Here is a 72089-nt window from a genome sequence, read left to right as displayed (position 1 = left end):
AGTATATGAGTTCTAAATATCTATGAAATGTTGAGCATTGAAGAGGTTTTACTCTCCATGAGACATATGCATGAGTTGAAAGTATTGTTTAAAGTACCTTAGCCTTCAGGCATGTAGAATAAGAGAAGATTTCTGATTCTTAAGGTTAAAGAGCGATGACTCATGAGATTTGTGTTGTATGCCTCATCCTACATGATTTATGATCTTTTTATTATTTACTTGTTCAAGCGATGTGAGTCGTCTCATTTTGCATACATGATTTGATTGAAGAAGACCGGTACTATTTTTATACATATGCATTCACCCCTGCATACTCAGTATATTCCAAGTACTGATTCATATATAAGTCTATGTTCTACATTGTGTCATAATGTAGGTTTAGGTGCCCAGTCCCAGCCTCGCCCGTGATTCTCTGAGTACTTTGCCTACATTTTCAATAGTGGTGAGTCCTCATGATTTGAGGGCCGATCTTCAAATATTTACTATACTTGAGAGATTGTTTTATCTTAAGTTCATTTCGAGTCAGTTGGGGACCTGTGCCAATGGCGCTCTAGATTTTGATTTGTAGAGGCTTGTTAGACTAGTATCAAACATATGATGTGTAAAGGGTTCAGTATTGTGATTTTGTTGAGATTTCTCTACATTGTGGTCATATGGACCGAGTACCTTTTTCCATATTTCCTTTCATGTGAGATGACTATGCGAGTGTTTGAGTCTATCCTTATCTTGAATTGTGTGTTATTGGTAGAAATCGGCTCTAAGGGTTAGCTTGGAGCTACTCGTAGCCTTAAGCACCTGTGACGTCCCGGGAGGCGATTTCGGGTCGTTATATATTAATACTTTAACATGGGGAAATTCACCAAACACATGGGGATCATGAACTTGGACATGGAAATATCTTAAACATGGGAGCATAGCATGATTACATAATAAAAATCATGAATTTAGGAATTCACATGAAATTTGCTTGAAATAGGAAATGGGATTTTAATCATACATGTAAAGATCATAGCTTGAACCTAAGAATGTCTTAAACATGGGTGAAAAATAGAGTTACATGGTAAAATTCATAACTTGGGGTTTTATCTTGAATTTGATAGAACATGATATGGGAATTTCATCAAACATGTGAAAAGCATGAATTTAAAACATGTGAATGTTGTTAAAAATCATGAATATAGGATTTATCATGGAATTCACTTGAATAAAGCATGGGTAACTCAAATTCATAGCACGAGAAATTCAAAATCTTGCATGGAATCACAGATGTGCTGAAATTAATTAAAATCAGCATGAAAACATGTAAATCAATCTTTCTTGAACATTTAAAATAACACAATGATTGAAAAATTCATTCTTTAATTGAAATAAAAGGGTTTTGGGCTCCATGGGTGAAAGAGGACACATAGATGAAATCCCACATACCTTAAAGCTTTAATCATGAAGGAGAAACACAATATTGAAAGCTTTCTTGAATTGAAAAACTTGAGTTCTTTATTTTCTTCAAGAAAATTTTATGAAGTTCTTGGTGTTCTTGAGGGGGCTAGGATTTTCTTGGAAATAAAAAGATGAAAACTAATACATCTAATGCTTTTGGGGGATGAAATTAAGTGTTATGGGCGGATTTGGATGAGGGGAAGTCACCAAAGTTGCCTTACGCCCTTTAGGAATTGAAATAGTGAGTGAAACAGTTTTGTAACATGGTTTCCATTGTGTTTTGTCGCTTATCGCGTCGATGACCGATGCATCGCATCCCAATCGCGTCGGCTTACCGCCTCTCACGAAAAATGTCATAACTTTTTGCTCGGGTATCAGATTAAAGTAAAATTGGTATCATTGTTCATCTAATTCAATTATTTACAATTTAGTAGGTCTTGACCTACAAAATTCAACATATATAAAAAGATATACACGTTCAAAGTATACCCTTGTAGAATCAAATATCAAACTTAGGACGAATTAAAGGCTCTAAGCTCAACTTTGTTCTAAGTGATTCTTATGAATATTTTTCACCTCAGAAGCACATCAAACATAAGGATAAAGACTATGTAACTTATATTCACATGAAAATAATTTTTATTAAAGATTTTACACGTAGGAACGACTGTTCATAGACTAGCCCAAAAATACGGGGTGTTATAGAAACTCTAGTGAGCTCCTTCCTTTAAAGACTGTCCTGACTCTAAGTCAATGTTGTATTTTTAGTATGACATTCTATATTAGATTCACTCTTGTACTTATGAAATCTAAGTCTTGGGGATTTTGTATTTTTTATTTAGTTCCATTTGTGTTTATCTTTGGGTTCTTATCATTATTCTTATTATTATCATTATGTATGTATTCTCTTACTGTTGCCCTTTCTTTGAGTATATTTAGTAGTTGAGTTAGGATTTCCTATCATGGATGGGTTGGGGTACGTGCCACCACAACCTTATGATTTTTTGTTTGTAACAAGTTGGTATCGAAACATTAGGTTCACCAATCTCATGAACACATGAGCATGTGTCTTGTAGAGTCTCATGGGTTAGCATAATGACATCTGCATCGATATTTAGGATGTTATTAGATCTTATTAGAAAAATTCTATTCTATGATTCCTTATTATGCAAGTTGTTCACTTCTTAAATTCTAAACTTTGTATTATATTCTATTAATAGGTTATAAGAACCAGATTAGTTGTTACTATGGATGATGTGGCTGCACTTGTTACTAGGAATATAGATAAGGATAAATGTAAAGGTAGAGGTCATAATAGAGGTAGATAATAAGGTTTATCTCCAGCTAAGATGTGCCAGGACGATACTGTCACGCCCCTAAGACTAGATGGAAAGGACAAAAACTATATATGCATATGTTATACCGCTGATATATATTTTAAATAGAAGGGTATTATTCCTAATCAATTATGAGGTCCTATAAAGATGTACAATTTTAGCCCATTGGCCCCAACTAATATAGAAAAATGAAACTATAACCACATGAGATAATTTAATACTGTCTACGAATCCTTTAATATAATCTATATTCATACAATGGAGTATAGTTGGGACGAAACCCCTAACATATACAAACTATAATTCCAAACACAACTAAAGAGTATAAGACATCTATTATCTCCAAATGAGAGAGAAACTCACCAACAGCTTTGTAGAACATGGGACGAGTGCCTAGTATTTAAATATCCTTATCGACACACCTGATCTATTGTTGCAAATATGTAATTTCCCGAAGGAAGGGACATCAGTACATATAAAACACATACTAGCATGTAAAATAGACAGAATAACAAGTAACTAGTATAGATGCTCATATGGATTAGATATCAAGATGAAGGACTTATAAGCATGCGAATAACTAATATACAATATGAAACTTCTGAAACAGTGGCTAAAACATAAGTCTAACCGGCATTTCCTATTTTAAGTATTAAGGAAGAGCAATTACAGATCCATATTATCTGAAAATATAGACTTATGTAGGCACATTATTAGCTTATACATGTGTCCTCAAAGTTATTCTTTATTATAAGACACCTAAAAATTTTCCTAGATGATGTCCTATACCTATATCAAATACAAATGATCATATGATGGCCTAACAAAGGAATTTTGTGTCAAATTTGTGGCAATATTGCCTTATATCTATGTATGCTTTTGTTATTGGATCGCAATCTATTGTAAGGTATGCCACTCCTTCATGGCTCACTATAAGGGTCTGCCCACAGGCCATATATTCCATATATTAGCTCAAGTCAGGGGCATCCCAGCTGACTCCAAATGCAAATGATTCCACAAGGGGAGGGTACACCACATTGTTTGGGCTCACAATAATGGTTTGGTCTTGATCCTGTGCACAGAATCACGTTGAACGATATGCCAAGACAAACCTATGTACCATCCCATCATTAACTTTATCAAATAATGCCAATAGCCTATACGAGTGTATCATGATAAATACTAATCAGCCATTAAAGTAATTTTTTCCATGTATAACTAATTCAACTACTAGTATCGAGTTGCTCAAATGCTAGTTCTTTATATATTGCTCTGTGATTTGATATACAAGTGCGACTATACTATGGCTATTTATTCTAAATATAAAGCTTGTAATAGAGATCATATGAATTTTAAGAATTTTTAATGCATACCAACACAATCATATATCGCTCTGTAGATACTAGACTTGACAAGAGTAAAATGAACTGTGACTTCAAAAAGTAGACACGTGAAGGAAGGACACAAGTAATTTAAGATGAGAAAGGAATATAAATACTATGGAGACATTAGGCATAAAATATATAAGGTGGGTGATTCATTCCTATATATCAAGTAGACTATATCGACTCCGTTAGGAGAAGTAACTAACTATGGGTTAAGACTTAACAACGAAAGAGGGTTTAGCTTTACATACCTTTGATGCCTTCCTAGCCAATGGTTGGGTAACATGTTTCCAACAATTCAACAATCCTAGGTGTCTTTTTTCGTTACGAACCAACAAATAAGTTCGCATAACCCAAACGGTGAGCAATCACTTCAACATAAGCAACTACATATATAGTACATATATATATTCATCAGTAATCCAAAGGTCCATCTTACAACTTGTTTTAATACCCTTTTCTTATGCTCAAAATTAAGAAAATTCATTTTTACAATATCGATATTAAATATGCCTCTACCAATAGAAATACCTAAAAATTTTAGTTCTACCACAACTCTATCCTTTCCCTTTTTCCTTTCAAGAACCTTAATTACAAAACCCACTTCATGAACTAGTAAGAAATTCCTTTTAAATCGTAATTACTACCTCCTCCTATACTTCAAACATCCATTTCATAATAATATTCAAGTAAAGGATAGAGAAATTGCCCAATTAAAATAAATCCCCAATCTCTCATGATACTATTAAAGTAAAGAAAACCTATAGTGTTACTATTGATGCTCGACTCTTGACAAAAAAGGAACATTTTCAAGCTAAAAATTCTCTATAATAATTACAAGCTAGTAGAAAAGATGAAGAAATATGGAAGAAAGGCATTAGGAGCTAGAATATACGAGCACTACACGTTTCTCTATTTTCCAAAAGGATAAGAGCACTGACCCTTATCTATTCCCTTTTTTCAAAAAAAAAAAAAACCTTAACTCTCTCTTTTCTAAAATAAATTATTTGTAAGCCCCTTTTTGTCTACTTAATAAAGAAATAGATTTGGCCAACTTTACTCTACTTACTATGAAAGCTCCATATAATATACAAGCGCTATAATTTTACATAGAATATATATCACATAACACTTTATAGATTAAAAGTTATACTCACACAAAGTATTAAAATAAATTTTAAATATCATCGAGGTGTTACAATCTCCCCCACTTTGGATCATTCATCCTAGAATGACGCATATAACTTATATAACCCAAGACATTTGTATGATCATCTACTCAACTTTTACTTCCCTTAATCAACCTTAAGGTATTAAATTTGGCTAACTCTTCAATTTTGCAAAAATTTAGATAGAGTTTCTCACATAAATAGGCCTATTGAAAACCTGTCAGTTAACAAGATTACATACAAATACGCTTCACAGAGTTTTGCAACAAATATACCACTCAACTGATAATAAACGAGGCTACAACTGGCCTTATAATCAAATGATAGCTATAAAAAATGCCATGACTTACCATAAATTTTACCTCCGAATGCTACATCAAGCTTCGAATCATTAGCACAAATCAACTATCTAAAGATTCTATGTAAAAATCAGTTAACAACTGAACAAAGGAGTTATAAGCTCATATTTACTTAGGATTCATTTATCTCTCCCAACACTCCTTTTGAATTATGTGATACCTTGCATAGGCGATATCTAAAATAATAAAGTATCAACAAATAATATGAGCTTATAATTCTTCAAGAAACATATTTCTTAGCTTCAAGAGGTGTTGATGACTCAAGTTCTTTGATTATCCTTTAGACAACAAAATCAAATAACCAAAATATTTGCCCTCTTCCCCGAGGAATAAACTTAACTCATACCTCGAGATCTAAATAGTTATATATATTATTTAAGAAAATAAGTATATAAAAATTATACTATGAAGACAAATAGATATGAAGAACATATAATCATGTAAATATGCGAGCCTCTGAAACGAATATAAACATATAAATCAAATAGGTGTATAACCTATAAACTAGAGGAGAATACATAACATGCAATATATATGAGGATAAACTGCAAAAATATATGGAATATGAGCTTATAAACTATAAAACAACATGTAAATAGATGAGCAATAAGACAGACAACACGTCAATAAATGAGCTATCACATGATTGTCCTATACCATGTAAATAGGTGTGCTATAACATTACTTAATACATTAGATTTTAAATTAAAATGGCAAAAATCATATAAGTAAAGTGATTGCGATATACTAGAATATAGATACAAGTATCTAATACATCAATTCTAACGTACAAAGCATGTAGATGACACAATTTGATTACACACTTGAATATGTAATTTTGGGTTAGAGCTAAATGGATAAATACTATTACTTTTGAGGTGGTAAAAAAGACAAGTAGTAAAACCAACAGGAAAATAAATGATTAAATACAAGCTTTGATTAATATAAAATTCATTCTAAAGAAAGATCAGAAAAGAATAGGTATCAAATACATCTAAGTCCTAATTTAACATGTAACCTCCAAATCAGTGATGTCGTAACAAGTAAAAATGGAGCAAAGATATATTTTGGTTTGCTAATGAATTCAAGGAATCTAATAGTCTTTATTTGTAGACTTGATAAAATGAAAATATCGGTACCTACATTACGATGATTTCCAAAGTGGAGAAAAATCATAAATCATTCTTCAACTTTCGTACATTGAATGTCACCTACTAATACTCACCGTGGGCCTCTATGCAAAACATTGTCTATAAATTAACCAAATTAAAATTCACTCGAATTGGATTATAAGTAAATAAGTGTATCCTTTGTGAGCAAATGGACTTTTTAACATCTCTAAGTAGGTAAGTCGTGAGATGTATAACACTTATGCCACCATATCCTGAATATGGTAGTGTATAAACAGATAACTCATAACGACTATAATTTATAGATAAATGATTTTCGATGCATATATTAGATGGATGATATGGGATTTATCATATAATTAAATAGGTAAGTAAACTATGAAAGAACTTAAGCTTTAATTCTTAAAATTTTGAAAATACATGTCATGTAATAAATTAGTTATAATGTATGAACATATGAACTATAACTTTAAATAGATATCCCTACAATCTATAAATTATTAAGCAAACATTATATAATGAGTCTGTTTTTTTTATGGCATTCTAATCATATGAACTTTTGATTCATCTGATAGTTAAACAAATGAGTTATAGGGCATACAATTAGAAAAGATAGACATATGATGTCCATAAAATATAAATAAAAACCCATGAGGTATATAAAAAATATATCCTTTATTGCATATGTATATAACACACTATCAAACACCACAAGAAACAAATAACAAATAAATAAATAATTTATATGTCACCTAATTATGTAGATCGGCTCATAGAACTTACAAAGCTTCTTTACAAAACTTGTAAGATACAATCAGGATTCATATCCCATATAACATATAATTAAAAACTTAGGATACAAGTAACTCTTATGCAAATAGCCAAGGAAACATCTAACATAGGGATCAATGTTTTATGAAACATATAGCATGTGAATACATTCTCTATAAAATATGTAGCATACAAACAAATAATTTATGAAAAATATGACGTAAGAAAAAAATAATCTAGAACATACATAGCACATAAACAATAAGTCAGACAATATGTAACCTATACACCAAGAATCTATGATATGAATACTCAAATAACATATAAATAAAAATAATTCTTAAAGGACAGATACCACATAAACTAGTGCTATTATAAAAATAAGTAACATGTAAATAAGTAAGTTATAGTACACACAATATGTATAATCATAAAAGAAGTAAGATACAACATACACATACACACACATATATATATATTTTCACGATGACTTATTTTATGGGCGATCCGTGCCACTTAAAGTAGGGGGCATCCTATGGAATTATCCAATCATGATTTAAGTGCAAACATCCTGTTATTTTCAAGTCTTAACCTCACTAATGAACTACAATATGCAATTTCATTAGGTAAAGTATCTAATATATCATTAGAAATTAGCAGTATCTTAGAAACAATCCTAGAGGAATGTTACTAGTAGGTGAGCCTGAAGGCTACTGCAACTACCCAAAGTTAAATACACATTTACTTCAAGTCGGTCATACCAAGAAAAAAGCACAACAAGATTAGTCAAATTCCCTAACTCAGACGAAATCAAACCTGAAATCTGAGTTGGACAAGTTGAAATTGCACAAGACTTATGGCATATAAAAGAACAAAAGAAATTGAACTAGAAACATTGTTGTTACTAAGCACAAGTTTTTGTAACACAACAAGACCATGAAAAGACAATGGCATACTCCAAAATAAATAATTCAAATACAAATCAGTCATAGTCAACTTAGTGCAATCCTAATCTCTTCTGGTATATCACTAACAAGATTGTTCTACAAAAGCAACATCTTATCCAACTTCCTAAGGTTCCATAACTTAAATGGTATTGAACTATAAAAACTATTTTCATAAAAATACAAGTTCAAAAGATCAGTATAGTTACATAAAAAAATGGGTATTTAAACAAACAATATTGTAGTATAAAAAGGTTTCAAGATTCTTTAACTTACCTAAAGAAACAGCCAAAGAATCAGATATCCTAGTATTAGCCAATCCTACTACTGTCAGATCCCCACATTCCCCTAAATCATTTGGAATATTCCCAATAACATCCTTATTTCCACCTGTCTTTAATACTTTATGATTTGCCAAAAACCCCATTTCACTTGGTAAAACTCCACTAGTCCTGTTATCATATAGCACAATATTTCTCAAACTTCTACAACCCTCAATCTCAACATGGATTCTCCTAGTAAGTTTATTAGTGTTCAATGTTAAATCTTTAAGATTACCAAGATTTCCAATACTTAAAGGGGTGTTACCAACAAGTCCATTTGAACTAAAATCAATAGTGACAAGTGAAGAAAAATCACCAATTCTAAATGATATAGTACCAGTAATATTAGCATGATATATAACAATCTTTTTTTAAGGTACTTATATGATAAAAGATTTGTATGTAAAGGAAGTGATTGATAGAAAACCCCTTGTACCTAAGATTTAGTGCTACTTACTTATGAATCTAAATCAATAAATTCCACGTCGTGTCTCAATAAATGAATTACCCTTAGGAGTAACACAAAGGCAACTACAACTATAAAGCTACGTGAAATTATATATTCCATTATCTTATAACCAACAGTATATTTGGAAGATCATACTTACTAAACTATCTTAAGATCAAGTCTGAGTTTTTATATGGTTGGTCATTATTATTTGAAGACCTTCTTATTGGCAATATTAGTACTACAACTTTTGTTCATATAGATTGCATGTGGATATCTATTCGGATCATTAGAGATTGCAGTATATTCTATGATTGCAGTATATGCTTACTCAGAGTTGAATCTCAGGTAGAGGTAGTGGCTTAAAGTGATTTAGTATTATGATATGAGTATTTACTACTATCTAAGTAAAGCTAATATTATTACTAATGCTTTTAGCAGATTGTCTATAAATCTCCTATTATATGGTTTGACGTTGGTGAGACTAGGTTGTTTGGTCCTGACTTGGTTCATCAAGCCATGGAGAAGGTGAAAGTTATTAGAGAAAGACTTTAGACTGATCAGAGTTGCCAAAAGTCTTATGCGGATGTGTGGTGAAGAAAGTTGGATTTTGGATTAAATGATTGTGTATTCTTGAAAGTATCTACTATAAAAAGAGTTATGTGGTTTGGAAAGAAGGGGTAGCTCAGTCTCTATTACATTTGTCCACATTAGATTTTAAGGAGAATTTGGAACATTACATAGGAGTTGGATTTTCCTGCGAGTTTGGACTCTATTAATCATGTGTTTTATATGTCTATGCCGTGTTTCCTGTTCCCATGCTGAAAAATTTGTGGGTGATCCTTCCTTGATAATTCCCATTGAGGATGTTGGTGTCATAAATTCCTTGTCTTATGAGGAATTCTCCATTGAGATATTGGATAGGCAAGTTCATAGATTGAGAACAAAGGATGTATCTTTGCTAATGGTCTTTTGGAGAAACCAAAAGGTGAAAGAAGATACATGGTAACCATAGGAAAATATGAAGGCCAAAAGCCTATTCTTGTTCCTCAAATTGGATAAAAGTGCTTAAGGTATGAGTTTCATTTTCCTTTTGTCGCTTTTTGAATTTATTATTTGATTTTAGTGTATTCTTGCTATTCTTATTTTAAAAGTGTCCAAACTCATCATTCGATGATGAATGATCCTAAGGAATGGTTAATGTACGACCCCTTAAATTTTTTATCATTTTGTTTTTGACCCTTCCGCATGCGCAATATTGGTTTCTGACTTAAATTATGTTTAGGGATGTTAAACAGGGTGTATTGGGAGAGTTCTAGAATTCTTGGTAGTGGTTCAGAGTTAATTTGGGACCCCGACATAGTGAGGATCCACGATATCACCATGTCATAAATGTTAGCCTCCGCAATATCAGTGTGGTATGTAGGATAACTTTCACAATAAAGGAGTCCCATACCAGTGCGTAAGTTTCACCCTGTTTGGTTTTATTTCACTTGGGATGAGAGGTTGTTGGTATCTTTACCCCTTGTATAACTTTTAAACATAAAATAAGCCTCTTTTCGTTATTTTTTAAATATCAAATCATCCATTTTCTCTTAAAAATCAAAACCCAAGAATATTCAAGGGTTTCACAATAAATTCATCATCTGGGTTCTAAACTTCAATTTGACTTCAATCTCTTGTGTGTTTCAGGCATGTTTATCGTTCCTAAACTTTAATTTTACATTGAGGAATAAATTGAATGGATTTTCATGTGTTGTAATTACGGGTTTTGAAATTAAGTTGAGGGGTTTTGGTTGTTACTGATTGAATTACTTGTCCTATGTTTTAATTTATTATTTATTCTTTAAATTGATGTTTGGGAGATGAATCGGTATATTATTTATATAGGTGGAATAGGGGACATAGGTTTCCCTAAAGTGGATTAATTTTGGCTAGGAATTGCACGAACGTAAACTCACTTTGTTAATTTGATTTTTATTATGGAAAATTGCATGGTTTATCTTTCTTTTGAACCCAATGCATTGCATTAATGGATAAATAGATATGTAAATGGATTTGGATGGCATTTAGTGGCCTTGTTTTTGAGTTTAAATGAAACTTGTGGGTCAATGTGGTTATGTGAATTGGTTTTGCATGTTTAATTTATCTTGCAATCATATTGGTATGACGATACCAAGTGGTAAATGAATTGATGAATAACTCTTGGGTTAATGGACTGGTTTGAGTGTAAATTTTTTAAATTTGGGCTTAAAAGGGGGTTGTTTATCTCATTGTGAAGGTGTAAGTCCTAGGGTGACAAACACCGAAAACCACGTTTTCTAGCATTAGGGTCTATGTCTCCGTATGCTTAATGAACACTAAATATATTTATTTTTAGGATGGGTATTGCCCATCATAGCTTTAGTTTCCCTAGGATTTTCCTCAGTTTATGTGGCTAACACGCATTGGGGCCCTTTTAGTAGGGGTAGTTGAACCCCTATATCATAAGGGTACCCTTGGGATGGATCGAGCTACACAATCTAGTTTAATGGTTTTAAAAAATTCATGTTTATGACCCTTACCCTATCCTAGCATCTTATATATGTATATATGAATGTGTGCTTATGGTTTTGACTGATTTTTGATATGGAATTATTTTATCATATTCCCTGAGTTATATCCTAGTTCTTATCCTACTGGCTATCCTAGGATTCTATATTATTTCATGATATGGGGTCCCAATATATTTCTATTGCAACATTAAGTGGATTAGAGCATCTATCAAATTTCTATGAAGTTGTGGTCCTCCATCCTTCGAAAGGCCTTATTATTTCATTATTCTTTCATTATTGACTTAGTACTTATGGATTCTTTTTGGTCATAGTCTTGGCATGTACCAAATTAGTTGCTATTCTAGTTTTAGAGGCCTGTGGATAAATGTGGCTTGGTTTGTTATTGTTTTGATTCTTAGTTTTATTTAGTTATTTATTCATCTTCTTAGTACTATTTAAATGACTTCCGTTTTGTTGTTATTATTTTTTTTTGTTCTCATGAGGTTAGGAGATAGGATTTCTCTCCGGTCCATGGTGGGCTTGAGATATCCGTCATGGTTAGGCCTTGCTTGGGTCGTGACATTAAGTTCTCCTAAGTTTACTGGAGAATCAAAGAAGCATAAATGTGAGTTTTTGGTTAGTTGTTAGGAGAGGTTTCATAATCTCGGTTTGGTTGGCTATTATGGTATGGATTATACCTTTTTTAGATAGTAAGGGCACCAAATTAGTGGTGGATATCTTACCTAGATTATAATCTAGTAACTTAACCTCCCATGACATGGACACAGTTCTCTAAGGCTTTCATTGGGATGCTTGTGCCTTATGACATGTGGTAGTATCTAAGAGATGAGCTTGACAATTTAAAATAGGGTACCATGATAATTATCTATTTTGGGACTAGGTTGCATACCTTACCTAGGCATTGTTTGGTGAGAATACCTTGAGAAGAGAAGTATTTAAAATTTTGGTAAAGGATTAACTACTTTTTTTTATTTGGACACAATATATTTACCGAGTATTAGGTATCGTTCAACAGATAGCGGACCATACTAGGAGTATTGACAATATCCATTGGGATGCCTATAATGGTGGCAACAAAAGGCTTACAAACACAATAGTTTTAGTGGTTCATCATCTCAATTTAAGGCTTATCAAGTTTGGGTCATGACTATCAACATAGTAGGCTAGTTCAAGAGATCAAATTGTGGTTATTCTAGATACAATGGCAGGGGCAGCCTAAGTCTAGGACAGGTGTCTAGAGGTTCTCATATAGTTATCATGTTACGATGGCTACTCTAGATCATCTAGATCTTATAGGTAGTCACAATGCTCCTTCCATTAGTAGAGGATGTATTTATTGCAATGAGTTGGTTCATAATATAAAGGATGGCACCAGGCGGTGGTAAGGTCATCCACAATAGTGTTCTCAAATGCAGACTTATCAGGCACCGACAACTTTGTATAGAGGTGTACAAAGTGGTATATTTAATAGGGTGATATGGGTGGATCCCAGGAAAATCATAGTGGTGGTTATGGTTTTTCTCAGTCTAGGGGAAGGTGTAGATACTTGATAATATTATGCATTCTTGGGTAGATCTAAGGCAGAGGCCTCTGATGTAGCTATTACAAGTAATTTTCCAATTTCCCATCGGCCTACTTTAGTATTATTATATCTTTAATCTACCTTCTCATATGTGTCTGCGTATTTTTCATTAGAAATTGATATGGCGTATAAGAACCTTGTTGTGCTTATTTTTATTTCTACCCTGATAGATAATTCTTTAATGGTGGACCAGTGTACCTATACTATAGTATGTCTCTTTTAAGGTATCATACTTATCTAGACTTGATTATTCTAGATATGGTAGATTTTGATGTTATTTAAGGTATGAATTGACTCTCTTTGTATCATGTTATCTTTGTTTGTCATGAAAATTTGGTTACAATAGTATTACCAACTCTACCGAGGGTAACGGTACCCAATGTTTATTTCCTAAGAGGGAAATTTCTTTTTAAAGGCTCAATGAATGGCTAAGAAGGGGTGTCCTGTCACCTCCCGATTTTTCAAGTAATGATGGCACCTAGATTTTTCCACCAGTAGGCAAGCCAAGCCTTATCCCAGAATGATATGTAATGGGCTAACGGGAAAAAAACTAGAAAAATACCACATATAATGATAACAATAGTAATAACAAGAGTAATAACAAGCAAAAACTAGAAAGAAGACAAATAAAATATATCAAAATAAGAGAAGGAAAGGACTAAAATATACAAACGAATCCCTCCCAAGACCTGGTAAGGTCGGTAGTAGAACCTCTACTAAAAGATACCTAGAGTACTAGACAAAATCCAAAATATACACAATATATACAAGAAATTTCGAGTACAAACGACTAAACAAGAATAGATAGAAGAGGATCAACCTCGGATGATAGCAAGCTCACATTGCTCCTAATTAATACTGGAAAGTAGGAATCATGGCAATATTGGCTGCTAGTACTTAAATCTTTATTAGGGTAAAGATGCAGAAGTATAGTATGAGTGGCAAAGCAATGGGTACTTAGTAGGCATCATCGGCTGATTGAGCTAAATATAGGAAAAGTATAACTAAAATGCAAAGGTGTAGTCTAAGTTAATAGTAAATAGGGACTAAAAAGTAAACAATTATTTGGCTACACAAATGTGATATAGGAATAAGTAAAAGCGATATAGAAAGATAAGTAATGCAATAATAATAGGAAGATTAAACATAACCTAACTGCGCCCCCATAAGCCCGCTAAGCACAATAAAGAAGACAATTAACCCAACCATGCCCCCATAAGCTGGTGGGATACACTAGAAGTAATTAATGAAAATAAACATAAATAAATCATAACTAAACCCATCCCATAAAATCATAGTATTCATCCAAACGTGAACTAATCTTGAATTTACACCAATGGGTAGTAACAAAAGGCTACATGCCAGGCTTGAACTGATAGTAATGGATAATAACAAGGGGCTATATGCCAAAATCAAACCAGAAATTATGGGTGATAATGAGAGGCAAAATACACGATATACAAAACAAATCATAATCAGATGCCAGATTTGAGTCAAAACTCAGAGGGCCATAACTCTCAAAACAACCAAAAATAGTACCAAAACTCCCAAATCATCATAACTAGATGCCGGACTCGAACCAAAACTCATAGTAACCATACCCAACTATAAAATTAAAACCCAAACCATACTATAACAAATGCCAAAGTGGTACCATAATTCATATTTTTGAATAAAGGGGGGTTACGCCACACTAAAATAGACCAAGTTTCTTAAAGTCAGACACATGCAATAAAATAGTAAAGCAGTAAGGAAAGAAAAACTTTACTAGAAATTAAAGAACACAAAGATTTAATGTGGAAACCTCCTTGTTCAAGGGAGGAAAAACCACTATTTACCCTCACAAGCACTCAACAATCCACTGTAATCAAAATCATCATTACAGACTCCATTGGAACCTAACTCTAGGCTCCACTAGTTTGCATCAACTCTATTACAAACTCTCCTTGACAACACTTTCAATACCTCACATTAATATTGATTAAATATAAGCAATATCAAACTTAGATAACTATACCTAACACCTCAAAATACTAAATAAAAACATTATTCTTATAATACAAGTAATGCAGTTACAAAATTAGCCTTGACTTAATAAAAACACTCTCTTAGAACACAAAAGCTCAGATCTTGAGCAATATTCGAATTTTGGCCAATTGATCTCTTTGAATAATTAGATTAAAAAACTGTGAATTAAGGAGAATTATTTTCTATTATATCTTCATAATGTTTAGGGTACCATTTTTATTAGGGTAGGTATCCTAAATAGTAAACAACTCATTTTTGCAGTTTGTTGCACTAACATACAAAACTGCATAGGACAGTGATAATTCTATGTTTCCAGAACACCCAAGAACCTGGTCCCTTGTTGTCAGCTTATCATTATCAAAACAAGATATAACAATTTCCCCCCTTTTTGATGATGACAAACTAACCATAGATCTGAGGATCAAAGTTAATTCATCCTATTTAATAAGTATGATCACCAATACCATCGATTAATTTCCCCTATCACTATACACTAATCCTCCCTCAATCACTATACACCATGCTTCTACCTATCATCATGCACCGTCAATATTTTCCCCCTATTAATTTCCATCATACTTTATTAGATTCCCCTTTTTGGCACCATTGAAAAGTGATAACAGTAACCAAAAATATAAATAAGCGTAAGTTAGTTACCTCATGTCTACTAGGGAAACACAAACATAAAGAATAACTTTATAAATAAAAAAGAGATAGATGAAACGCAAAAACACAAATTTATTGATATGTAAAAGGTAAGTATCATTTCAGTGCATAATTTAGATGTTCTGGAGAAAAAGACATAAGAATCTAGAAAATTTAAATAGGTAAAGGACTTGGGAAGAGTGTTTAGAGAAGTTGAGCTATGTTATTGTTTTCTGTAGCATGAAGGTTTAACAATTACTTAATTAGCTCCTTATGTCTGCATTCAAGCTAAGAACCTCGTTATTTAGAGTTTAAAATCTCTTTTTTAGTTTAGTATTCTCAATTCTAATCTAATTAGAGATTTGAATCCTCATTAGAAAGATGTTGAATCGTCATTTATAGTTTGCTAATCTCTACATCTTTAGCAGCAGTGTTGAGCTTCGATTTCTCTATTTTTTGCTCAGTTCCCCTTGAGAGATATTACCTAATTTTCTTTCTACACACTCAGTTTTGATCTGAATCTTCATACCTAACAGTTGAATCATAGTTCCAAGAGTTCAATTTTCACAGACAATACCAAAATGATCAAACATTCTGTTAAACCAGTTTCCATAGGGCATGCCTTGTTTTCCATTTTTCCTATGAACAACTTTAGATATGTGCTCCTTCATTAAAGTAGGTAAAATAATAAATTCAAAACTACTAAGACACTGCATTACATACAAATCAACAGCTAAAGAAATGTTCCTCTTTTGTGACCTTGACATAATAATTTTGTTTAACTAAATTAAAGACTGATTATAACTCACTTTTGAGTGATTTCCTATTTACTGTAGCCACATGTTTACTTTATTCTTTGATGCATTTTCCATAAAATCTATTAAGGGCTTTTACTTTGATACAATCCTTACACCACTGATAGGAACATCCAGACTTCCCCCAAGTAATATAGAATCAAGATTCAACTTCTTTCCTTAAACTGTAGGAGTCATCTTCAAAAAAATCTAATATGGAATGGAATTCTCTGACTACCTCATCAAAGACTGTGGGAATGGGTCCTTCCATAAGATGGAGCTATTTATGATGTTTAACAAGCACTACTAATTCTATCATGAATGGTATTGTTAATACACTTGAGTCAAAAACCCTCGCAGTCAGTTCTTTTTGATTTCTCAAGACCCTATTTCTATCTTCTTTGGGCACAAAGTTATTTTATTTCTCTCATTTCCTTCTAGTGGAAGCAATGATAGATTTGTTCTCAGATATTTTCCCTCTTTTTAGGACCAGGTCCCTACGAAGTCTGCTACTTCAGAGTAGGACTCCTAGATTTTAATCCAGAACTTCTTGTTTTCATACTTATATTTTGGTTATTTGATAGCAAGATAAGATTTTTAACAACCCAATCAATACGTGTCATTATACTTTCATAAATATTATATGTTTTTGGGGATAAATCTTCATCAATAAGTCAAATAAAGAAGGAGTACGTCAAATATATAGGATCACTTAACTTTGTTGACTCTTTTAAAATGTAGATTTTTAGACAACAAAACTTCAAAAAGAAGCTTAACCATATTCTAAGGGATTTTATTCTTTTGAGGTCCATCCAGGAAGGTGTATGTGAAAATTAGTTCAGTCATGTGTTGTCTTGATATATATGGGAAGGATAAAGAGAGCTTAGATTTGTGAAGAAGATTTGAGAGTGGGTCTTTATCTACACTAAATTTTGAGGACATGACTATTTTAGATTAGGTGCTCCTTTAAAAATAAGAAGACCACTGATCTTGAAAAGGCATGAGGGAACTATATGCGCACAAGGATGAGCTTTTGAAGAGTGACAAAAGGCTGATTCTAATTATTGTGGTGACTCACCTTTTCTTTTAGGATAAGACAAATTTTTGACACAGAGAGAAAAGATGCTGCTTTTTCTGTTAGAATACAAAAAATGCACATTCATGATACTAACTTGAGAGGTGAGACAAGGTTCGTCTCTTTCTTTAGTGCATCCTCAAATTTATACATGTCACATCTGTCCTCTTCCAAAGTTATTACCATCTGTGTATACCTACAAAGGTTCTATACTGAGTTAGACCAACAAGTACATACTTTATCAAGGATACCTATCTCTAAATCATACCTAGCTTTAGGACAAAAGTTGATTCATCTAATAGGTCGGGTTATTTGGATCAACCCCAGCCTCAACTTGTTTTTCTCAAATTATTCCTTTTGAAGAGCCATAGTAAAGATGTCTGATATATGATCTTTAGTCCAACAAAACATCAGGCAAATAACTCCGTTCTCAATATTGTATCTCAGAAAATCATGTCTCATATAAATATTGTTGGTACTCTTACATTGCATTGGATTCATGGACATGTTAAGAGCACTTGTATTGTCACACATCAGATGGATAGTATTTTAGACAATCCTAAAGTCCTTCATTTACTGTTTGATCCATAATAATTGATCACAACAAGAACTTGTAGCCATATACTCAACTTCAATCGTAGATAAAGCAACTGAATTCCTTTTCTTAGAACCTTAAGAGATTATGGAAGAACATAAAAATGAGTAATTCTTGAGGTACTTCTTCTATCCACCAGAAGTCTAATCCTATTAGATCAAAACTATCTCCAAAAGTATAGTATAGGACTAGGTCCCATATACCTTTCAGATACTTGAGAATTCCTTTTACATCTTTCAAATGAGACACCTTAGGAAAGGCCTACAATTTTGCATTCATTTCTACACTTAAAAAAATATCTGGACTGCTTAAAGTGAGATATAGTAAGGATCCAATAATCCCTCTATACATGGTATCGTTAACCGAGAGAACAAATTCATCATTATCTATCTTTGAGCTAGTTCCAATTAGAGTTTCAATAGGCTTGATCTCTTATGTTGTATATCTTCAGTAGCTCCTTGATGTATTTCTATTAATATATCATTGTCTCTTGAGAAGTTATCTCAATCTTAAAGCCTAGGAAGAAACTCAGTTCACCCGTCATGCTCATTTCAAATTCACTCCCCATTATCTTTGAAAACTCTTCACATAGGGATTTAGAAGTATCTCTAAATATTATCTCATCAACATATATCTAAACAATCAGTAACCTTCTATCTCTTGACTTTAAATAGAGAGTATTGATAATTTTCTCTCTTTTAAAGCCATTTTATAGATGAAACTTTAAAAGTCTCTCATACCAAGCCCTAGGTTCTTGCTTCAAACCATAGATAACTTTATCCAATTTGAGCACATAATGAGGAAAATTTTTATCTTTAAAACTTGGAGGTTGTTTGACATAGAATTCTTCCTTCAAGAATCCATTTAGAAAAACACCTTTGACATCCATTTGGAAGAGTTTGAACCCCATATAGCCAGCAAAAGCAATAAGAATCCTGATAGCCTCTATCCTTGCTATAAGGGAAAATATCTCATCATAATCAATTCCTTTCTCCTAGTTATGGCCTTGAACAAAAAACCTTGATATATTTCTATTAATAGTTCCATGTTCATCCTACTTGTTTCTATACACCTATTTAGTCCCAATAATTATTTAGTCAATAGGTTTGGGGACCAGGTGTTAGACTTTACTTCTTTCAAAATACTGAAGCTTCTCCTATATTGCATTGGTCCATTAAACATCCTTTAGAGCTTTTTTCACATTTTATGCTTAATTTGGGACTGGAATGCTAAGAATGCCATGAAATTTCTAGCATGAACTCTTGTTTAGACTCCTGATTCCAATGGTGTAGTCAGATTGTCAAGTAGAAGGAAAGATTGTTCCTCCAGTTTGACCTTCTATGATGAGTTCTACTGGGACCAGGTCCTTGAAGAGTTTGATTAGAACGTTCTTGATATTCATTAACTAGAGCAAGGGTCTATAACTGAGACCCTAGATCAACATCATATTCATTATTCCCAACTGTATTAATTAGTTCTTGACCATTATCTTCAATAATATCATCCCTTTGAATAGGAATGAGTTTTTCAATATCAGAATCTTCATCATCACCTAGATTGATTAGATTTCCTGATTCATCAAATACCACATGCACACTTTCTTCAACAAACAGAGTTCTTTTGTTAAAAACTCTATTTGATTCGCTTGTTGAGAAATAACCCACAAATACTGCTTCATCACTTTTGGAGACAAACTTTCCTAGACCATTCTTCCTATTATTGAAAAAAAAGCATTTGTGCCCAAAAGATCTGAAGTTGTCAAGCTTAGGATTTTTGTTAAACACAAGCTCATAAGGGGTCTTATTTAGGAGTGATCTAATCAATTACCTATTTGTCACATAATAAGCAGTATTTACTACTTTAGCCCAAAAGTTCTTTGGAAGCCCATTATCTATAAGCATGGTCCTGGCAATCTCTATGAGAGTTCTATTCTTCCTATCAATAACTCCATTTTAATGAGGAATCCTTGGGGCAGAGAAGTTATGACTGATTCCATTTTCAGCACAGAATCCTGTAACTTGGAAGTTCTAAAATTATGTTCCATGATCAGATCTAAATTCAACAATCTTACAATACAACTTCATTTAAATTTTCTTAGAAAAAGTAACCATAACCTCATTAGTTTCATCCTTAGTTCTCAAGAACATAATCCATGTGAACTTGGAGTAGTCTTCCACAGTGACAAACACATACTTCTTTCATCCTTTTCTTAGACTTTAATAGGTCCACATAGATCCATATACAGTATCTCAAGGGGTCTAGAATTACACACCTACTTCTTCAGTGTAATACCCCATACTTTTTCCTAGACTGAAATCATCTTAAGAATATTGGAAACTTACTTTTAAAGATGAATCCTCTTTTTTACATGTGGTATTTTCTAAATTTTCACTTTTTTCATCCCGCAAATTGAATTAGCTTTCCAATGATACAAATTTCATCAAAATCCAACATCGAAGGAGAAAGTTATGGCCAAAATACAAAAGGTAGTGAAAACAGCCCAGGTGCGACGGTGAGGTTGAAGGACCATCAAACTAGCAACGGACTGTTGCCCACGACCATCGTAATAGAAACAGTGAGGAAACCTTTTGGATAAGTTGCAATGGGTAGGTCGATAAACTTTCAAACTTAAGACGGACTATCAAACTAAGGATAGACCATTGCCCAGGCCGTCGCTACTTAGGCAGTAAGCCCCTTAACAAGTCCACGTATGAAGGTCGAAATAATGGACCATCTCTCTAGAGATTGATCATCGTATGAGCCATCACAAGTCTCGATTCAGAAAATTAAAACTAGTTTTAAAAGGGTATTTTGGTTACTTACCACCCACTTATATATATACCCGATTATATCCAATTTCTTCCATTTGGGTAATTATTAATTCACAACCACTATTAGGGTTTCTCTCAAACATTAATCTCCAATAACAAAATCCAATATTTTTTAAGAACTAAGGGATTTCCAATTCTTCAAGTTCAAGAACATCAAGAATCTTAACCCAGGTATGCATAGTTTTCATTCATGGGCTCCTTTCGTCCATAAAGTCCAAGAATCCCTTTTCCAACTTCAAGTTATGTATTTTCTTTATGATTTCATGATTGGGATGTTCTTGTTAATGTTGATAAATGAGAAATTGAGTCCTACTCTATGTTGGGTGATAATTTTTATGTGGGTTTAATTATTACAGCTATAGTTCATGCAAACCTATGACTAAACCCTTGAATGATGAAATTAGAATGTGAGCATGATCTTTAATTGTTGTACAATGGTGTTTACATGTACCATGCCTACAATATGTTTGATTTAATTCCTAAATGAATAAAAAGTTCCTAACTAGCATGTTTTAATGAAATCCCCTTGTATGTACAATCTTATGCCTATCACATGTTTGATGAAATGCTTAAGTAAATGCATTATGGTGATTAATATTTATTTAAGCAAGTCACGCTTTTTTTGTTTCCTTATATCGAGTCCTGGGGGTACTTTTACCCGAAACATTAGCTGTGTGCCTAGAGCCATGTCATATTTTCACGATATTCTCAGTCAAGCTATGAATCTTAAGACATCAGATAGTCTGATGACTCAGCAAATCTCCATGATCTCATGAACTCAGTCAGTTGTAAGATATCAATAGTATTCCATCAGTCAACAAAATTCAGTAACTCAGCTCATGTTTAGTTCAGTAAATCATGTTCAGTGTCTATTCAGATGGGATTAGAAATTAGCTCCCAGCGAACCCAAGAATGGGAACTCACCTATTATATGAGGGTGTGATTCTTAGAAGCAATCCTTGCATTCCAGAACTATGTAGCTAACATAGGTTGAGACATCATAGCCTTCTATATGAGGGTAGATGATGTGGCTTAGCCTTCTATATAAGGGTTCCCACCATTCTCACTAGAGTTACCTGTTTTATTCGGGTTACTCACATGTTGTCCTTACCAGTGGTGTGGTATTGAGACCCTTTCAATCAGGGCATAGATTGGACCCCAATTCAATGGTAAAACATTATTTGGGTCAATGAACTTAGATAGTTGTTCAGAATTTAAGACTGTCAGATACAGTCACTCATGTTGTCAGTTATCAGAATTTAGCCATTAGTCATGTTAGTCATCAGCATCCTTATGTTATCATAATTTTAGATACCGTTACTATGTATGTATTCATGTATTCTCACGTCCATATTAGTCAATTAGCCAATATTATTCATGCATATGAACCCCATGCATACCAGTACATTCAACGTACTAATGCTATGGTGTCTTATAACATAGGTTCAGAGACACGAGCTCTAGAGCATCAGTAGATTCCAAATATCAACAGTCAGAGTTAGTAGTGAGTTCTCATCCTTCGAGGACATGATTATTTCCTTATTATCTCATTAATTAGTTTAGTAGTTAGAGTTAGTTGGGGATATGTCCAATCAAATCCTTACTCAGATAGTTTAATCATTAGATTTTTTCCAGACTATTATGTTCAGATAGTTATTTAAGTTGTTTTGGGTATTTCATACACCATTTAGATGTTATGTTTTACTTCAGCTTTGTAAACCTTTTGGCCTTTTGGTTCATGTTTTCTGCATTATTCATTATATAATGCAGTATACAGGTACAAATATCAGTCATGGGTTAGCTTGTGCTCGTTTGAGGTTAGGTGCACCGTGTAGCATTCAGGTACAAGATTCGGGGCATTACAAACTTGGTATCAGAGCCAAAGGTTTAATAGAGTCCTAGGAAGTCTGAAAGCCGTATCTTGTAGAGTCTTGTACATGGATGTGTTACACGCCACATTTATGTGCAGGAGGCTATAAGATGTTTTAGGAATAGTTTCCCTTCTTTCAGTATTTATGTCATTTCAGTGAGCATAAAATCAATCTAATCTCTTAGTCTAATCTATTTCTTTTCCTTATTTCAGAACATGCCTTCCAAGAGAAGAACCAAACCTATCTAAAAAGATCCCTTGGATGAACGTATTTCTCATGCGGAGTTTAGGGCCACATTTATTACTCTTGCTCAGTTAGTTACTGCTCAAAATCAATGACCAACTATCATTCTGGCCAATCTAGTGGCCAATTTAGCTACAGCCAGGATTTAGCACTTCACCTGAATGAATCCTTCATCCTTTATTGGGTCTAAGACAGATGAGGACCCTCAGGAATTCCTAGATTAGGTGCAAAAAGTTTAAAACCCAGATTTTCTAAACCGAAATTCTACATAGTGCTCTTGACCCCGAAGGACCACAAGCTAACCCATGACTAATATCTATACTTGTAAACTGCATAATAGCTCATAAAATATATGGAAACATAAACTGTAAGGCCATAAGTTTCAATACTAATACATATTTGAAAAATATGGTATATCAATACCAAAAAGGAACATAAATACTAAAGTCTGAACATCTAATTTGACATCTAGTCCGAAAGCCTCTAACTGAACTGAATAAGGAGTTGATGGGACATGTTCCCAACTAACTCCAACTACTGAAATAGAAATGAAATCATCATGTCCTCGAAGGATGAGGACTCACGTCTAACTCTGACTGCTGATCCTGGAATCTACTGCTGATTTGGAGATCAAGCCTCTGAACCTATGGTGTAACATAAGAGAAAGCACCATAGCACAAATGCATTAGTACGTCTGAATGTACTGAGTATACGAGTAAGGTAGGCTAAATGCAAAGGGTTAATGCATGGACAATACTGACTGATATGAATGTGAGAGTACATACATGCATACATAACTCTAACAAAACTCGTGGAGATACGGACTACTGAGTCTGACTACTGACAACATGAGTGTACTGATAATGAGATTCTAAAAGACTGAGTTTACTGATATTAATATATAAATCACTAATAAGAAATAGATCTGATACTGTATTACTGAATACTAAGAGACTGATATTGCATTACTGATAAATAAATAATTATTTTTAACATTTCGAATTATGAAAAATTGGTCTGATTGACTGTATCTAACAGTCCTAAAGTTGAATACTAATAGCATGAGTTCTTATAGCTATTGTGATTGATATCATAAGTGACTATATTTGACAGTCCATAAATCTGAAGGAAACTATCTAAGTTCCATTCTATTTCTAAGTGACTGTATCGACAACCCTGATATATTGAAATCTGAAAGGCTATTTGAGTTCTTTACTGAGACTGGGTAGCTATAGGTGACAGTCCTAAAATCTGTAACTAAAACTGTGGGAAGTAGTTATCTAACCGACATGCCCCAAATATGCTATAATATCTAAGCTAGGTCTAATCTCTGCCCCGATTGGAGGGGTGTCACTACCGCGCCACTGGTAAGGATAGCTGTGAGAACCCTATATTGGCAGGTACAAAATAAGAATGGTGGGAACCCTAAACTGATAGGTTAAGCCACCTCATCAACCCTAATCTGACGGGTTAATATGTCTCAACCTATGCTAGCTACAAAGTTCTTGAACACAAGGATGACTACTAATAATCACACCCTGAACTGGCGGGTGAGTTCCCGTCCTTGGGTTCACTCAGTGCTAACTTCTACTCCCATCTAAAGGACACTGAACTGAATAACTGAACTTAACTGATTAGCTGAACTGATACTGATTAACTAGACTTATACTAGTGGTATTTTTTAGTAGAGCTAAACTAAGTTTAGTGGATTCAAAGGACTGACGGAATGTACTGAGTTCTGAGGACTGGTTGAGAGTACTGAAGTTACTGAGATTGACTGTGAATAGTAAGGTTGATGAGGTTACTGAGCACTGAGATTACTGAGATTACTGGACTACTGAGATTACTAAGATTTCTGAGTTTTCCTGAGTCACATGACTGACTAAATGCTATAGATCATGTTTTGATTGAGAGTATCGTGAAAACATGACATGGATCTAGGCACACAGCTATATTTTTTGGGTACAAGTACCCCCAGGACTCGATGGAAGGAAACTGACACAACTTGAATTTCTTGAGCACACGACCATCAATAACAATCCATAATACATGAGTAGGGGATTGCATGAAGTACATGGTCATCATAATATCTATCATGAGTAGGAATGCTTATAATCAAGTCATAAATCTCATATTCTAATATCATGGGCATTCCGACAACATATCCTATTCATAGCAAGGGCATGAAAACCATTAAAGCATAGGGGAACGGCAACATGTAACATTTAGTTCAAATTGTAATGATTTGGGGATATTAAACTTCATGTATTTATTCAACATCTCAAACATGGTAGGAAAAGCATGGATATAATTCGCATACATAATTCATATCTTCATCAACATACATGCTTCATGCCACTACCATAAGAATACATAATTAGCATGGAAATTCATATTGAATTGTATAGCAACATGGACTTGTCATGTGAATATCATGGAATCATGTAAATAGGAATTTCTAGCATCTTAGGCATTTTATCAAACATCCTACATGCATTCTTGAAGGCATAGGTGGATTTTGTACTTGCATTATATTAAACCACCCAAAGTTCATGATTTTCAATCAAAAACCATATATATTTCATCAAAACATCCTTAGATATAATCTTGAAACTTAAACATCCATCATCAGCATGTACATATTCATATCACCACAAAAAGCTTACAAAACAACATTTAAAAGCATGATTCTTGAGCTCTATGAACGAATTAAATCCATAGATGAACACTACGCATACCATGGAAGGGAGGTTCTTGATGATTGACGGAGGAATTTCCTTGAAATTTGATCTTCAATCTTGATTGTGAAACCTTAGTATTTTTTCTGCTATGGTGCTCTACGATGATGAGCTTTGAGATGTTAATAGGTTTGTAATGTGTTTAGATGCTATATATATCATAGGGTTAAGTTTAGGGACATGTAAGGATTGTTAAAGGACTAAATTACCCTCAAAATAACTCAAAATGGATTTTTTTGGCATTGGAATTGACTTAGGCACCGCCTAACCAATCGCCTAAGTTTGGTTGGGCGGCGCCTAACCAATCGCCTATCCTTACTGTCTCTCACAAAAATGGGCATAACTTTTCGCTCGGGTATTGGATTAAGGAGAAATTGGTATCATTGGAAAGATACTTCAATTATTTACAATTTAGTGCTTACAAATATGTATAAATACCATATTAACTAGAAATACCTCATTAACATTGAGTTATACTCAATCAAATATGACCATTGCAAAATCAAACACTAAAACTTGATGCAGTCAAAAACTCTTAGCTTGTATTACCTTAAGTGACTCATATGAACACACTTAATGTATCATAAGATATATTATCACTAGGATACTCATTGTAAGTCATGCACTAAAATGCTACTCACAGGATACGAGGTTTCATACATAGGAAAAATGGTTCATCTCCTAGATTAGAAATATACGGTGTATTACAATATCTCCCCCTTGGGAACATTCGTCCTCAAATGGAAATTAACTGAAGTGCGAGAAATGATAAGATAAAGTACATAGAAGACATACACTAATGAAACATGGTTTCATGACTAAAATGATCGAAAGCTGAACATAACATACTAAACATGCATATCTGATACACAACTGAAAGGCTGAATCTATGCATATCTAATGCATGATTATATTATTGACATGATAATTGAATGCATGACTAAAAGTACTGATGAGTTGATCACACATATCTGATGCGTGAATTCATGACTAAAATTACTCATGAATGTGCAACGGTAAAGGTATCAAGTTTGAACTAAAAACTGAGCATGGAACTGACTACCAAGTTTAGTACTAAAATATGAATATGGGAATGAGTAAGTTTAAGGAAAACTGTTATCTTGAGCTGATAATACCGATAAGTTTGAGATTAATTACTCCATATGCATGATCAGAAACATGAGAACATAACTAAGTTTGGGACGTTGTAGATATACTGAATATCATGATCTGAACTGAATCTTGAAAACATGGCATACGACTGAAGTTGGAGTTTGAGGGTTAACTTATGAGTACCCATTCTCCAAACTGGATTCATAAAAAAAAATAGAGCAACATGTTTATATCATAAAATTTTGGGGGTATAATGTATCTCCCCCTTGGGACACTATGTCTCTCAAAGAATACTGACTTGGATGAGCTACTGAGGGAAATTGAGGCGGTGTGCAAGACACCTTAGAACTAAGTCATGACTGAATAGCTAAGATCTAAAACTAAGATATGATACATGAGCTGAGCTAAACATGAGTGCATAAATATACTAATTTATCTAATTAGCTGAATAACTGATAGCTGAATACTGGATCTAAAAAGATTTACTATACTTAGTCTGAATAGTTGAGCTGAGATTTTTTTTTGAGTTTTACGCATAGGAGATAAGAGCTAACTGAGTAGAATGAGGTATCTGAGCATGGATTGATAAAGTCTGTATTATTTGCGAATGCGATACCAAGTATATGACATGGCTTTGAGGTATTCTATAAACTGGGGTACTAAAACACTGATAACTGAGTACTGACAACCTGAATGCTATGGTCAAGCATGTCTGGAACTGAACCGAGTTTCAAATCTGGTTACTGAATTGAAGATGACATTATAACTAAGGCTATAGCTAGTACAGAAGTACTGAATTCAAGGACTGAACACTGATTACTGAGTGTTGGATACAGAAATATAATTGAGTGTCAACTGAGTTTTTGATGGCTACATGCTGGTGAATGACATAAGTCAAGGATCGGAATTTACATTTACATTTTGTACTTTCCTAACTTCTAAGTACGACCCCTTTCTAGATGTTTACTTGCACATTTATCATGACATTCAAGCCTATCTTCATAACTACACCCTCATGAAAAGTAAGCATACAACAATTTTCTCTTATCTAAACAACTGCTCATCACTACACTGTTCCATAAGGATAGCTAACTGGAGAAGTAAATCAGGAGGACCTGAAACATGAATAGATACAAACTAATCTTGACACATGACTAAAACTTGAGGAATAAAATATTAATAGTTTAGATTTACCAATAAGGTTTGAACTGAAGATATACATGACATAATGTAAATGTATCTGACCTGTAGGGGCATAGCATGAGTCATGGAAGCTAAGTATACTGGAAAGCATGATATGCGTACATGAGTCATGAGCTGCATGCCCTGAGTCTAGAGTTTTCTATACTCATGGGACATGATTCGAATACTGAGGGAGATGGAACTGAACCCCTTATACTGGGAACTGAAGGCGCACATGATCCCATAGAAAGTGCGTGAAAGTAGATTATTCTCATGTAACATTACTCGTACTATAGAGAAAAAGGGACTCCTTATGGTGGAAATTGAATTCATACCTAATCAAGGAAAAAGAGATACATGATCATGGTTCGTGACCATAGATTTGATATGTAAGACCTGAGTGGATTTCATGATAGCTGAAGTGAAAAAATCTGCACTAAGATGAGAATGGGTCTAGAATTGTCTTCCCTTACTGCTTTCTATACATACTAGCTCTACTACTAGATTCTTAATAGTCTGACTTGGTCATTTGATCTACCATCACATACATACATTCTGTTCAACACCTTCCTGTCTTACTAAACACAACATCTAATTCTGTTTCCTCATATACTGCTAATATCACATTTACACCTTCATGCTTAATGTTGAGTCAATAAACTTAAGTGTTTAGCTCGTATTGTTCAAGCCTACTGATCTAATCCCCATGAATGCATAATCTGATCAAATACAATAATAGTATCCCAACTATACTACTGAAAAACATTTGGGTTCAAGAATGAGTTCTCATGATCATGAATAAAATCTGTACGACCTTGGAACAATAATGACCTTATGGGATACTATTTGAGTTTATGGCTAATCCTATAACTGACTGTAGGGACTGTCTGAGAAAGCCCTATCTTTAGGACTTTTAACTTCACTGTTTCTATTACCTTAAAAGTAAGGTAAAGTAAACATGAGGGGTGCATGATATAAACTACATGGGTTCATTAGAGAAACTTGCTTTAGCACGATCTTGAGACATGAAAGAAGGGAAACTATTCCTAAAACATCTCATAGCCTCTTACACATAAGTGTGGTGCACAACACGCCCATGTACTAGACTCTACTTGATGCAACTTTCAGAATTTCTAGGAAACTATTGAATCTTAGGCTCGGATACCAAGTTTGTAACGCCCCGATTTTCTAAACCAAAATTCTACGCGGTGCTCATGAACCCGAAGGACCACAAGCTAACCCATGACTGATTTCTGTACCTATAAACTACATAATATCTTATATAATATGATGAAACATGAACTGTAAGGCCATAAGGTTCAATACTAATATATATTTGAAAAATATGGTATATAAATACAAAAAAGGAACATAAATACTGAAGTCTGAACATCTATTCTAACATCTAGTCCGAAAGCCTCTAACTGAACTGAATAAAGAGTTGATGGGGCATGTCCCCAACTAACTCCAACTACTAAAATAAAGTGAAAATTGAAATAGAAATGAAATCATCATGTCCTCGAAGGAAGAGGACTCACGTCTAACTCTAATTGCTGATCTTGGAATCTACTATTGATTTGGAGCTCATGCCTCAGAACCTATGGTGTAACATAAGAGAAAGAACCATAGCGCAAATGTGTTAGTAAATCTGAATGTACTGAGTATACGAGTGAGGTAGGCAAAATGCAAAGAGTTTTATGTATAGACAAAACTAACTGATATGAACGTAAGAGTACATACATGCATGCGTGACTGTAACTATACTCATGGAGATACAGACTACTGAGTCTGAATACTGACAAGATGAGTGTATTGAAAATGATATTTTGAAAGACTGAGTTTACTGATATGAATTTATAAATCACTAATAAGTGATGGATCTGATACTGTAATACTGAATACTAAGAGACTCATATTGCATTACTGATAAATGAATGATTGTTTCTGGCAGTTCAAATTATGAAGAACTTGTCTTATTGACTGTATCTGATAGTCTTGAAGCTGAATACTAATAGCATGAGTTCTGATAACTGTTGTGATTGATAGCTTAAGTGACTATATATGACTATCCATATATCTGAAGAAAACTATCTGAGTTTTATTCTATTTCTTAGTTGACTATATGTGACAACCCTGATAAACTGAAATCTAAAGAGCTATTTGAGTTCTTTATTGAGACTGCGTAGCTATAGCAGACAGTCATAAAATCTATAACTGAAACTATGGGAAGTAGTTATCTAACCGATATGCCCCAAATACACTATAATAGCTAAGCTGGGGTCTAATCTCTTCCCCGATTGGAGGGGTGTCAATACCACGCCACTGGTAAGGATAGCTGTGAGAACCCTATACTGGAAGGTACTTAATGATAAAGGTGGGAACCCTAAACTAATGGGTTAAGCCACCTCATCAACCCTACTCTCACGGGTTAAGATGTCTTAACCTACGCTGGCTACGTAGTTGTAGAACACAAGGATGACTAATAAGAATCATACCCTGAACTGGCGGGTGAGTTCCCATCCTTGGGTTCATTCGGTGCTAACTTCTACTCCCATCTAAAGGATAGTGAACTAAATAACTAAGCTGAACTGAATAACTAAACTGAACTGATTAGCTGAACTGATACTCATTAACTGGACTGATCCTAGTGGTATTGTTTAGCAGAGCTACACTAAACTTACTGGATTCTAAGGACTGATGAAATGTACTGAGTTTTGAGGACTGGTTGAGTGTACTGAAGTTACTGAGATTGACTGTGAATACTGAGGTTGTTGAGGTTACTGAGTACTGAGATTACTGAAATTACTGGACTACTAAGATTACAGAGATTTTTGAGTTTTCCTGAGTCACATGACTGACTGGATTCTATAGATCATGGCTTGCCTGAGAGTATCGTGAAAACATGACATGGATCTAGGCACACAACTATATTTTTTGGGTACAAGTACCCCAGGACTCGATGAAATAAAACTTACACAACTTGAATTTCTTGAGTACACGACCATCAATTACAATCTGTAATACATGAGTGGGGGATTGCATGAAGTACATGGTCATCATAATAGCTATCATGAATAGGAATTATTATAACAAGTCATAAATCTTATATTCAAATATCATGGGCATTCTGACAATGTATACTATTCATACCAAGGACATGGAAACCATTCAAGCATAAGGGAACGACAATATGTAACATTTAGTTCATATTGTAATGATTTGGGGATATTAAAATTCATGTATTTATTCAACATCTCAAACATGGTTGGAAAAACATGGATATAATTAGCATACATAATTCATATCTTCATCATCATACTTGCTTCATGCCACTACCATACAAATACATAATTAGCATGGAAATTCATATTGATGTGTATAGTTAACATTGACTTGTCATGTGAATATGATGGAATCATGTAAATAGGAATTTCTAGCATCCTACGCATTTTATGAAACACCTTGCATGCATTCTTCAAAGCATAGGTGGATTTTATACTTTGATTATATTAAACCACCCAAAGTTCAGGATTTTCAACCAACAACCATATATATTTCATGAAAACATCCTTATATATCATATTGAAACTTAAACATCCATCATCAACAAGTACATATTCATTTCACCACAAAAAGTTTACAAAACAACACTTAAAAGCATAATTCTTGAGCTTTATGAATGAATTGAATCCATCGATGAACACTACGTATACCTTGGAAGGGAGGATCTTGATGATTGATGGAGGAATTTCCTTGAAATTTGATCTTCAAGCTTGATTGTGCAACCCTAGTTTTTTTCTCCTATGGTGCTCTTGGATGATGAGCTTTGATATGTTAATAGGGTTGTAATATGTTTAGAAGCTATATATTTCGTAGGGTTAAGTTTAGGGACATGTAAGGAGTGTTAAAAGACTTGATTACCATCAAAATAACTCAAAATGAAGTGTCTTTGGCATTGGAACTGACTTAGGTGGCGCCTAACCAATCGCCTATGTTTGGTTGGGCGGCGCCTAACCAATCGCCTATCCTTACTGTCTCTCACGAAAATAGGCATATATTTTCACTCGGGTATTGGATTAAGGAGAAATTGGTATGATTGGAAAGATAATTCAATTATATACAATTTGGTGGGTAGAAATATGCAGAAACACCACATTAACATCAAGTTATACTCGTTCAAAGATGGCCCTTGGAAAATCAAACACTAAAACTTGATGGATTCAAAAACTCTTAGCTTGTATTACCTTAAGTGACTCATATGAACATGCTTAATGTATCATAAGCTATCTTATTGTTAGGATACTCATTGTAAGTCATGCACTAAAATGCTACTCACAGGATAGGAGGTTTCATACGTAGGAAAATGGTTCGTCTTCTAGCTTTGAAACATACGGGATATTACAGAAAATTACAGACACAATGAGGGTTACATCTAGTGATATTGCTGATCTACCTACATATCAATTACAGGATGTGGCTTATACTTGGTTTAAGCTATGGAAGTTAGAGAGGAAAGATGATACAGGGTCAGTTGAGTGGGAGGGGTTTTCTTCGGTGTTCCTTAATACATTCTTTCTCATAGAGCTTAAAAAAGCTAAGGTGATAGAATCCATCAACCTGAGGCATGGAAATATGATAGTGATAGAGTATTCTCTTAAGTTAACACAATTATCCAGATGTACCCCTCATGTGGTTACAAATAGAAGGGCAAGGATGAATAAGTTCATTTCAGGGGTGAATGATAATATGGTTAATGAGTGTAGATCTGCCATGTTGAATAGTTGCATAAATTTAGCCAGGCTCATGAATCATGCTCAGCATAAAGTGTAGCAAATGATTAAGATGTGGCAGAAGAAGAATAAGAGAGCGAAGACAAAAAGTTTTAACTTTTCTCAGCCTAAATTAGAAGGAGAAAACCATTTTCAGTTTCGTCCTAAGTCATCAGTTCTAGCTCTTTCTTCAGCCAGTGCTCCAGTTCCTAATTTCCTACAGGGTAACAAAGATAGAGCGCCAAGATCTATGTCCCAGGGCCCACACCTATTATCTTTGCCAGACTTGTGGCAAGCGCCATCAATGTATTTGCAAAGCTGACATTGGTATTTGTTTTGAATATTGCAATCCAGGCCACAGAGTCAGAGACTGTCCTCAGCCAGGTTCTTAGGGTCAACTGAATTGCTCCTTAGCTTATTCCGGTCACCCAAATCAGCAGGGTGCCACCTCCAGTGCTACTAGTGGGTAACGCCTAAATTGTCTCTATACTCTTTAGTCCCGACAAGATCAGGAAAATTCTACTGATGTGGTTATTTGTATGTTAAAGATATTTCATGTGCATGCTTATGCTTTGCTAGATCCAGGAGCTTCTTTATCTTTTATCACTCCTTATATAGCCATTGATTTTGGAGTCAGTCCTGAAATTCTAGCAGACCTCTTTTTAGTCTCTACCCTAATAGGTAAAATCATTATAGCCCGGCGGGTATACAGGAACTGCTCGGTTATGATATCTCAGAAAGTCACCACAGTAGACTTAGTCAAATTAGAGATGACTAATTTTGTTGTTATTCTTGAAATGGATTTTCTTCATTTCTGCTATGCCACAGTCGACTTCAAAAATAGAATAGTGCAGTTTAAATTTCTGAATAAACCCATCCTAGATTGGAAGGGTAGTGTATCTGCTTTCAGAGGTCATCTTATTTCCTACCTTCAGGCAAGGAAAATGATATCTAAGGGATGCGTCTATCATCCTGTTCATATGAAGGATTCCAGTTCTGAAACTCCTAGTCTTGAATCTGTTCTAGTGTAAATGAATATTCAGATGCTTTCCCCAAAGATTATTCAGGAATTCCTCCCAAAAGGGAAATAGACTTCGGTATTGATCTTCTTCCAGATACTCAGCCTATCTCTATTCTTCTATAAAGAATGGAACTAGTAGAACTCAAAGAACTAAAATAATAGTTGAAGTGTCTCTTAGATAAGGGATTCATCAGACCCAACATTTACCCGTGAGGCGCTCCAGTATTTTTCGTACACAAGAAAGATGATTCTCTTAGAATGTGTATAGACTATCGTCAACTCAATAAGGTCACGGTTAACAACAAGTATTATCTTTCCAAAATTAATGACTAGTTTGACCAACTTCAGGGTTCCAGTTATTTCTCTAAGATAGATCTCAGATCCAGCTATCATTAGCTCAGATTTAGGGAATGTGACATTCTAAAAATATCTTTTCAAACTCGGTATGGTCACATTAAATTTCTATTCATTTCATTTGGCCTTACCAATGCCCCAGCCACTTTCATGGACTTGATAAACCATGTGTTCATGCAGTACTTGGACATATTTGTCATAGTCTTCATAGATGATATTCGGGTCTATTCCCACAGTGAGCGTGATTATGTAGACCATCTCGGGATTGTACTTCAGACTATCAGAGATTATCAGTTATTCGCCAAATTCAATAAGTGTGATTTTTGGCTAAGGTCAGTAGCATTCCTTGGTCATGTCATTTTTGGCAATGCCACTAAAGTAGATCCTCAAAAGACAAAAGTAGTAAGAAACTGGCCTCGCCCTGTCTTTCCATCAGATATTAGGATGTTCTTGGGTTTGGATGGCTATTATAGGTGGTTTGGTTGAGGAATTTTCTTATACTGCTTCCCCTAGGTCTAGATTGACTTAGAAGAAATTCAAGTTCCAGTGGTTAGATCCTTGCGAGAAGAGTTTTCAGGAGTTGAAGACTCGACTCAACTCAACTTCAGTTCTAGCATTACCAGATGGTTCAGATGGGTTAGTAGTATGTTGTGATACATCCAGAGTGGGTTTAGGTTGTGTCCTCTTGCAGCACGGTAAGGTCATATCCTATGCCCCTAGATAGCTTAAGCCCAATGAGAAGAATTACCTTACTCATGATCTTAAATTAGCAGCCGTAGTATTTCCCTTAAAGATTTGGAGGCATTACTTATACGGTGTTCATGTAGATATGTTCATAGATCATTAGAGTCTTCAGTATATTTTTTCTCAGAAAGATCTCAATCTGCGTCAGAGGATGTGGTTCGAGCTCTTGAATGATTATGACATAAGAGTCCTTTATTATCCAGGCAAGAAAAACGTAGGGGCCGATGCTATCAGTAGACTATCTATGGGTAGTGTTGCTCAGGTCGAAGACAATAACTAGAAGTTAGATCAGGATGTCCATCACCTTGCAAGACAAGGCATTCGCTTAGTCTACTCTTCAGAGGGTTATATATGGGTTCAGAGTTGTTCAGAATCATCTCTAGTTTCTGAGGTAAAAGAAAAGAAAGATAGAGATCCAAGGGGAAAATGGTGTTCTGCACTCTAAGGGCTTCTTTGTGTTCAAGGTATAGATGAGTTAAGGCAGCAAATTTTTGCAGAAGTGCATGGTGCGCGCTACTCTATTCATCTAGGGGCCACAAAGATATACCGTGACTTGTGGGAGATCTTTGGGTGGAGTGGGATAAAAAGAGATAGTGCAATATTTATGGCTAGGTGCTCTACATATCATCAAGTTAAGATAGAGCTTCAGAAGCCTAGTGGTCCTATGTAGGAGTTTTGTATTCCTACTTGGAAGTGGGAAGAAGTGAACATAGACTTCTTGATAGGTTTACCTCAAACTCGTTATTAGCATGATACAGTTTGGGTCATCATAGACAGAATAACCAAATAATCCCATTTCCTTCTAGTCCATACCTCATATTCAGCTGAGGATTACACCAAACTCTACATCAGGGAGTTGGTTAGATTGCATGGTGTTCCGTTATCTATTTCTAAGATAGAGGTACCCAGTTACCTCTTATTTTTGGAAAGCGTTCCAAAAGGGTCTTGGTACCCAAGTTCATCTTAGTACAACCTTTCATCTTCAGATAGATGGTCAAGAAGAAAGGACCATTCAGACATTAAAATATATGCCAAGGTTGTGTACAATGTGTGAAATTGATTTCAAGGGTAGTTGGGATGACGACTTGACTTTGATTGAATTTATATTCAATAACAGCTATCATTCTAGTATTCATAAGGCTCCATTTGAAGCTCTCTATGGTAGGAGATATAGATCTCCAATTGGTTATTTTAAACTTAGTGAGGCCTCAGTTATAGGGTCTGACTTGGTATTCGATGCCTTAGAGAAAGTCTAGTTGATTCGAGAACGACTTCAGGGAACATAGAGCGGATAAAAGTCTTATTCAGATGTTCGTATAAAAGATCTTGAGTTTGAGATTGGTGACTATGTCTATCTAAAGATCTCTCCCATGAAGGAAGTGAAAAGGTTTGGCAAGAAGGGAAAGCTCAATCCCCGATACGTTGCTCCTTTCAAGATTCTCAATCGCTTTGGCAAGGTAGCTTATGAGCTCAATTTACCTTTAGATCTTTCCTCAGTTCAACTAATCTTCTATGTCTCTTTTATCAAGAAATGTATAGGTGACCCAGCTGTTGTAGTCCATATTTAGACCATCGATATTTAGAACAACCTCTCTTATGAAGATATTCCGGTTGAAATCCTAGACTATCAGACTCATAGACTGAGGAACAAAGAAGTCCCTCTAGTTAATGTTCTTTGGCAAAATTAGTATGTCGAAGGAGATAATTAGTAAATAGAAGCAGACATATGTACCAAGTATCCTCACCTTTTCTCCGTTGACTCAGATTAAGCTCAAGGTAATGGTTTTCCTTAAGCTTACTCAGTTTTATATTTAGTGTTTATCACTAATTTGGAATCAAGTACAATTGCATATTCAGTGATGCATTCATGTATCACCCTAGTTATATTATTATGCATCAGTCATGTATTTTCATTGTGAGAAACTTAGTTCATCAGAACACCCAGTCATACATTCATGAAGCATTCACACATGTATCAGATATGCATGTTCAGTATGATATGTTCATTTATTAGTCATGAAGTCATATTTTAGTATTCATGTTTAGTATGTACATTGGTTAGTCTTTCCCCTCATTCAATCTCATTCAAGGACAAATGTTCTCAAGGGGGAGATATTGTAATACCCCATACTTTTTCCTAGCTTGAAATCTCCTTAAGAATGTTAGAAACTTACTTTGAAAGATTAATCCACTTTTGTGCATGTGTTATTTTCAATATTTTCACTTTTTTTCATGTGCAAAATTTAATTAGCTTTTCAAAGATACTAATTTCATAAAAATCTGACATTAGAGGAGAAAGTTATGGCCAAAATATAGAAGGTAGTAAAAACCGCCCAGGTGCAATGTTGAGGCCGATGGACCGTCACACTAGCGATGGATCGTCACCCATTACCATCGCAAAGGAAATATTGAGGCTACCTTCTGGATAAGTTGTGATGCATAGGTTGCCGGACCATTGAACTTGCGATGGATCATCGCCCAGGCCGTTGCTACTTAGGCAGTAAGCCTCTTTCCTGGTCCACGTATGATGGTCGAAATGACGGACCGTCGCTCTAGTGATGGACCATCACACGAGCTTTCGAAAGTGCCTATTCAACAAATTAAAGCCATTTTTAAAAGGGTATTTTGGTCATTTACCACCAACCTATATATATACCCAATTATATCCGATTTCAGCCATTTGGTTCATTATTACTTCACAACCAATATTAGGGTTTCTCTCAAACATTAATCTCCAAGAAAAAAATCCAATCTTCTTCAATAACTAATGGATTTCCAATTCTTTAGGATCAAGAACATCAAGAATCTTAGCCCAGGTATGCATAATGTTCATTCATGGATTCCTTTCGTCCATGAAGTTCAAGAATCCCTTTTCCAACTTCAAGTTATGAATTTTCTTTTTGATTTCATGATTGGGCTGTTTTTGTTAATCTTGATAAATGAGAAATTGAATTCTATTCCATGTTGGGTGATAATTTCTATATGGTTTTAATTATTATAGATATAGATTCATGAAAACCTATGACTAAACCCTTGAATGATGAAATTAGAATATGACCATGATGTTTAATTGTTGTACAATGATGTTTACATTTACCATGCCTACAATATGTTTGATTTAATGCCTAAATGAAGGAAAAGTGCCTAACTAGCATGTTTTCATGAAATCCCCATGTATGTAGAAGATTATGCCAATCAAATGTTTGATGAAATGCTTCAGTAAATGCATAAAGATAATTGTTATGTATTCAAGCAAGTCATGCTTTGTTAGTTTCCTTCTATCGAGTCTTGGGGGTACTTGTACCCAAAACATTGGCTGTCTGCCTAGAGCCATGTCATAATTTCATGATACTCTCAGTCAAGCTATGAATCTTTAGAATTCAGACGGTCTTATGACTCAGAAAATCTTCATGATCTCATGAACTCAGTCAGTTGTCAGATATCAGTAGTATTCCATCAGTCTACGAAATTTAGTAACTCAGCTCATGTTAAGTTTAGTAAATCATGTTCAGTGTCTATTCAGATTAGAGTAGAAATTAGCACCGAGCAAAACTAACGATGAAAACTCACCTGTTATTTGAGGGTTTGATTCTTAGAAGCAATCTTTGCGTTCAAGATCTATGTAGTCAACATAGATTGAGACATCATAGCCTGTAATATGAGGGTAGATGTGGTGGATTAGCCTACTATATAAGGGGTCCCACCTTTCTCACTAGAGTTACTTTTTATATTAGGGTCACTCACATGTTTTCCTTACTAGTGGTGCAGTATTGACACCCTTCTAATCGAGGCATACATTGGACCCCAATTCAACTGTAATTCATCATTTGGGGCATGTCGGTTAGATGAATACCTCCCACTATCTTTGTATCAGTCTCAGTAAAAGAACATAGATAGTCCTTTAGAATTCAGGCTCATGTTGTTAGTTATCAGAATTTAGTCATCTGCATACTCAAGTAATAATGATTTCAGATATAGTTACTATGTATGTATGAATGTATTCTCACATTCATTTTAGTCAATTAGCCAGTATTGTTCATGCATATGAACCCCATGAATTCAGCCTACCTCACATACATACCAGTAATTTCAAAGTACTGACACATTTGTGTTATGGTGTCTTATACCATAGGTTCAAAGATACGAGCTCCAGAGCATTAGTAGATTCCAGATATCAGTAGTTAGAGTTAGAAGTGAGTCCTCATCCTTCGAGAATATCATTATTTCCTTATTATCTCAATAATTAGTTTATTGGTTAGAGTTAGTTAGGGACATGTCCCACCAACTCCTTACTCAGACAGTTCTGTCAGTTAGAGGCTTTTCAGACTATTATGTTCAGAAAATTATTTCAGTTGTTTTAGGTATTTCATACCCCATTTAGATGTTATGTTTTACTTCAATTATGTGAACCTTATGGCCTTTCAGTTCATGTTTCCACATTACTTAGTATATTATGCAGTATATAGGTACGGATATCTATCATGGGTTCACTTGTGGTCCTTTAAGGTCAAAAGCACCATGTAGCATTCTGGGTACCAGATTCAGGGCATTACATTCAGCTTAAAGGAAGACCTAATTTTTTTACCTTAACAAAAGCATTACAAGCCTTAGTTTATGGATATTTCAGCATTGGTATGCCACAGACCAGGTCTTTTTAAATCGACTAGTTTAGCAAAGATGTGGTTCAACTTTTGTATTCAATACACTAAGTCTTTAAAATCATTGTCCCAAACTTTTGTGCCATAATTAACATCTTCACTTTGAACACTTAACCAAGTTAATCCCCTACCCACCATAGACTCTAAATCAATAGCATACATATTTTTAATCCTCATGGCTTTAAGAATAACTCTCCTAGATTTCAAGCTTGACACAGTACATCTACTAGTTAAGAATTTGTCCTCATTAGCTTTGTAACAGATTTGTGAAACACTTAGAAGATTGTACTTGAGGTCATTAACAAAATACCCATCTTCTATTTCTTGATCAGGTGATTTTCTGATCTTTCCCATGCAATGAATACAACCCTTTTTAGCATTTTCAAAAAAGACACCTCAACCTTAAAGTGTCTTAAGAGAAATAAAGCAATCAGTCCTCCTAGTCATATCTTTGAATATCCACTATCCATGAACTAGTTGTAAATGCATTCCATTTCTCCTAACTACAAACATAGTCATTTGTTAGATTTGGGAACCCACTTGAGTTTGAGTTCCTAATCGAAATAAAAAAGTGTGATCAAATCTTTTTTGGCTCATCTATGTAGGGAGTTATTCTTCACACTTTTCAAGGGAATGAAACCCTTAGGATAGAAATTCTCTTGATCAATGTATTTAGTACTGCTCATTCTATCTCTAATCCAATACTAGCAGTTTTCCTTCAAGTGTCCATCTATTCCACAATGAGTACATAGAGATTTGTTGACCTTATTTCCAATACCATGAGCAGCTTACCCTTGAGACCCAAGTGATTGGGTTTTATATTGATATCTAAGGCCTTTACCATTATTGAAACCCTAACCAGTTAAATTAGAAAGTATTTTAGAGGACGTGGTCTATTTTAGTTATTTGGTAAGTTCTTCCCTTTTATGGACTAGGTCCCTTTTTAATTCTTCATTCTTATGGAGTGCAGTCATAAGGTGCTTTTGAGAATCCTTCAAGTTTTCTTCAATATCAATTTGAAGACTTGAGGCTTCTTTCTTCTTTTTACCATCAGAATAATTTTATTTCTATAGTTGACTTATTAAACTCAGATTTTTAGATTTCAAATTTGTGAACAATACTTCAGTTTTAGATATCTGGAGAGTTAAAGAAATAAATTCAAGCTCTTGATTTTATACTTTCTCTTCTAACGTATTTTTCTCAGTAGTCAGTTCACATACAGAGTAAATTAATGCATTTTCAAGTTTCTTTAACTTTCTAGCAGAGTAGTAATCTAAATTTTTCTTAATGTTAGAAAAAGTTACCTTATTTTCTTCTTTATCTTCTTTGTTTGCCATAAGAGAAATAAAGGAATTAGAAAAAGTTACCTTATTTTCTTCTTTATCTTCTTTGTTTGCCATAAGAGAAATAAAGGAATCATATATAGCCTAACTATATTCCACAACTAACATAGAAATATTTGCAGACTTCTCAGCTTTATCAGATTCACTTAAGGAATCTCTCCAGACTGCTAAGGCCTTCTTCACTACATAATCAACTGCAACCTTTTTTCATGATTTTACTAAGACCTGGTCCCTGTTCTTTCATTTGTCACCTTCAATATTGAGATATTCTTGATAATCCATTTTGTGCATTAGACAATCCTCAATGAAATCCTCAGGGCTACCACATTTGTGAAAAACTTCAACAGTGCCGACCTTTTTGCTGCTGCTTCCTCTTTTTTGAAACTAACCACTTTACTTTATAGCACTAACAATACTATTTGAAAAATAGCCAATATCTGTGTCTTCTTTACTTGAATAGGATTTTAAATCCTCCAATGCAAAATATTTTTCTTTTTTTGCTTCCTTCTTCTCTTGCCCTTGCTGCTGCTTGAGTTCATGAGTCTTCAGATTACTAATGATTTCATCCATTGTGAGAGTTTTCAAGTTTCTTTGCTTAACGAAAACATCCATATTTATTCCCCAGGATTTAGGAAGAACACCTAGAATTTTTCTCACTTGTTCATAAAAAGGAATAATATCTCTTAAGAAGAAAGTCATTGGTGATTGAAGTGAATCTAGTATGCATCTCTTGGATAGGTTTTTTTCCTTTCATGGTGAAGGTTTCATACTAAGAGTCAGTATATCAACTTTTGAATCCATCACATCAGTGGTTTCTTCATGAACAGTCCTCAACAAATTCCAGATTTCCTAAGCATTTTCACAAATAGAAATCCTGTTATATTCATCAGGTCCTATACCATAGACAAGAAATTTCTTTGCCTTGTAATTCGTCTCAACTTTCTTTCGATCATTATCATCAAACTCTCTCCTAGTTTTGACAACCATCCTTGGTATGATTTTTTCTTTGACCTTTGTAACACAAACATGAGGATCATCAAGTGCTATCCATCAGCTCATGGTGCTCAGCCATAATGAAGTCATGCATCCTTGTTTTTCATCACCCATAGTACTGTCTATTAAAGAGGGGTCGTTTTGTGGTACATTGCCCTTCTTCAAGATTAAGTGAAGTAGCCATGATCAACATCACTCTAGATGTGGACCTTTTAGAGTAACCTTGGTCTCATACCAATTGTTAAAACATGGGGGGTTTCCCCACACTACGATGGACTAGGTCCCTTAAAGTCAGAGACAAGCAATAAAACAGTAAAGTAGTAAGGAAACAAAAACTTTGCTAGAAATTAAAGAACACAAAGATTTAACGTTGAAAAATCCTTGCTCAAGAGAGGAAAAACCACGCCTTCCCCTCACAAGCACTCAACAATACACTATAATCAAATTCACGATTATAGACTCTACTGGAACATAACTCTAGCTTCCACTAGTTTGCAACAACTCTATTACAAACTTTCCTTGAGAACTCTATGAAGATCTCACCTCAATATTGATTAACTCTAACCAATAACAAACTCAGGTAACTATACCTAAGAACTTAACAAACACAAGAAATGAATTACTCTAATAATACAAGTAATTTAATTATAGACCAAGACTTGACTAAAAAAAAACACTCTCTCAGCACACAAAAGCTTTGATCTTGAGCAATATTTCAGTTTTTACTGATTTATATCTTTTAATAATTAGATTGCAAAAGCTATGAATTGAGGAGCATTATTTTCTATTTATTAGGGAAGAATTTATATTCCTGACTGGTACATAGCTCACCTGTGCAGTTTGTTACACTAACAGACAAAACCGCACAGGATAGTGACAATTGTATGTTTCCATGAAGACACAAGGACCTTATCCTTTGTTGTCAGCTGATCATCATCAAAACAAGATATAGCAATAGTCAATGAAAGAAATAAAGTGTATGTTGATCCTAAACTTTAACTAAAATGCATATAAATAACCATACGCATATCATAATTAAAATGGGACGAATCAAAGGTTCTGTAACTTAATTCCATGTCCTAGAGCCTATATTATACTAAAAAATAAGATACCAAAATTTACTAGAATAGGGTCCTAACCGGATAAATAAGGCATGATATACATATCAAATGGTACACACACTGAAAGACTTGTCCAAAACTAACATAATAGTACATAATTACCGTAAATAAGCTCAATATAAAGGCAAACTAAAAATGTCTCTCCAAGAAGTCTCCGAATAGTGCACCACTAGAACTCAAACTTGAATAATTAATGTAGATAATAATTTTCCTTTTTGGGTTTCATGTTTGATAACAACATATATTTGTTCCAAAATCACGTACAACACCTTTCATATAAAATATTTACTGATCTTCAGTACCATTTCCATATAGAGAAGGAAAAATCCCTATGAAATATATATTTGTAGTATATATAAGTTCATGTATATGCCTTAGGAAGAAAAGGTAATTGTTACCTAGCTGATAAAGGCTAATAGACCACTTCACTAGACACTAATCTAACTGCAGAGGCTAACTTAGCCTATTAATTAACACCTAAGACACAAATGTCATCTAGATGTATAGTGACATATACAAATTATCAAATTTAATCCCATTATAAAGTAATATAAATATATCATAGCTAAAGAATTTCATCAATATCAGAACTATTTTAGAAGAGTAATAAATCATATTTCTAGCAAATGTCAATTTAAATTAAATATCCCATAATATAATTCGTATCAGTAAAATTCTCAAACAAACCGCCTAGAAATTGAATTGCCAGTCCTAGCAATTCATAAATAACTTGAAGTAGTTATAGAAAGGCTCTAGGCATAGAAAATATATGAAAATAAGAAAAATTCCAGTGAGGGTCATTACAACATCCACTAATAAAAGGACTTTCGTCCACAAAACTAAAGGACAGAAAAGTTCCTAAAAGCTCAAAGAGGTAGGGATACTAGGCCTGCAAATCACGTTGGGTCTCCCAGGCAACCTTCTTCACTGGACAGTGATGCCACAAAATCTTATCTACTGAAATATCTCTGGAGTGCAACAATTTGACATCTCTAATAAAACTGGACATAGGCTTCACTAAAAATTCAAACCAATTATCTGACTGAATAGAGTCCCACCGAAGCACATGCGTCTCATTTGGGATATACTATTTCAACAAATATACATGAAATAATGGGTGGACTGATGAGAAGGAAGGAGGAAATTCCAAGACAAATTCTACCTCCCCAACTATCTATAATATTTCAAAGGGTCAAACATATCTGGGGCTAAGATTACCCCTCCTCGCAAACCTCATCATGCCTTTCATGGGATATACTCACTGGAAGACCCTATCACCAACTCTGAACCTCAATGGTCAATGTATGCAGATAGCATAACTCCTATGCCTAATCTGAGCTGCTCGAAGCCTATCTTGAATCATACAAACTCGGTCCAATGACACACAAAGAAAATTTATGCCTCGAGGCCTCAGCTTCAAAGTCTCAGATAAACTAACAGAACATCGATATCGTCTACAATATAATGCCTCAAATGGTGCCATTTGAATACTGAAATAAAACTTGTAATTATATAAAAACTCCACTAACGGTAGAAATGGTCCCACAGAGCCCTAAAATCCAACACATAAGAGTGGATCATGTTCTCTAAAACCTGGATAGCCCGCTCTGACTGCACACCAGTCTAGGATGATTGGGTATGCTAAGGTTAACCTACTTACCCAACTCCTCCTAAAATGTTCTCTAGAAGCTACAAATGACCGGATATGCTTGGTTTAAAATAATAGACACAAGTATCGTATGTAAGTGAACTCCCTCCTGAATATAAACACGAGATAACTTCTCAGTACTGTAAACAACTCAAACGGAGCTAAAATGTTCAGACTCGGTTAATTGAACCATGATTACCCAAATGTTATCAAAACAATAGGATGTGTGAGGCAATCCACCTACGAAATTCATAGTAACTCGCTCCCACTTCTACCCAGGAATAGGTAGCTGTCAAAGAAATCAACTAAGCCTCTGGTACTCAGCCTTACTTGCTAACAACAAAGGAAGTAAGCCACAAACCCTGCAATATCTCTAGGGATACCACTCCATCAGTAATACTGCCTCAAATCCCTATATATGTTAGCTATCCCAGGGTCAATAGATTATCTTGAGCTATGAGCCTCACGATGAGTCAACTGAATAAAATATCCAACCCTTAGAACACAAATACGATCATCGAATATTAGGATACCCTCATAATCTATGGCAACCCTCTTAGATTCATCTCTCAACACCTATCCTTGATTGCTACAAAAGCTACTATCCTTAAAATGATGACCCAAAATCTACTCCAATAAGGTAGATCTAGCCTCAACACTAATAATAATCCGCCAAGGGTCAGATATATCTAAATAAACCATCAAGTTAGCTAGGGATTAAATGTTCAAAGCTAATAGCCATTGAGAAACTAAACTAAAGGCTAAGCTACCCATACTCACAGACTTTTGGCTTAGGAAGTCTACTACCATATTCGTCTTGCTCGAATGGTAGAGAATGGAACTATCATAGTCTTTCAACAACTCAATCCATCTACGTTGACTTGAATTAAGATCTTTCTGGGTCAGAATACACTGAAGACTGTGGTGATCTATAAAGATCCTATAACAAACCCCATATAAATAATGCCTCCAAATCCTAAGCACATATATTACTGATGGAAAATTCAAGTCATGAGTAGGGTAGTTACGCTCTTGCAACTTTAGCTGCCTCAATGCATATGCAATAACCCAGTTACGCTGCATTAGAACACACCCCAAACCAAAACTCGATGCATTATAGTAGACAGTAAAAACCTCACCCTTAATAAGAAAAGTAAAAATAGGCACTGAAATAAAAAAATCCTTCAGAACCTGTAGACCACTAAAATAGAACCTTTTTCCTGGTCAATCTAGTCATAGGGGCAGCATTAAAAGGAAAATCCTCAGCAAACTACTTATAGTAACCTTCCAATCTGATAAAAATGCAAACCTTAGTAAGTAACATCGGCCTAGCCCATCTACGAATAGCCTCAATCTATGCTGGGTCCACCATAATACCATCCTTGGATACTACGTGCCCCAAGAAAGCTATAGACACAAGACAAAACTAAAACTTTGAGAACATGGCATAAAGTTGATGATCTCTCAAAGTATAGAGCATAATCCTCAAGTTCTAGTAGTGCTCCTTTCTACTCCTCGAATATACAAAAATATCATCAATAAATACTATCACAAAGGAGTTTAAATATGACTTAAACACATAGTTCATCAGATCCATAAAAGGTTTTGGGGCATTGGTCAACCCTAAAGACATCAATAAGAAGTATAATAACTGTAATGAGTTTTAAAGGCGGTCCTAGAGTTGCCTAAAGCCTTAACTCTCAATTGGTGAGTGCAAGACCTTAAATCTATCTTATAAAACATTGTTCTACCCTGAAGTTGGTTAAATAAATCCTCGATACAAGGCATATGATACTTTTGTGTTTTGTGACCTTATTCAACTACCTGTAGTCGATACACATACACATACAGACATTTTTATTCTTCACAAATAAAACTGGAGCACACTATGCCAATACACTCAGTCTGATAAAATCCTCACTCAAAAGAACCTAAAGCTAACTATTCAGTTTCTTTATCTCAATAAGAGACATATGATATAAAGCCATAGAAATAGGTTTGGTGCCTGGCTTAAGATAAATAATGTACTCACAAACAATAAGGGTAGAGTTAAGTAATGGACTCTCAGAATTATTATCCTGAACATAGTATGAAATGTTCTTACAACCCCTTAATATCAGTCTTATAGCCTAAATGAAATAAATAATCCCCATCGGTGTATGACTAATAGAACCTTGCCACACCATCAAGGGCATGCTAGGTATGGCTAAAGTAACACGCTTAGTAAAATAATCCAAGCTTGCATGATAAGGAGATATCAAATCCATGCCTAGGATCACATGAAAATATACCATATCTAGAATAATTAGATCAATCTAAGAATCAAACTCCTGAATAGCCATTACATAAGATCTATATACCCGATCCACTACTATAGAATTATCTATATGGGTTCTATATGCAGTGACACAGATAAGGACTCCAAATATAAACCTATTTGTGATGTAAATTATGTTGAAACATATGAAAATATGGTATAGAAATAAAACAAATTAGAAGCTGGCTGATGGCATAAGAAAATCATACCTGTGATTATTTCATCTAAAGCCTCAACCTCTTGTCTACTTGGTACAACTTATACGTGACCTTGTCCACTACTGGACTGGGTGCTTGTCCGGCCACTTATCCTACTTTCTTGTGGACTACCTTGAGAACCTTGAGGACCACCCCGCGACATTATGGACCACCCTTAGATGGCGGTAGCACTGATCTGACCGATAATACACTCTGAACTGAAAGAACAATCATCCCACATTGGTGAAACTCATGGGCGAAGGTACCTAAAAACCCATATTCATAACATACCTTGGGTACCCTGCTCTATCTCTAAGGTTTGGCAGATCTAGGATAACCACCCCGACTCAATAATTCTGACTGAATACCTCTCTGTGACTGACTACTATTTTAACTACTTGAAACACTATAACCAGAATGACCCTTGTATGATATCAGAAGTGATGCTTTAACTGGCCGACTAGGATGATCCTAATATTGAGAAGGCTACTGATAGGGTGCCTACTGCGAAGCCTTGGCCTATAAACTGTAAACTATTGTGGCACCTCTATAACTACCGTAGTAATAAGGTTTTTTATCGGTGCCTATTAGGCATTACGATCCATCTTCTCTATAGAAAAAACACACTCAACTATATCAGAAAAGTTTTCCCTGAATTCACCAAACTCTGTAGATCCCTGTAAAGTGATAATCTCAATCCCCTGACAAAGCAACCAGTCTTCTCATAATCCATAGAAAGAATCATAGTGGTATATCGACTAACTCATGGAATATCTTCTTATACTAAGCAATAAATATAAAAACCTGTATCAAAGTAGATAACATATTTCAAAGTCATTTGCATATGCTGCGAGGCATATACTTTCCCTAAGAAAGCCTTAGAGAACTGAGTCCAACTCAATGATGGAGGTCTATCTATAATGGAATTAACATAACCTCTCTACCACCTCTTCACTACCATGTTTAGTTGATACACAGTAAAGTCCACTCTATGCAACTCGCCAACCCCAAATTTCATAACTTCTCATCACAAATTGATAGAAACTCATAAGAATCCTCTCCTGGGTCCCATTAAACCTGAGTGGAGTCAATCTAAAAAATCATCCCAATATATCTTGCTAATGTGAAGATATAACTAGCTGGACTACTGACGATTGTGGGACTACTAGTACTGGCAAAACTTGTACCCTAGGCACCACTGCTGCAGGCTATACGCGTAAATCCATACCACCTTATGCTATTGGTGGATCTCACTAAATCAGTGGACCCCCAACTAACCCTTATAACAATACCAATGCATACCAAAGAACCAAAGAGAATAAAAAATCAGATGGAGCTTGGGCTGCCCCTTGCCAACCTGCTGCTATAGTAGCAGAATACTTTGAGCTCTCTTAATTTTAGGAGCTCTTACAAGAATAGGTGATGGACCCTGGACTGATCAAAAACTATCACTACTTCTCTATCTAAACCCCAACCTATAGGCTGACCTCGACCCCTAATCAAAACTGTAGCAGTAAGCTTGGGGGTCTCGGTCTCTGGCTCGCACTCCTTGCGTCTTAGCCATCTGCATAAAAGACAGAAACACTATAGATAAAATATCAACTAAGTTACAATGCATAAAAATTTATTAACAAAATAAGATTTTTCGTTAAAAATGCTTTGCATCTTTGCAAAGATAGGACATAAACATATCTGTACTAATCTGAGAGACTCTACTAAACATCGGCTCCAGTACCAATAGTACTACTATAACCTAAGCTCTGATACCAAGCTGTTACAATCCAATTTCTCAAGTCATGATGGCGCCTACCTTATTCCACCAGTAGGCAACCAAGCCATTACAAAGAATGATAGATAATGGGATAATAGGCTGAAACCAAAAAATGACAACATATAATGATAACATTAGTAATAACAAGCTAAAAATAGAAAGTAGACATATAAAATCTATCAAAATGAGAGAAGGAAAAATACCAAATTATATAAAACATATTCCTCCCTAGACCTGGTAAGGTCGGTACTAGAGCCACTACTAAAAGATACCTAGAATACTGGACAGAATCCTAAATATAAACAATATATACAAGAAGTATCGAGTACAAAATACTAAACTTGAATAGATAGAGTAGGATACGCCTCAGATGACAACAAGCCCACCATACTCTAGAACAGTACTGGAAAGTAGGAATCACGTCAATGCCTACTACTAGTACTCCGATCTACATTAGGGGAAATATGCAGAAGTATAGTATTAGTACCAAAGCAATGAGAACTTGGTAGGCATTGTCAGCTAATTGAACTCTATACAAGTATGTATAACTAAAATGCGAGGGTTTAGTCTAAGTCAATAGTAAACTGGGACTAAAAAGTAAACAACTATCAAGCTACATAAATGGAATATAGGAAAAAGTAAAAGTGATACAGAAAGATAAATAATGCATAATAAAAGGCAAATCAAACATAACCTAATTGGTCCCCCAAAAGACCATTAGGCACATTGAAGAAGACAATTAAACAAATCATTCCCCCATAAGTCGATGAGACACATAAAAAGTGATTAATGAAAATAATCATAAATAATACCTACTAAACCCATACCACAAAATCATAACAGTCATTCATATGTGCATTGGGCTTAAACCGACACCAATGGGTAGTATCGAGAGGCCAGATATCAGACTCAAAATGGAAATAGTGGATGATAACTAGAGTCCATATAAATGATATACAATAGAATTCATAATCAAATGCTGGACTTAAACCAAAACTCAGTGAAAGCATAACTCTAAAAATAACCATAATCAGTACCAGAACTCCCAAATCATTATAACCAAATGTTGGACTAAAAGCAAAACTCACTATAACCATATATAACTATAAAATTAAAACAAAAACCTTGACATAACCAATTTAAAAGTGGTTCCACAATTCACTATCAATAATAGAAATAAAGCATATGCTGACACCATAACTACAATACATCTAAGAAACCATTCACATATCATAATTAAATAAAGGATAAGCCCAATGTTCCACAACAAAATTCCAAGTCCTAAAGTGATAAATTCTATATTATACTAAAAGATAAGATACCAAAATTTACTAATCAGATGCTAATCGGATAAATGAGGAATGATATACATATCAAATGGTACACAAATTATATGTACTTGTCTAAAACTAGAATAATATTACAAAATTAACACAAATAAGATCAATATAAAGGTAGGGCAAACCTATCCTACCTAGACATCAAGATAAAAATGTCTCTCCTAGAAGTCTTTGAATAGTGCACCACTAGAATCCAGGCTTGAATATTTGACGTAGATAATTATTTTCCTTTTTTGGGGGATCGTGTTTGATAATAACATATATTTATCCCAAAATCATGTATAACACATATTATATATGATATTTACTGGTCTTTAGTACCATTTCCATACAGAGAAGGAGACATCCCTAAGAAATATATATTGGTAGTATATATAAGTTCATGTATATGTCTTAGGAAGAAAAGACAACTGTCACCTAACCCACTAATGCTAAAAGGCTACTTCACTAGACAATAATCAAAGTCAGAGGCTAACTTAACCTATTAATTAACACCTAAGACACAAATGTCATGTAGATTTACAATGACATATATATGTTTTCAAATTTAATCCCTTTATGTATATACTGGGTTATTGTATAAATTCGTGGTAAACTAAATATAATTTTTCGAATATAATGTAACTAATAGAAACTTATTTTTAATAAAATCTCAATTATATTATAATAATATTTAAACATTTTTAGATTCACTATCTCTGCTTAGAATGTTAATAGACTATAAAAGCAATTATAAAATAGTATAAATATATCATTAATAAAGTATTTCACTAATATCAAAAATATTTTTAGAAGGATAGTAAATTATATTTCTACCAAATGTAATTTAGATTAAATATCCCACAATTTATTTGGTATCATTAAAATTCTCGAATGAACCACCCAAAAACTAAACTGTCAGTCCCAACAAGTCATAAATAACATGGGGAAGTTATAGAAAAGTTGTAGACACCAAAAATATGTGAAAACTAGAAAAATGCCTGTGAGGTTTATTATATGTCCTTTTTATTTTTCTTGTGTGCATGATAATATAATGGACACTCCTTTGTTGAAGTTAATGAGGATGTGTAGAGGGTTTATAGATATATTTTCTGTGGACTTAACAAGTGTTCCTCTAGACATAGACATAGATTTTTTTTATTGACTTACAACTATGCATTAATCCTAATCTTGTTTCTCCTTGTTAGATGATTTGGGTATCCAGTAGTAGAATTTACTAAGGAAGGGGTTTGTTAATCCTAGTGTTTCACCTTGTGGTGTGTCGGTCTTGTTCGTGAAGAAGAAGAATGGATCTATGTGCATGTGTATCAACTGTCGACAGTTTAATAAGTTGAGTATCAATAATAAGTATCATCTACTATGTTGTCATGACCCAAACTAGGGATGGTCATGATGGGTATAAGTCCTACATGAACCGGAGATCACCCCTTATACCAAATCAAACAAAACACACCACACCCCAAAGTAGGATGAATTTTGAGCATATAACAAGATAAGAGAATATTAATTTAACGACATTAGAATAAGTCTTCAACCAAGATCAACTGATACCGGTGTCAATACCAACATAAATACCAATAATGATAGAAATACCGAAACTGCCGATGACAATAGTTGTCTGAAAAAGCCTCTAATCAAAACCAATGAGTATCTAGTCGGGACATGCCCCCGACAATAGTCAAAAAAGCTAAATCCAAAGAAATAGTAAAAATGTAAAGCAAACTATAAAAATGAAATAGGGTATTATGAATAATGGAAGCTCAACATTTCAATCTGACTTGCTAGCTGATCCCGAATCCAAGTCATTGAGAAAGAGTACTAGAAGTATGATCAGTTCCTGCATCGCGTGGGGATACACCATCCGGAGATAGTTAGTGGTGTAAATTCTAGCTTGAAACTCGGGGATAAGGATAACATCATAATATGATAACTATTTTAAAATCATTCAAACCTAGTGCAAGCAATCAATGCGTAAACATATATATATATAATATATGTATAATATATATATATATATATACAACATACCGGGATAGGGAACAAGGCTTACTATGCTTTTCAAAATATTAGTGTGGATTGTATAGCTCAACCATTATATAATAATACCCACGGTTAATATGGAACCCAACTATCACCCCCTGTTCAGGCTCCAGTACGTGTAGCCGCACGAACTAAAGAATAATCTCATATATATGCACATGGGGGACAGAAACCTTCAAACATAAACTAAGGTAGCTTAAGAACCCAATTAGATAATGATTTACGGGGTACTCAAACCTCCCTAATCATGAAATAATAACAAGGGGGGCTCAAACCTCCCTTGTCACTTTGACCCCTTCATCAGCAAATGCGGTTTCAGTATTGGTTGCTCAGACCTCCACATTCACAACTCAGCTACACAACCCTTATGAAAGACCAATTAAAACAATTGCCACACACTGCCATTGAATGAACGACAACACAGTTTTAGGCATACATTGTTGGTATCGTCAAACCAACTACACTTGCAAGATAACACATCATGCCAAGACAGTTTCCATTAACTTAGGGAGAAAAACTTTCTTTGTTCATTAATACACATTGGGGAAACTGACTCTCTTTGTTCATTAAATAATACCTTCGTATTTCAAATACTTCTATATATCATCCAATAGTTCAAGACTAATTCAATTTTACAAATTCCCACAGTTCTCATAACTAAAGCCAATTTCATATCACGGGTTTAGGGTTATAACAACTTTAAAGCCACAAGTTTGGAAAAATCATAATTTCCTAGTTCATTCACCATACCCATGCACCCACAAGTTCGAAAATATATTAATAGCATGAAAATCATATGTATAAACCATGAGAAATATTATTCAATTCAAGACATTCAACACCCCCAATGTTTGTTTTTAAAACTAAACAATAATCTTTTGAACAATACTTTATATCATATTCCTTTGCAAAATTAACAATGAGGGAAGAGTAACATGCCATAATTATGAAGATTTACAGAGATAAATCAACCCTCAATCCCTTAGATTACAAAATTGGTGAAACCCTGTCATGACTTCTTTAAGAGGATTTAGTGAGAGGGTTTAATCATTAAAGTGTTAAATAATTTCCCCAAAAGTGTTTTATGGATGTGGGGTATAACAGGTTTTAAGTGGAAAATGACTAAAATGCCACAACTTAAAAGATGGAAAGGATCATCTTTGGTTATGAGTCAACCCCTTGACTCGTACCCATACTTTACGACTCATGACCATAAGTGGTAACCAGAAAAGTCTCTAGTACTCCCGACTTATTTTCCTTATGACTCAACCCACCAACTCATAATATGACCCTATGACTCATAGGGTTCTACTTATGAGAAACACAAAACCCAAATGAATTGAACACCGTACATCCTACAATTTGAACCTAAGACTCATAAAATATCCTTATGGCTCATAGCGAGCCACTCATACTCAGAGCAAAATCAAGCTTCAAACTCACTGATTTGAGTATGAATCAACCCAATGATTTGTTAGGACACCTTATGACTCTAGGGGTCCAGTTTTAACTAAGGTAGAGAGCCCAAATCCTTAGAAACTCTCACAGGCCAAAATCCAGGGTGTTTTATAAGTATTGATGATTAATTTGATCAACTTAAAGGTACTTTGGCGTATTTGAATATTGACTTAAGGTCGGAGTACCATAAATTGAAGATTATGGCTTATGACATCCAAAGATGGCTTTCAGGACCCTAGATGGTCATTATAAGATCTTTGTGATGTCATTTATGTTATCCAATACATTAAGGATATTTATAGATTTGATGAATAGACTTTTTTGCCTTATTTTTTTACCTTTCTGATTGTAATCATTAATGATATCTTGGTGTAGTCCAAGAGTGAGGTGGATTATGTGAAGCATCTAAGGATTGAGATATAGAGATTGAGGGACAAGAAGATATATGCTAGCTTATTGATGTTTGATTTATGGTTAAGTTCAATTTATTTCTTAGGGAATGTGGTCACTAAGGATGGTATTATGGTCGATCCTACCAAGGTTGAGGTGGTTTGGGACTGGTCTAGGCCTATTTCATATATAGACCTTTAGGAGGTTTATTAGGTTAACTGGCTATTACTTCTCCACTATTTCTACTTATTTGACTAGATTTACATAGAAAAATATTGCATTTTAATTGTTTAGTGAGTGTGACGAGATCATTCAAAAGCTTAATAACTTATTGAACTTTATCACCTATATTGACTTTACCTATACTTTGAGGTAGATCAAGATCCATGAGAAGAACTACCCCACTTATAATTAGGAGTTGACAGTGGTAGTGTTTGTTTTGAAGTTATGGATGGAGTACTTGTATTGAGTTTATTGTGAGGTTTTCACTGATCATTTCAGCTATAATATATTTTCAGTCAAAAGGATACGAACTTGAGACAATGTATACAGTTAGAACTTCTACAGGACTATGAAATGACTTCTCTATAATTTAGGCAAGGCAATGTTGTGGTAGATGCCTTGAGTTAGACACCAGTAAATATGGCTACTCATTCTTTCTTAGTGGTTTAGGAGAACGTTTGGCTATGGATATTCTATGTTTGACCAATAACATTATGAGACTTTATATGGTAGAGTTGGGTAGAGATCTTTCTTGGGTTGAGGCACAGTCCTTATTGATGGAGTAATTTGGTATTTGCAGTTTGAGGATATAAATTTGTGAATCATTCGAGATAAGGTGTTGGGTGAGGCTCAAGCAATAATTCTTGATCCAGAGTGAGCAATTATTGATCTAGAGGTTGTTTTTAGATTAAATGGTTAGATTTGTATTCCTAGAGTTTGTGTATTGACTAGGCTGATCATGAGTTGGCTCATAATTTGAGGTATTCTATTTATCGGGGAGAATCCAAGATATATCATGACATAAGGTGACATTAAAGGTGGTATCGAATGAAGAGGGACATACCAGAATATGTGTTTAATTGTTTGAAGTTTATAAAATTAAAGTATAAGCACCAGACACCGGTGGTGTAATTTAGCAGATTCTTTGTCACGACCTAATTTCTCAGGTCATGATGGCACCTACTACAACCCATTAGTAGGAAATCCAACCCATTGTTCGGAATGTCTAGTAGTAGACTAATAAGATAGGAGGAAGAAAAACTAAATAACAATTGGAAAGGAGGCAAGAAGAAAGTAAATATATCTTTAAAACCTGGTGAAGTCAGTACAAGAGCATCTAATACAATAAGAGTAAAAGTATAATATAGTTAAATATACACAAAACATATCTGAAATGAAAAGTAGAGATCAGTCTAACCATATGATTGAGAGTAGGAACAACTCCAAATGTGAGAAGATCACCCCAAATGTCCGATCCATGGATTCTCTGCATGAACCATACATCATTGTTGAGAAGTCGTACTATGATCTATAGGCTGCAAGACTGTAGTACGAGTACCAAATATGTGGAGCTTTATAGGCATCAACTGACTGATCTCCAGGAATAATGCAGGTATTAATATAATGTAAAGCAGGAATATAAACTATAGAAATCTACTCACGCAACAAATCATAATAATACTAATTAGGCAATAAAGATAAACTATCCTAATCCACAAATAGTCAAAGATATAAATATGATAGTATAACTAGCTAGTCAGTATATGATAGTAAGATGAAGAAAGATGTATATGATATAAAATAGTAGTATGAAGGAAAAGTATTATATTAATATATATATATATATATATATATTAATGGAAACTTTTTATATATCATAAAGTTAACTAAACCTGACATTGCTAACTTAAGGGAGATGGCCTAACATCATAAGGGTCATAGATAACATGATAACTAACCCTAGCCTGATCTGTTCCTCTAACCATAAAGGTGTTTATGCATAAGATAATCCAACAATAGTAACAAATCCTACAAAAATCAAGAGAACTAGGATTAGAAACATACCGACCATCCCTAGTACTAATCCATAATCAGCTTGTCATGAATTATTCAATTATATCCAAACAATAATATAACTATCTTTCTCAAGTGACCAATAGCCTAACCAATCCCCCATAAGGACAAAAAGCGTATGCAAACCCTCCACAAATAACAATCATAATCTATTTCTATCTAACCGCTCATAAGATTGATAGATATAGGCTTCAAGAATTATTATGGTGATAAGTGATTTATAAGAATGAATGAAAAACATAAAAAGAACCAAGGGAGGTAAACTAAATGAAATACCATTTCAACAAAAGTGTCTTAATGTATCTAGTATATAAACCGTTTCCTACTCAGTAGATCACAATGGTAGGACCTACAACAACCATCCTTCTTTGATAATATGGTTTATTGGATGAAGAGTCCCTTAAGGGATTTGAGGTATTCATATACACTGCTTAGTCTCAAACCAGGACTTCAATAATCCATCATCACAAATTTTCTTGATCCTGTATCAAAGATATATTTATATATATATATATATATGTATATATATATATATAATATAATAAGGAGTGTCGAACTACAAAACTAAATGAGTAAATATCTCTAAATCTATTGTCTGAGATCATATTTAGGGCTAAAATAATATAGTCATGTAGACAGGGTTGGAATATCCCTTAATTAAAGTGAGTAAGTAGTGGTAAAAGAAATAGGATTAAAAATGGACCGAAAATAGACTCTTAAGTTTCCAAAGTAATATGTTTAGGTTTAAAGCTCATGTGTTAATAAAGGTAGCAAGACTTCCATTTAATGAATCACTTTTACAGTTGAAAAGTGGGAATTAATCCTTTTTAGAAAATTATGGTAAAGCCAAGGTTTTAGTTCATATCATTCCACTAATTAATATATGTGCGGCTAAATATATGCATGCCATCACCGAAATTGAAAAAAATATCACCACGAGTATATACACATCTATAAGCAAAGACACAAATCAATAAATTCAAAGAGCACTAAACTAGCATCCAAATGGTATAGTAACCACGAACTCGCTCCAAAAAATATATAAGTCAACAAAATATTATGTTATAAATAAAATAGTAGGACAAATAAAGTCAAAAAGCTACTAGAAGGGTCTAATTGGGAAATATCTTCAAAAATACTATGTAATATGGTAATTCTTTTACTAAAGTATCCCTTGTGCTAATATATGGATAGTAAACTCTATAATAAAGTGTAACAGGATTCTAAAACCTTCATAGGTATTCTAGGCTAAGGTTTAGGTCATGTTTCTATTCTAAATCCCCTAAGTAGGTCAAGTCATGATATATATAGCCATAAAAATAATGTATAATCCCTACGTAAAATGTAAATCATACAATACACAACCTTATAAGGATAAGTATACTGAAGAGTACCTCAATGTTGAACTGTATTCTCGAATCATCCACAAACCGCTCATCTTTGCTCCATGATCCTAGAACATCTTCACACTATTAGAATAATAATATACACATTAGTATGAGTAAAATGATACACATATTTAAATATAAAATTTCATGACTAAATCGGATCAAAAATAGGCTTGTGGGGCTTAGTAACAGAATTCAAAAATTGAATCTATCCAGAGGTATAAGGAATGTGTGCTAAAATGTTGAGCAAAAATGGAGTTTTAATTAGGGCTCCAATCAGCCTTAGATGTAAGGATAAATGAGTGAAAACGATAATTAAACATAGAATTTATGCCAAAAACTTAGAATGAATATAACGGAAAGTGATCACCTCAACATCCACTTCACATTCCCAACTCTAATTGATAGATCACCTCACTTTCTTGAGCTTCTAGATATAATAATTGTCCAAATGGGGCTTGAAAATGACCATAATTTCAAATACAGATTATAGACTACCACGGATTACCTAACTCAATCACAAGGCTCCCTGACAAAGAATAATAACCATCACGAATGCTTGGAAGCACTCATAAAAGCAAAGAAGGAAACAGGATCGAGTTGAACTCATTTTTTATCAAGAATGAAAAAGGGAAGGCTCACGATCATGATAGTTAAGAGTTAGACCCTCTGTGAATATGGCCTAGACCTCGTGAATACGGTGAACAAAGTAGTCCTACATTAGATGTTATATACCAACAACTCTCTTAAGTTCTCACAAACTTCGATTGGGGTGCTCAGGATTTGTTCGCAACCTTGCACGTGCTAATAAACTATGTTACCACACTAAATTTTACTCTTCCAACTCAACAAAACCATAATAATTTCCAATGAAAGTCATTTCAACAAAATATGGATCCCACACCTATAGTTCTATTTTAACCAAATTTTGCCCAATAGCCTAAAATACATCTAAAAGCTTTAAGACCTAGACGAACGATCCCCATAGCAAAAAATAAACATTTCAGAGTTAATGACATTGTTGGAATTCTTATTTGAGGCCATTAACTAGGTCTTTTTGTTCAAGACCAATTTCTTTATAGTGAAAGCTTTAAAATATAAAAATGGGCCTAAAACCTAAATGAACTATCCACAACCAAATCAACAGTTTTGGAAACTCATAACTGACCTGTATTCTCTATATAAAGAAATAAAATGCCTAAAATGTACAGAAATTGAGAAAATAACTTGGAGGATCAGTAAAATATTTGCTACTAGAAGAACTTTTGTCCTCAAAAGTCAATGGGTAGGAAGAGCCTAATAGTTTGAAAGGAAGAGGTACTAGGTTTGCACGCTCTAAGAAATATTCCCCAGATGGCCTCCAAGGATAAATAATGCTTCCAAGGGATTTTACTAAATGTAACCCTTTTTCTTCACATCTTTATTTCACTTTCTAAGAAATCAAAATCCATTCTCAACAACTAACTAGCCTCCAAATGAATCAAGCACGACTGAAGTATGCAAACCCAAACCATAATATTCTTGCATTACTCCAATACAAGAACAACCAAGTAAAATGTTAACCAAGCTAAGACTATCTAATGCATGAACCATTCACCCAAATCCACATCCAAATCTAGCATTCTCTTATTATTCCAAACCTGATATCTACCCTAAACCACATAAAATCTATTTAACATCAACCAAGTCATGTTCTTGCATCCACACTATACTAATGTTGAAAAACTGAAGATAACCCACATAAAAAAATACATGAACTAGTATAAAAACAAAGCCTATAAGACTCTACCTAAATATATAAATAATGGTGAAGGAAGTATTCTACCTCGAACAAAGACATGCATGAACCATTCACCCAAATCCACATCCAAATCTAGCATTCTCTTATTATTCCAAACCTGATATCTACCCTAAACCACATAAAATCTATTTAACATCAACCAAGTCATGTTCTTGCATCCACACTATACTAATGTTGAAAAACTGAAGATAACCCACATAAAAAAATACATGAACTAGTATAAAAACAAAGCCTATAAGACTCTACCTAAATATATAAATAATGGTGAAGGAAGTATTCTACCTCGAACAAAGACAATAGGTGATCTCAATAATCCTCGAAACTAATTGCCTTAAATCCCAATCACAATCTATTGAAACTAAATAATCCACTTCGAAATTCCATGCCAATGGTGGATGAAACAAAACTAGGTCCAAGTAGAATTCATCTCTCCTACTAAGTAGATAAAACAAATTCCTAAAAAAAATTAAGAAAAAAAGGAAAAAATAATACAAACTACACTATAATACAATGAACCATACTTTGAGCATCTATGCAACACGATATTTCCAAAAACTAAGCTGGCTAGTAATGAGTAGGTCTAATCAACTTACCGATAAAGTATGAGAGTCAAATTTTGAAATGGAGAATGCAACCTAGTTTCATAATCCCAAGCTATAATCCCAACATATAAATTGAATTACTCCATATTAACTAACCAAATCTATCTACTTCTAGAGCAAGCATCCACATACAAAAATCTATCCAAATCCCAAGGTGATTCAAAAAAGTCAAAAATCTCAAGTGGTGTAAATAATTCTTCAAAATATAAAATACCAAAATCAATCTCTTTACTAGAAATCAAACATATACACCAAACCAACCTCACCTTTATAGACTAAGCATATTGAAACACCCAGGGTTTTGCTCCTTAGAAATTTCTTGGGTTTTGGACTTTTTAGACACCATACAACTCACCATAATAGTTTTATGGTAAGGTACAGGTGTGGTTACCTAGTTGTATGTTGTCAAGTGTTTAATGGTATTGGGTGGTTGTGTTTCTTAAATGAGTATAACTTGGGTGGGTATGAGTTGTATGTTGGGTTTTTTCTTCACTTAATTTGAAACTTAGTAACTTAACTTGGATATGAGTATGAGTGTCTTACTATGAGACGTAAGGTAGCGTATGAGTCATACTACTTATTTATATATTAGACAGTGTCCAATCCTTTCCTTTAATCTATTTTGCTATGGGTATGCTTTATGGGTACCAATTGTTTAATTGGGTAAGCTTGGGACTTGGGAGTCATAGTTTGGACAATATTGGGGATTAAGATTCTATAAAAGGTACAATTTATGGGTACAAATCATACCCTAGGGTATGGGTAGAGGGGGTGGTCATACCATCGTGTGGGAAATTAATACAGTTTAAGTGGGGGTAATCTAGAGATTTCCCCTTTTAACTTCTTGGGATCCCATAACTTAAAATACATTTTTGTATCTTCATTAACCTATTTTTAATCAATCAAACACTTAGAAACTCTTTCAACATATCTAAAGGCTCTTGGCTTAAGCAAAAGCTAATGTTTCCTCAGAAGTGGTTAATTGAGGCTTTTAGGGGTGATTTCTTTTCATCTTCTTCTCAATATAAGGCATGTTACTCCTCTCTCATTGTTAGTTCCAACAAAATTTATGTTTTATACATTTTTTTATCGTATAAATGATGTATGGTTTTGGATTTTTAAATATATGCTGGGATGTTATTGTTATAAATCCTTCGTTATGGTTTTCCCATATTTTGATAATAGATTTACATGTTTTAGTGGTGTTTTGGACATTTGGTTGCATGTAAATGTGTAATTGGTACTTGGTTTTGGTTTTAGAAGCACTATTCCCCCAATGTGTTTGATAAAATACCTATGAGAATGCTTTTACTAAATTGTTGAACTTTTTATGGAACTATTACATGGTATAGCTTGATAATGGAACCTTTGTATGATATAAATGGTTTAGATGATTTGGATTGGTTAAATGGTAGGGTCTTGGTTGTCATGGTTGGTTTAATTAAAAGCTTTGTGGGGTACAAGGGAATCCCCTAAGCAAACTAAGTAATAAACATCTTGTGGGATACATGGGAATCCCCCAAGCAATTAAATAATGTAATCTATAGGTACATGTGATTCCCTTCTTCTCTAAAAGATTGGCTAAGGAAAATTCTTGCAAGCTATAGTCGGTATGATGATACCACTACTTATAGCCTTGATTAATAATAAATAAAATGGTGGTTTGGTTGTGTGGCAATTAATTTAATTTGGCAATGGTAGGGTATGATAGCTAATCATGAAGGTATGAGTCCTATGGACGGTCACTAGAAACTCATACTTTCCAACATGAGGATTGGTCACGATGACCATAGATGTTACTTACGAGGTACACCAAAATCCCTGAAGTATACTTGTATATATGTATCATGGAGAGAAAAGGGTACTAGGGAATCCCCTACACCTATAGAATCATCGGTTCATGCAGCTATACATATTGGGGCCTGTTTAAGGGGTTACACTGAACCCATATAGACCGTAGGTAGTTCTACGATGGTTAACCTACATTTACCCAAGTTAATGATTTTAAGGGTATGTTAAAGCTGGTTGTTCTTCCCAGCATGGTTATATATATGTGTGTGTATTTATGGTTGTGAGTGAATATGGTTGGTTTACTTGGTTTTAAAGGTTAGAATTATTTTATACTTATCCTGAGTTCTTGTTAGTGTTCACCTGCTAAACCATCTTGGGGTAGCTAGATCCCCACGCGATCCAGGAACTAACCATTCTACTCTTCTTGCTTAGTGATCAAATTTAAGATCAGCTGTTAGATTCAATTGATGATCTTCTATACTCTTGAAGGCACTATTTCATATCATGAATGTCCTTACATACTTTGGTTATTGATTTTGTCTATGGTTTGGGGCATGTCCCAATCAGATATGGATTTTTTATTAGATAAAGTCTTTATCGATACACTAAGGGTTGGAATGGGCAGTGTTGGTATTGGGGTTAGCCGTAATATAGGCATTAGTATTGATGTTGATATTCTTGGACTAAATTTTTAATTGTTCTATCCTATTATGTTATGTTGTGGACATACTTTTAGTTATTATTTTTGTTTTGGTATGGTTATTGGTTAGATATTATTTGATTAGACTTGCTTGGGTTGGTCATGATCATGGTCCTATCCTAGAATTTGGTCTTGTAATAAATACTATCTTTTTATAGATTTTGAATTCATCTGACTTAGGGTATGTGTTTGGAGGTTGGGTTTGGTAATGAAGGTAGTCCCCATTCTTGGTTGGACTTGGGATGCCCATTACGATAAGGCCCTAATTTGGGTCGTGCCAGGTTTGTGTTAGAGCTTTAGGTTTATGGTCAATTGGGAGTCCACAAACTTAATTTGAGAAGAGTCTCTTTTAAGAGTGTATATTGCGTCACATTTATAAGAGAGAGGCTACAAGGTATTTAGGAGTGTTTCTCTTCTTTGTGTTCTATATTCAAATCTTAAAGTCTATGTTCTGGAATCTTCTCTAATTCCTATTTTTTTTGCCTTTCAGACCATTACTCAATGATCTAAAGTTCATGAAAACTCTTCTGTTCAAACTAGGGATAATGTATATATGATACCCTCCACTTAGGGGATCCATACTTGATCAAGGGATAGAATTCTAGATATTTTTGGAGTTCCACCAGTTCCTTCAAGTCCCTGTTAGGTAGACATACTGAATACAGAGTTTTGTCAGTCGATTCATATGATTGCTTAATTTGTGGCTTCTAAGGTTGAGAGTGGTGCATCTGCTATTCCATTTTCTGAGGGTACAGGGGTTTTGTAGTTTATGAAGTCGGGTCCTACAACCTTTACTGTTGTTATGGTGGAAGAGGATTCTCCAGGATTTCTGGATAAGATGGAAAAAATATTATGCATTATGCATGCCACAAATATGGAAGAGGTAAAGTTTTCAAGCTATCAACTTAAGGATGTGGTATACCAATAGTCTAATAAATGGGATTACGTAAGGGGCAAGGTTGATGAGCCATTTCTGTAGGAGACTTTCTCTAATTCTTTTTTGGATCACTTCTTTCCTAAAGAGTTGAGGGAAGCAAAAGTACAAGAATTTATTAATCTGAAGTAAGGAAAGATGTCGGTCAAGGAGTAAGCCTTGAAATTACACCAACTGTCTAGGTATGCTCCAAAATACTGTTAGATATAAAGACCAGAACAAGGAAGTTTTCTTTAATATTGTCTCCTGAGTTGATCCTTAAAAGCAAGAAAGCATTACTGATCTAGGACATGGATATTTATGGGTTGGTTGTTCATATACAATTGGTTGAGCTGAAAAAGAGAAAACAAGCTGACATAGAGGAAAGGAAGGGTAATAAGTTTAGGTTCTCTGTGCAGGGTGGACAACACAAAGTGTTAGGATGGTGGTATATGGCCAAATAAAAAGTTAGGGAGTTTTGGTTCCTTCTCCACAGCTAGTGCTTCTTACCTAAAATAGTCGGGTGAAAGGGATCAGCAGGGTGGGGATAACTTCAGGGCATAGGGTACCTAATCTCAGGCAAGTGGGGCAAAGTCAGCTTTATCGTATCCTTATTACAGGTTTTGTGGTCTGTTATATGAGGGTTCCTGTATTAAGAGAATTGATAGGTGCTTCAATCATGGTCAGCTAGACCATACGTTTAGAAATTATCTAGTTGGTAAGGTTGCTTCGGGAGCAAATAACACTCTGGTTGCCTCTTCATCTGCTCCAACACCAAAGGGTGCTGCATCTGCATCTGTTTCTACTTTAGGTACCGACAAAGGTTGAAATAGGTTATATTTTTTAGTGACTCGATAAGAGTCTGAGGCATCGCCAAATATTGTGACTGGTATGTTGCAACTTTTTTCTCATGACATATACTATTCAGTTGATCTGGAGTCTAGTCTTTCTGATATGACCCCATTTGTGGCTGTGTATTTTGGTTTTTATCTCATGTTATTTTTAATCTTTTTTCTATTTCTACCTCGGTAAGTGACTGTACGGTTACTAAAAACGTATATTGGGGTGTGTGGTATCTGTTGGTAGTAAGGAGACTTTGGTGGTTTTTTTCGAATTAGACATGGTGGAATTTGATGACATTCATAGTATGGATTGACGACACTCATACTATGCGTCCTTAGATTGTTATACCCATAAGGTTGTCCTTAAGTTCCTTAGTGTACCAGTTATTGAATGAGAAGGTGGTTTCTTTGCTCCTATAAGGAAGTTTATATCATATCTTAAAGCTCAGAGATTAATCCCTAAAGGGTTTCTCTGTTATTTGGTCTGGGTTAAAAACTTTAACTCGGAATGTTCTTCTTTGCATTCGGTTTTGGTAGTGAATGACTTTTCTGAGGTCTTCCTTGGTGATCTTCCTGGTGTTCCTCTGGATAGGGAGATTGATTTTTGGATTGATTATGTTTCGTACACACATCCAATATTTATTACTCCTAATATAATGGCTCTGGCTGATATGAGGGAACTCAAGGAGCAACTTAAGGATATTTTAGATAAGGATTTCATCCAGCCTAGTGTATCCCTATGGGAAGCACTATTTTATTCGTGCGTAAGAAGGATGGTTACTTTAAGATGTGTATTGACTATAGGCAGTTGAATAAGGTGACCGTTAAGAACAAGTATCCTCTTCCAATGATAGATGACTTTTTTGATAAGTTGCAAGATGCTAACTTCTTCTCCAAGAATGATCTTATATCTTTGTATCATTAACTTAATATTAAGGAGGTGGATATCCTTAAGATGGATTTCCATACTCTGTATTGGCACTTTGAGTTTTTCCGTATGTTTTTGGTTTGACCAATGCTCCGACAGTATTCATAGATGTGACTAATATGGTATTTCGTTAGTTTCTAGAGCTGTTTGTCATATATTTCATCGATGATATTCTAGTGTACTCTAAGTGTGAGGTGGATTATGCCAATTACCTCTGTGTGGCATTGAAGACCTTGAAAGAGCAACAGTTGTATGAAAAATTCTCAAAATGTGAATTTTTGTCAAATGCTGTGGTCATATTATTTTTAGTGAGGGGATCATGGTGGATCCACAAAAGGTGGTGGTTGTTAAGATATGACCTACACCCATGACTTCAGCTGATATTCAGAGCTTATTATGTTTGATAGGGTAATATAGGAGGTTTGTAGAGAGTTTTTTAACGATTGCTTCCCCATTGACCAAGTTGACTCAGAGCACCCAAGATCTTGGCCTTACAAAAATTTTTGGTTTTTGAGCATGTTGTCCAAGATACGGTAGGGAAAACCACTCGTACCCCTTAGATAAGAGTCGTATCCACTCTTCCCTCCCAACTTGTACCTTGATCATCCTAGGAAGATAGTATATGATCGACTACATGATTTACTTTCAACCAATCTGTACCAAAAGGTACGCGCCGTACCTAGGTGAGTCATATGGTTCATGGCACTTTGTGTAGACTTAACTATTTTTTGTATGAGTGTTATATATGATTAAGGACATGATTCATACCCTTTGGATATTACTCAAGGGTGTGTGGTCATACCCTCAACAATGTTGGTGATGTAAAAGAATCCTAGGGTACGAGTTAGGATTCCACTTGTACCCTAGGGTACGGTTCATAAGGTAAGTCATACCCATGCATGATTTTATTTTAATATTTTTAACTATGGGCATTGTGGATATTTCCTACACCCTAAACCCTACGTCCCTTTACTATATAAGTGTATTTGGACTCCTTAAGCACATTTTAAGTGGATTTAACATTCTAAACTCTCTCTCAAACACTCTCAAAGTTTCTAGAAACAATATTGGAGGCTAGGGTTTAGAGGGTGCTCTTCTAGAAGATAAAGAGGACTCAAGCTCTTGGAGGATCAACTTTTTAAAGGTATGTTTCCTAATGATGAATAATGTTGTTTCTTGCTTAGACTTTGTTTATCTCTGTTACTTATGATTAATTACATATATGGGTTCTTGTTGTATAAGGTTTAACATAAGGGTCTTGAGTAACCCTAATGTTGATAATTTCTAATATAATAATAGCCTTGTTAAAGGTATGCATATAAGGTGTTTGTGAAAATATCTAAGGGAATTTTCTAGTCATATATTGGTGATAAATTAAATTAGGGCAATGGACCAATAAGCATGAATGATTGATAAATGATATCGTGAAGTAATTATGACTCATGTATTTTATAATTGATGACCTTGTTGATAGATGGATAATAAGTGATTAAAGTCCTTATTCACAAAATTGAATTTGAATAGTGTGTTGAACTAAAATATGGTGAGAATGTATTGTGAGCTTGCGAATGAAATGTGCATAGTTGTGTGGGTCTTGATGATGATAAATTGAATTAAGGCATTTATTCCATTGAAGTGATTCGTGGTTAAATGGTTGTGCAAAATCCAAATATGTATCTATGGTGTTAGTCCAGTGGAAATGAGTTGGTAAGATGTTGTTAATGAATGTGAACACTTGGTAAATGGTTAATAAAGGCCTTGTTGGTCATTTAAGGAGTGAGTGGATGTCCTAGATAGTTGGTTAGTTAAATAGGACATGGTCCCTAATCCATGAACTTTAATTTTATTTGAATAAAAGATCTATTTAAGAATAGTAATGAGGGTTGGTTTGTAGAGGTCTTGATGACCATAAATAAAGTTGTAGCATGTTGTGAACAAAGGTTTTAGTCCTATCTATATGATTAATTGCTAATTGGTTCGACAAAGACCATGTGGTTGTTTATAGTGTTGATCTGTCGCCTTGGTGGCTACAATTACCTAAATGGGTTCAAGCCCTTAAATGTCGAAATTAATTGTATGGATTTTAATGCATGAACTAATGGGTTAAATGTTCAAATTTTGACTAATGATGGTAATAAGATGACTTGTAGTTTAAGACCCTCGTCTAATGACTTGTGGTTAAAGTTCCTCTTCTAATGACTTGTGGGTAAAGTTTCTCATCTAATGACTTGTGGTTAATGTCCCTTGTCTATTGTCTTGTGGTTTGAGTCCTTTGCTTAAAGGGATCTCTTGGGGTTAAAATACCTCGCCATATGAAATTGCGTATGGTTATAGTACCTTGTCTAATCTGAGAGCATGTGATTAGAGTTCCATGGAAATAGAATGTGTGAGCATATGATTAGGGTTCCATGCCTAATTGAATGTGTGAGCATATGATTAGAGTCCATGCCAAATTAAATGTGTGGGTTTGTGCTAGAGTTCTACGCTTAATTGAATCTGTGAGCACGCGATTGGACTTCCATGCCTAATTGAATATGTGAGCATAGGGTTATAGACCCATGACTAATTGATTGTGTGTGTGGATCAAGTCCTTTGACTAATGAATTGGTAAAATCGGTTAAATTGGTTGAGCTGGTTCCAGGTTTGGATCCCCTTGACTAATGTGATGAGGAAGTTTAAGGTCCTAACATTTGTAAGGTGGGAGGTGGAAAGTTCTTCACTCCATGTATTGTGAATGAATGTTTTAAGAATTATTTTTGGAACTTCCCACATAATTTGGCATGCTCTATAAACATATCTATATTTCTCTTCACATATGCTTATCCTAATATAAATATGATTGCATATGATGGTTTGTCTTGGATTGAAAAAATGCCCTATTTTATCCATATCCTTGAGTTACATGCTAGCGCACTAACTGCTAATCATCTCCAGACACTATGTCTCCACACGACATAGGGGCTAGAGCATCTTCTTCTTCTACATAGTGATCGGGAGTTTGAGCAGTTCGACGATTGACCTTGAAGTTGTGAGCTTCCATACTTTAAAAGACATAACTTCTATCATCACTTTATCCTTTGTCATCAACTTGTATTAATTTGTTACTTGGCTATTGTTGGGGGCATGTCTCGACATATTATTGACTTCAATTTGGTAGAGGCTTTGTGGATGACTGTGGACTTAGGTATATTGACTATACTATTGAGAATAATGAAATGTTAGATACTATTTACGTTTTGACTATTAGCCTTATGTTTTTTGTTATCTTATCATAAGATCAAAATTCCACAACCCCTGTGGTAGTTGTGATGATGATTAGTTTGGGTTATTAGGGCCTCCTCTGATTTATGTGGGCTTGAGGTGCCCATACGACAAGGCCTGATTTCAAGGCATATCAAATTTGTATCAGAGCCTAGGTTCATGATCAGTTGGGAGTCCACAAAGTTGTGTCAAGTAGAGTTTCTTTTATGGGTATATAACACGTCATACTTATAAGAGAGGGGCTATGAGACATTTATGAAAGTTTCCTTTTCTTGTGGTTCAATCTCAAGATATATAGATTCTAAGGTCTTAGATTCTTCTGATTTCTACTAGCTCATCTTTCAGATGATATATCCAAGAAGATTTGACATTCGGGTAGACCTTTCTGTCCTGACTAGGGGCAATATGGACAATGCTCACCCAACTTAAGGGATTCAGACTCAGTTAAAGGTCATAACATCTGACTATCCTCATGGGGTTCCACCTATTCCCACTAACCCAACTGTTGGGAGTGACACATCTTCTCAATCACCTCAAAATACAGGATTTCATTGCTTCATTGCTTTGTTGGCTAAGGTTGGTAGAAAATGGTTTTAATTTCCATTCTGCGGCTAGTGCCCCTACCCAAACCCATTGGGCGGTGGGAATATTCATATTGATAATGCTCATAGGGAAGATGGTGCCTAATATTAGGTCTGTGAGGACTAATTGACACTCACCTATCCTCCTTATTGGTGTTACAGTTTATTACACCATGGTTGTTGCATGGAAGAATACAATCAATGCTTTAAATATGGTCAATTGGGTCACATGCAATGGGTGTGTCCTAAAATATATTCTACTTGGGCAAAGAGGATGTCGGTTACCACTTGTCTAGCTTTTGCACCAAAGGGTGCCACTTTTAGGTCCGACATTAGTTGGGACCATCTTATTGCTGTTACTACCCCTTGGGAGATTGAGTCACGTTTGAATGGTGTTGTGGGTATGTTCAAAACTATTTTCTCATGATGTATATTTCTTTCTAACATAGGGTCTACTCTTTCTTATGTAACCCCATATCTTGATCGTGGTGTCGAGAGTTTATCAGTTTATTTTTCTATTTCTATCTTGGTAAGAGACTCAGTGATATTTAAAAGGGTCTATAAGGTATGTGTGGTATTTGTTACTGGTAAAAAAACTCTTATAGAGTTGAAGATTGTTGATTTTTAGGTCATTCAGGGGTTGGATTAATTGTATTCATGTTATGCTTCCTTAGATTGTCTGACCCATAGGGTCATGTTAAAATTCCTTAATAATCTAATCATTGTGTAAGAAGGTGGTTCCTTAAAGCCTAAGCAAAGGTTCATTTCTTATCTCAAAGAACAAAAATTGATTTTAAATGGGTGTTGGTATCATTTGGTCTGAGTTAAATATTCTAACTCGGAAGAGCCTTCTCTAGAATCTATTACGGTAGTTAATGAGTTTCTCGAATTATTTTTTGATGATCTTCCCGGTGTGGTCACTATGATTTTCTTATCATATTTCTTAGGTTGACCAATTCCCCGACGGAATTCATGGACTTGATGAATAGGGTCTTTCATCTATTTTTGGACATGTTTGTCACTATCTTTATTAATGGCATCTTAGTCTATTCTAAGAGAGAGGCGGATCATGTCGATCAACTTCATGCGGTGTTGCAAGATTTGAAGGATCATCATTTGTATGCCAAGTTCTCCTAGTGTAAGTTTTGGTTGAAATTCGTAGGGTTTTTTGGTCATGTTATTTATCTCTAGTGAAGGAATCATGGTGGATCCTAAAAATTTATACAGGGGTATGTTTTTCAGTGCCCAATCCTAAGGACTCCCCCTTTGGTGCACTGTGTTGGGATGGGTTTCATTTATGCACTAGGTGTTTTCTATGAACCACTCTATACCTATATTGTCGCATCTCTATTGAGGGTCTATCCTTAAGTGGGGTGAGTGGTTCTTGTACACTAGTTTCTCCATAACCCCTTTTGTGTTGGGTACCTAAGAGGTTTGGGAAGATATGTGTATGAATTATTTTATGGCATAGTTGTGTTACGATTTTTGATTTCAAGCCTATGTTGGTGATTTTGGCTATAATGGTTCGTTATAGTTTTTCCAAGATGTATACTTGTGGTGTTCATTTGGTAAGGGTAAGAGAGAAGGGATGAGTTTAGGATGAATATAAGGAATAGAGCTCGATGGTTTACGTTAACACCCTCTAGTTTTGGATAGGATGGAATATAAAGGTAGTGTATGGCTAGACTCAAACTCTTATAGTGCGATGTCTCGATAAACTAAGTTGAATCAGACTTGCTCCGCTCTGTAGAATTTATATGGAGCCTTTTAAGGCATTGTATGGTAGGAGATGTCATCCTCCTATTTGATGGTGTCGATTTGGTAAAGGTTTGTTGCTAGACTCTGATTTAGTTCACCAAGCCTTAGAAAAGGCGAACACAACTCATGAGATGTTAAGAACCGCTCAATGTTTGAAAAAGTCCTAAGAAGACCTGTGGTGTAGTAGTTTAGAGTTAGTTTTAGTGATTGGGTATTCTTAAAGGTGTCTCCCATGTAGGGAGCGATACAAATAGATTAAAAGTAGAAGCTTAGTCCCTATTATATTGGTCTCTATTTGGGTTCAAAGGGGACTGGGAATGTTGCCTATCAGTGCAGTTTCTTTGGTGATTGAACTATATTTCCCCCAATTTTCTATGTCTCTACGATGTGAGGATGCGTAGGTGATCTTTCATTGATTGTTCCCTTAGAGGGCATTGGTATTCCAGATTCTTTTCCCTATGGGAGTATCACAGTGAGGATCTTGGATCGGCAAGTTTTCCAGTTGTGAACAATAGAAGTGGATTCATTGTTCTATGGAGGAACTAATAGTCCGAGTAAGCTAATTGGGAGGCGGAGGAGGAAATAATGTCCAAGTATCCACATTGGTTTTTCTGTTCCAGAAACTTAAACTTGAGATGTGTCTTCGTGTTCCTAACTTAGTTTACATCTTCAAAAAATTAATAGTTAAAATTCCCAATGATTAGGATTGATTGATATCTTCATTGGACA

The sequence above is a fragment of the Capsicum annuum genome, chromosome 10, assembly GCF_002878395.1.
Source record: "Capsicum annuum cultivar UCD-10X-F1 chromosome 10, UCD10Xv1.1, whole genome shotgun sequence".
NCBI classification, from domain to species: Eukaryota; Viridiplantae; Streptophyta; class Magnoliopsida; order Solanales; family Solanaceae; genus Capsicum; species Capsicum annuum.
The sequence above is the reverse complement of the archived record's forward strand: the minus strand, read 5'-3'. Positions refer to the sequence as shown.